General features: G+C 40.5%; 3 protein-coding genes across 6 annotated transcripts in view; 2 read left to right on the top strand and 1 right to left on the bottom strand.

Moving 5' to 3' along the window:
- Nucleotides 1-4,134: 4,134 nt before the first annotated feature.
- Nucleotides 4,135-7,519, top strand: LOC122553431 (protein FAM181A-like). 3 transcript variants are annotated; one of them, XM_043697186.1, is made up of 3 exons: nt 4,135-4,425; nt 5,418-6,366; nt 7,089-7,519. In XM_043697186.1, the coding sequence occupies exon 2, from the start codon at nt 5,507-5,509 to the stop codon at nt 6,308-6,310; it is 804 nt and encodes a 267-aa protein (XP_043553121.1). In that variant the 5' UTR covers nt 4,135-4,425; nt 5,418-5,506; the 3' UTR covers nt 6,311-6,366; nt 7,089-7,519. The 3 variants fall into 3 exon arrangements, with proteins under 3 accessions (XP_043553121.1, XP_043553122.1, XP_043553120.1); XM_043697187.1 differs by lacking the exon at nt 4,135-4,425 and adding an exon at nt 4,442-4,616; XM_043697185.1 differs by lacking the exon at nt 4,135-4,425 and having other exon boundaries at nt 4,625-6,366.
- Nucleotides 7,520-12,346: 4,827 nt separating this feature from the next.
- Nucleotides 12,347-54,333, bottom strand: asb2a.1 (ankyrin repeat and SOCS box containing 2a, tandem duplicate 1). The gene is made up of 10 exons (XM_043697183.1): nt 54,181-54,333; nt 43,665-43,920; nt 42,172-42,261; nt 41,125-41,291; nt 34,050-34,205; nt 33,138-33,383; nt 30,729-30,900; nt 26,380-26,935; nt 20,191-20,344; nt 12,347-14,112 (listed from the first exon to the last, which is right to left on the bottom strand). Exons 2-10 carry the CDS (start codon nt 43,898-43,900, stop codon nt 13,967-13,969), a joined length of 1,923 nt encoding a protein of 640 aa, XP_043553118.1. The 5' UTR covers nt 43,901-43,920; nt 54,181-54,333; the 3' UTR covers nt 12,347-13,966.
- Nucleotides 54,334-66,036: 11,703 nt separating this feature from the next.
- si:ch1073-416d2.4 (coiled-coil domain-containing protein 42 homolog) overlaps nt 66,037-72,089 on the top strand; it is a 49,171-nt gene continuing 43,118 nt past the window's right edge. The window contains exons 1-3 of one of the 2 annotated variants that reach the window (XM_043697178.1): nt 66,037-66,235; nt 66,315-66,492; nt 71,627-71,669. In XM_043697178.1, the coding sequence (XP_043553113.1) occupies nt 66,389-66,492; nt 71,627-71,669 (147 nt within the window). In that variant the 5' untranslated portion in view covers nt 66,037-66,235; nt 66,315-66,388. Of the gene's footprint in view, nt 66,493-71,626; nt 71,670-72,089 lie in introns of both variants that reach the window. The other variant, XM_043697177.1, reaches the window with a different exon arrangement.

Here is a 72,089-nt window from a genome sequence, read left to right as displayed (position 1 = left end):
ACATTTCAATAACATACATATTTGCTGTACACCAATCACACTCATTAAAATCATTTAGGGCTTGTACTATTAATAAATGAACAGCATCAATTTACTATAATTTTAATTGATTTAACTTAAAAGATTGTGGTTTGATGATTAGACCTCCAAACAAATTTAAGGCTGCTAAATATAATGTCGAAAATATGTATTTTGTTCAATCTAGCCCTGGTTGTATATCTGTCAAGGGCTAATCAGTCAAGGTCCATTCAGCTTTGATTGACACAATTTCACAGAGTCCTATGGGACTGTTACTATATAAGGAGTTTAGCCCTAAAATTCCATTCATTCTGAATATTCAGTTAGACTTTTGAAGAGATGCATATTGATGATTCCCAACACCCTGACAGCTAGGCACATATCAGGAATAAAAGTGGTCCACAGCTGGACCCTATCCACATGCTGAGTTGACATGTGGAGTAATTTTTGCCACTGCTGTCTTGACTTGACATATTCACAGCTGTAAATGATTTATCTTCTACATTCTATTCCAACTACTTCAAAGTGCAATTCTTCTGCCAGGGGGTGGGGGGGCTTTTGGGAGTGCCCTATTTTTAATTGTTCTTTTCACTTGTACATTGTTACGGACAAGGAAGAGCAGGCGATGATAAAAGCCTCCAGTCGTCTCTCAGGCTGCCATCAGCCAGCCCAACCTAAGAGTGACCCTGAAGAAAGTGGGATACATTTAGTCAATGTACAGCTGCAAACTGAGCTGCTGAGAATGTCACTTCAGGATTGTTTGTGTGGTCCATTTCCAGTAATATTTCCTGACTCCCCTTACGGTAAAGTGACAGTTTATAAATTGTTTATAATTGCTGACCCCACAAACACAAACAAGAAAATAGGAAATTAACAGCCTGCTGTGTGACCTTTTAATACTTCCAGTACAAGATATCTGCCATCTTTCATATGTGGTACTTAGGTATGCAAAGGCCTGGTAGGAATCAGGGATAGATTAGTCAAAATACGTCAAATATTTAGTCAAATAACTGCTTTTCAAGCATGAATCATGTCATCTGATAAAAATGTTTGTTTCCATTAAAGGACAAGTAAGATAGACATTTTAGTTTGAAAGGCTGATAGCATTATTTATTTGGAAAGACTTGAATTTCTTCACTTCAAAAGTTTAAGATTACATCCATATTTGCTGGTACTTGATATGCAGCAATTCCAACTGAACACTTAATTAGTGGCTTGCCTAAATATAATGACTCATTCATATCCAAGTTGCAGGAAGAACTTTTGGAATTATTGTCACCTCTTCCCAATACTTTCTTCAACCATCCACCAACACAATGATAACAACTTGCATTTATATAGCATCCTTGGCAAGCATCCCAAAGAACTTCATCAGAACATTATCAAACAGAACTTGACACATAAGGATATATTAAGACAAGTGACCAAAAGTTTCCTTGAGCCTGTTCTACCATTCAATCTGATCATAGCTCATCATTAAGCTTAATACCCTAATCTCACACTCCCCCCCCATCCCTTGATCTCTTTAGCCACAAGAGCTATATCCACCTTACTCTCAAAGACACAATATTTTGGCCTTAACTACTTTCTGTGTTAATGAATTCCATAGGCTTACTATTCTCTAGTTGAAGAAATTTCTCCTCATCCCACTTACCCCTTATCCTCCAACAATGACCCCTGGTTCTGGACTCTCCCACCATCCAGGAATATCCTTCCCTCTCATTCTGTTAGAATTTTATAGGTTTCTATGAAATCCACACCCTCCCCCCCCCATTCCTTCAGACTGATTAGATTAGATTACTTACAGTGTAGAAATAGGTCCTTCAGCCCAACAAGTCCACACCGACCCTCCGAAGAGCAACCAACCCAGACTCCTACATTTACCCCTTCATCTAACACTAGAGGCAATTTACCTAACCTGCACATTTTTGGACTGTGGGAGGAAACCGGAACACCCGGAGGAAATCCACGCAGACACGGGGAGAATGTGCAAACTCCACACAGACAGTTGCCTGAGGCGGGAATTGAACCCGGGTCTCTGGCGCTGTGAGGCAGCAGTGCTAACCACTGTGCCACCGTGCCCATCATTCTTCTAAATTCCAGCAAATACAAACCTAACCAACTCAAATTCACCTCATATGTCAGTTCTGCCATCCCAGGAATCAATTTGGTAAACATTTGCTGCACTCCCTCTATAGCAAGAACATCCTTCCTCAGATAAAGAGACCAAAACTGACAATATTTCAGATATGCCCTGTATAATTGCGGAAATTCCTGTATTTGACGCCTCCTGCTATGAAGGCCAACATTCCATTTGCCTTCTTCACTGCCCTGTTGCACCACACACTCACTTTCAAACACTGGGTGCACTAGGACACTTAGATCTAGTTGAATATTTACCTGTCACATATACAGGCAATTTGCAGTTTGCCCAAGGAATTAGATTTTAAGAAACCGTAAAGGAGCAAAAAATGGTAGGGGAGGCAGAAAAGTTTAAAGATATTGCAGAGGTTAGGACATTGACATCTAAAAAGGACAACTGCCAATAGGGGAATGGTTAAAATCAGGAGTGTACAGTATCCAGGATAAGCTATAAAGTGATAAACTGGGTTCTCTGCGTTTGTTCGAACTACTGTGTGCATTCAATTTCATCAACAGTCCATGTGTAAGCAATGAAGCCTTTCCAACATCGGTATTGAAACTAACATATTACTGAGATGGCGAAACAGTCAAATCCAGAAGAAGAATATCTCCTTTTTTCGGGCTAAGAGAAGCTCCAAGATATTGACCCTCAAACGTATTTTCGCTACTGCTTGCCAAGAGCGAAGTTGATGATGATACTTGGCCTACGAAAACGTCGAATCACAGCCTGTGAAACAGCGCAGAGTGTGGCCATCCGGCCCGGTCACCCCGCCAAGAAATCTCCTATTGAGCTAGTCCCGTTACCAACCCCCGCCTATCCTGTTGTTTCCCTCCAGATGCTGATCCAATTCATTCTGAACATTGCGCTGATGGCTGCGTTCATCATCCTCTCGGCTAGTGGGAGGTATATTTTTGACTGTCCCAGATTCACATTGTCGCTGGTACAAGGCATCTGAATGGCACAAGTGTGCAATTCTTAGTGACAGTTTAATCATAAACTATGTTCAGAACAAAAAAAGTCAAATTCAATATCCCTACTTATTGGAAATGCATGCCCAATGCCCTTGGCTGACAGCTACGTGTGTTAAAGCTAATGGACCAAGGTTAGTCTATAGACTGCAGCGCAGACCATACAGAACCTCCAACGGTCTGAGCCCAGGTGAGGGAGGAGCTTGCATGAGGCTCCTGAGACCATCTCCTCCCGGACAGTGAGTGAAATGCTGTCAACAGCCCTCTCGGGAAAGCCACCTTGCTTGAGGGAGAGGTGGGAAGGACATGCTGAGCAAGGTCCAGTTCATCAAGAAAGGAAGCAGAACAATTAGCATTTCACACGCTTTTCAAAAAAAAAACTCCAGCCCTACCTTCCCCACAGAGTTCATCGTTTCCAATGGATTGTCCTTTTTTGACCGTTGCATGCGTTGGCAGGGTGACAGTAGTCGAGTGTGCAAACTTGTGCTATTGTCTCTAGACGGGGCGAAGCCATGGAGACCCACTAATATGACATAGGAAAATGTTTACTGATGGATATTCTATGGGCTTTGTCCAACTCTTTCTCTATCATGACGACTCGATTTAAGTCTCTAACTGTTTGACTACAAATGCAAGAGTGCGATCCAACTCGATTCCATTGTCAGGGCGGTTTGAATGGGTAATTCAGCTTTTGTGTGTCTCGATTGAGGAGGCAAACATAAAGACAAGATTCTTGAGCGCTCAAGCCCCCTATCCATGGATATCTGCACATCTCTTCAGGTTTTTTTTTCTCTCTCCTACTTCTCCTTCTGACATCAGCCCCCCAAAAAGCGTTAACAGAACAGTTAAAAGTAGGCAAGGCAGACTTGCAAAGCCAGCATTGTCTTGCTGCACTGAAGCATGCCCGTTGCAAGTTTCCAGACAGCTTAAGTTTTTTTAAAACCAAGAAACTTTGCCGAGTCTTTGTACATTATCCGCACATCATGTTTCATAGCAAGAGATGGATGGGGGGGGGGGGGGGGGAAGGAGAGGGAGAGATTAGGAAAATTGCATTGATAATTATTGTACTTATTGGCTCGCTTTTGCCTTCTCTCTCGTGTTTCCATAACAACAATTTGTGTTACAAAAGAATGTGGAACAAGCCAGCCCGGGGCCTGATTGGGATGCATTGTGTTCAGAAGGAGCTGCTGATTGGTCTGGAAGGGCCTTAACTACAGGCCGTTGATATTCATTCAGCTTACTCCAGTGAGGAAATAGAACGAAATTTCAAGATTTGTTCTCCGCCGGGTCTCAAAGGTGAGTAAACGAGATTAATTAAACAAGGGGCTGGGAGAATGACCAAGTGAATGTCCAGGTACTGTGCATACAAACCAGGTTGCGCTTTCTGTCCGTGTTGTGGCTAATGGATAAAACTGGGACAGAACGGTTCCAACCAGGAATGTATTTAACAGAGACCTTGAGAAGGATGAACATGTGAAGATTTTGTGGTAAGACCAGGCATCTGTGCGTGGGATAGAGAGGTTATGAGTAACCGGGATGCTGGCGGAAGTGAAACTTGCGTTCTGTCTTGTGTGGTGGCATTTAGTTCCCAACGAAGCTGCTTGCAGCGTCTCTTGAGATGTCTGGGTGTTTGCAATCGTTGTATTGGGATGGTCACCATGCATTGCAATATCACTTTAACAGTAACACGTGTCAGTACATACTGTAGCTGCCGGAATTGACACCACGAATAGACGAACATCTCTGAACACAGGCGCGTGTGGCCCTCAGTAAATAAAGTATTAGTGAAGTGGTAGAGAGGAGTTGACATTGTTTGATGGTGTCTAGCCATCATCTTGACACTGGGTGAAGTATAGAATCCCACCTCCTCCCCAAGTAACAGTGCTGGTTAATATTCCATCAGACAATATAATGTGGAAAGACCACATTTTAAGTAAGGGCAAAAGTTGCATTCCTCCAGATGAAGGGCTTTTGCCCGAAACATCGATTTTCCTGCACCTCGGGTGCTGCCTGACCTGCTGTGCTTTTCCAGCACCACTCTAATCTAGACCCACATTTTAAGTAAGGTCTTTCCGCCAAAGTATAATGAGGGTCCGTTAAGTTATCAGACCCTCTCGGTGCCTCATATGTATGTAAAGGCTGTCCTGTACAAGAAAGAAATGCCTTGGTGCTTGTTTGTTCTTCGTGTGCAAAGAACTGCTTCAGCGGCTGTGTATGCACATAAAGTATATTTTAATGTATATTTTCACAATACAACAAAATAATAACCTGGCTTCTTTTCCTTCCAGTCTTAGGCGAGAGGAAACGGTCTGGGGGGAAGGTTCCAGTGGTGTGAGCCATGGAGATAGTGGCTGGTGTTCTGAAGTGAGGGTTGAGGATGGCATCGGCGGACAGCGAGGTGAAAACGCTGCTGAACTTTGTCAACTTGGCTTCGAGCGACATCAAGGCAGCGCTGGACAAGTCGGCCCCCTGCCGGCGCTCGGTGGACCACAGGAAATACCTGCAGAAGCAGCTCAAGCGCTTCTCGCAGAAATACACGCGGATGCCGCGGTGTCACTCCGGGCGGCTGCTGGACTCCGGGTCGAAGCGAGGGCCGGACGAGCAGAGCCGGCCCTGTGTGCTCCAGCTCCGAGCTTCAGGAGCCGCAGACAGCGGGGAGCCGCCGCTGCCGCTTCCTCTACCGCCGGCCCGGCACGGTCAGGTCCCCATGAGGAAAAGACAGCTGCCCGCCTCCTTCTGGGAAGAGCCGAGGCCCGGGAAAAGCCTGCCGCCTCCCCGGGAGCTGCTGCTGCTGCCGCCGCCCCCTCCTCCGCCGCCGCCCGCAGAGAGAGGCGGGTCGCCCGCTGGCGTTAGCCCCGGGCCGGCGGCCAAGCAGGAACCGCGGTGTGAGCGGGCGGAGCCGCTCAGGCTGCAGCTCGCCTCGCTGGCCCGCACCGTCACCCTGTGCACCTGCTGTCCTCTTCAGTACCACCGCCTGTACCAGAGCCACATGGCACTGCCGCATGCCGCCAGCCCCGACATGGGCATCTGGAGGAAAGCTGCCAACCTGCCGGCCGAGCTCCACGCTTACTCCAAAGACTCCTTGAACGGACAAAGAATTCACAAACCTGTCGTTTTGAAGCCCATCCCCACGAAACCCACTGTCCCTCCTCCCCTGTACAACGTCTATGGCTTTCTTTGATTGTAGCCCAGCACACTTTCGCTGCGGGAGTGGACTTCCCACCTCGCAGGAGGGAGGTATGGAAGGCTGCGGATGCAGGAATGTTTACAATCTCTGACCAAGTCCCTTCCATCACTGAGCGAGCAGTTTTCGGGATTGTGTGTCCGCGTCTTTGCGAGTATTTTCCGTATGTCTGCTTTTGTGTGCCTGTGATATCTCTCTCTATATATATGTGCCTATATATCTGTGTATTTCTTGAATATGTATGTTAGTGCGTATCTGTGTGTCTATGTACTTTGTCAGAAGTAACAGGGCACCGGATTATAGTCCAACAGGGTTATTTGAAATCGCTGCTCTGAAAGCAGTGTCGTGTGACTTCTGACCCTGTCAATCCCAGCCCAATACGGGCACCTCCACATCTATGTACTGTACTTTGTACAATCTGTACATGTTTGCATGCTTATGAGTCTGTGCTATCTGGATGTATGTCTGTCTGTATATCTGTGTATTTTCCGTGTGTATGTCTGCTTGTATGTTAATCGTATGTACTTCGTATGAACCTGTATATACGTATGTTTGCTTTGTGTCTAATTCATACAGTGTGTATGACTGCCTGTATTTATGAGTGGCTACGTCTTTGGGCGTGGATGACAGTGTGTGTACATCTTTCAGCATGTTTATTTGGATACAGAATGTGTGTTTACGCGTGTGTATTGGTGCTAGTTTAGATAGCCATCTTTTGGTCATTCCTGGGCAATTTAAACCACACTGCACTGTTTATTATACACGTTTCCCCCAGTCCCGAACAGGTATTGCTCCATCGTTATCTGGAAAATATTAACCTCTGCGGGGTCATGCGCTTTGCACAAGACTGTCGAACTGAATAAAGGAGCAGTTACAAAGGAAATCCAAAAAAAAATTAAAGACTCCGACACTCACCCACACACAGCTGCTCCGGGAAGAGAGGCACATATGCTGACCACACCTGCATCAGTGTTTCGGGGCTTTTTTTCCCCCCTGGAGCCTAGAGTAAAGCTGAACAGCAGGTGCTGGAAATGCGACAAGATGGGAACGAAATGTGGCTGGATTGTTTCAAGGGACGTCCAACGGCGTGTAAAATCCAGGTTCAAGTGGCTTTACTCGTGTGTTACTCGTCTTGAATGTCGATGCGTGGTTAATGTAATGGACGATATAATTTTATTGAATTAAAAAAAGGGACGTGTCCAATCATTATGAACTCAGTATGTGAAGTACTTTGTGCAAATGTTGCAATCTCCATTTACGAATAACTCCATCCAATAGTGACCGTGTGTCTGTAACGGAAAGGAATCTTTCCTTGAAACAACATCTGCCAGGCGAGAACTTCTTATAGTTTATATTCAGCACTTGTTTTTCCGAACCCTTAAAATTAAAAACAAACTCAAAATACAGTTGATTAACGAATCGTCACTTCTTTCAGAATTTCACAAAAACCATAAAACCCTAAAGATCTGTGAATAATATAGATCAGAAACAAAAATATAATTCCAAAGCGTCAGAGTAAAGAAATCAAATCTAAAATTTCATTACAACTACTATTCTTCTAACAGACACAGTATAATACTGCTGGGGTCCTGTTTAAAAGCACACAGTTCAATGCTGGTGACTGTATAGCTGTTGAAGCTTTGCTGAATCAGACTTGCCTCTCATACAGGGCTTCTGAAAATCCTGAATTTGGCAAGTGCCATTCCGGTCAGTCTGGCGTTTCAGTTGGACACGTAACCCATTCCTCTCCAGCAATATGCAAATCCAACTTAAACAGCCGCTGTGGCAAGGTATACCAACGGGTCTATTTGGAAGCCGCTGTGGTGTTACTATTCCTAACCCCCAACCTTTCGACTTCCTTCTAACTCATCAATATTCTTCTCAAATTCAAAGGGCTATTCCTTTGAAAAACAATGTTTTGAGCAATGCAACCACACGCCTCCCTTTTACTGAAGCAAGTCGAACAGTATTCAAATAAATATACCTGAGCTCACATTTACTTTGTTTCCATATTTGAATATTCTGCGCACACAGCACTGCTACATTTAATGGACACTTTCAAATAGCACTGCCTAGACTTCCAAATGGTTTTAATTCAGACAATAGATTAATATGAGCACAATAAAATTAAATTGTGCAGCAGATTGCAGAATTTCACTTCTGATGTCCAGGCGCCACCTCCAACATTCATTTGATTTGCAGTCGGTTCACTCATAATGCTAGCCCACGCCCCTCTGGTCAGGAAGGTGAGTTTCCACTGAATGGTTCATCACATGTTGCCCAATTTCCTGGTTGCACAGGTTCCTGACCAACAGTGACCAGTGAAAATTTGACTTTCAAACATTCACAAACGGCAAGTGTACAGGACACTCTAATGAAACAGAAGGACTGCACCTTTTCTGAAGCTGAAGTTACAGGCAGGGACAGATCATTGTTCAAGCTCTTCTGTTTTCAGTGTTTGGCAAGGATGTGTCAAGAGTCCAAAGCATGGAACTAAATTTGGACGACTCTACACTAGAGCTGAGGTGTTGATGAGAGGTGACTTTGTTTTGGATGGATGCTGGTGATATTCAGTAAGTGTAGCCAAAGTTAGAGGAGCATTGGAGAGGACTTAAAGAAGGAGATTTTCATCCAGAGGTGGATATCTGGAACTCATTACCTGAAAGGATGGTAGAGCCAGGAACCATCACAATACTTAAAAAGCATTTAGATAATCACTTGAAGTGCTTGAAGGTCAGGTGTTGGAAAATGGGACTATGGTAGATAGGTGCTTGAAGACCAACACAGACAGAGTGGGCTAAAAGGCCTCTTTGCATGCTATAATACTCTATCACAATGATCTAAATGAAATACTGTGATGTGGAGAAGGGAGTATCACAATTAGTTGATTGGACACACAGTCTGTATTTGTAGGCGGAATTGTCTTGCACCTACATTAAGTTTGTAATGAAAACACATTCTTAAAGTAATGGTCTTTAAATTCAGTAAAACACCTTAATGGAGCTATTCTCCATGTGCTTTAAAACTTTGACGTTCTACTCTAATTCATGTCAAAGCTAAGCTATTTATTACCAAACATGTGACAATAGAAATAAACAAAACTTGCATTTAAATAGCACCTTTCACAACCTCTGTATTTTCCAAAGCAATGTAAATTCGATTAAATAAAGAGCTTTGCGTAAGTATTAAACCAGTTAGTTGAACTGAACAAAAGATACATTGAATCACCCATTAATAACTATATCAGCAGGCAGACTGGTACATATTTATCAAGTACAGTAGCTCACTAAAAACATATCAATGGTAACAGGACAAATGGTTTGTGAGTTTTGCAGTAGCAATGAAAAAATCTGTGAAACTGTAGGCAAATTGCATCCTCTGAAAGTGTTACAACACTTTAACCACTTGTATATAAAGTTATGTCAACAGAATTTGATTCCCTGGATCAAAAATTAAATGCACATAGTTTTATTGTGTACGTGTGCAAGTTAAACTTATATAGTTCAATGTAATGGAAGATATCATTTTATGAAATAAAAAAGATATATTTGAATGATATGGTGTAAATGATGACAAAACAGTTTGTTACATAACTTATTTCAGGTTATTGCCTTGACAAGGTTACCAGTAAAAATGACACCTGTAACAGCTTAACACGAAATAGGTTATAACTGATAATTGTACAACCGATTCCTTCCTTTTCCAGGGCATTTCTTGAAATCCTGCACTTTGGAGAATAGGAAAGAAGGGGTTCTCAGACCAATTGAAAGTCTAACACGCTCCTTCCTTTGCTGCAACCATCTTTTATACCAGCCACTAAAATGATTAGTCCTTTGCGATTAGAGGCTTTTATTGGTTCATATCGCATACAATTAGTGGGGAGGGGAATTTGGGGCACACACCCAATGAAAGCAAGCCAACCTAGAACTCTGAGCGAGAGCTTATTTCAGTTTAACTCTACCTAATTGAGACAATAATGCCCGATCTAATATGTTATCTCCCTCTTTAAGTTAGAACAATACAGCAAGTGCTGCACTCTCTAACCCTTCCTGTTGCTCTACCCAGCAGGTTTTACAATGTCATATCTTTTTATATGGTCAGCCATTTACAGCTGTATTTCTGGAAATATCCCAAAATGCATTCAAAACAACCAATGTTTTTATTTTCAATACAAGTCTGAAGGCCCGGTGCAAGTAACCTTGCCCCCTATATGCGGCCAATCATTCGCAAGTGAGATGATCGAGACAGTTAGCCATGAAGGCTTACAGGACAAGTGAGCAAATTTAAACATCACATGACACCAAGTTACAGTCCAACAGGTTTATTTGGAAGCATTAGCTTTCAGAGCACTGCTCCCTCATTAGGGCGTTATGGAGGTATTTTATGTTACTCCACAACCACCTGATGAAGGAGCAGCACTCGGAAAGCTAGTGCTTCCAAATAAACCTGTTGGACTATAACCTGGAGTCGTGTAATTTTTAACTTTGTACACCCCAGTCCAACAATCTCATTTCTTGCCATTTATGCCACTCCATCCAAACACTTTGAGGCCTCATAGGCTCCATTCCAAATTATACTCACAAAGGGGAAAATGTTGTTTGTTATCCCTAAACACTAATTTCTAAATGCAATAGTAGCAATGGCGCCACCCAGCGACTTCACGTTAAAATGCTTTTGTGATTTCAACATTTTACGCAGTGATTAATTTTCAAGGTGAGCAAATTGCAAAAAAAAGTCCAAATGCATATTTTTATTAGAATCACTGTCAGAAAGTTATATTTAAATTAAAGGTACAAAAAGTTAATAGAAACATTCCACTGCATAATACTTCAAAAAAAAACTACAGTTAAGTGATATTCTTGCCGTTCCAGACACTATTTTATCAGTGGATCTCAGGATTGAATACAACTAAAGAAAATTAAGGATGTTGAAATCAGTATGTTGATCCAAACAAGCCAGCATTTGAATAGCTTATCTAGAAATTACAGTGATATGAACGGGACTCTCAGTAATTTTATAAAAACAAAATTCCATTATTTTGCTCCTGTTCTGATCATGATATATATATGATATATAGATATTAATCATCCAGGTTAATGTTTTCAATGAACTTTCATCATTAGCAAAGGAAATTTCAGCATTCACACCATAACCCTACACTCCTTTCTGCTCTTAGTCAACCTGTTCAATTTTGGAAACAGAAAAAATGAATATCGTAAATAAGACTGATCAGGTTCTGTGAGAGGTGTACAGCATTATAATCCTGAATTTGCCCTACATTGTCAATGTCAACGCTAACAGGCTTTGAGTTTACAATGTGATGTAAAGAACTAAATTGTCTGATAAAAGCAATGTAATTGTGAAGCTGGCACTAAAATCCATCAAAACTCAGAACTGCAACCCACCTTATGGAGATAAACATTGGGATGCTTCTTTTCTTGGTTTTGTCCCATCTCTAATGCTACATATGTTGGCAGTTTTTAAGATGTTACTCATATGAGTTTTATTAAAATGTAGAGGTAAAAACAATGACTGCAGATGCTGGAAACCAGATTCTGGATCAGTGGTGCTGGAAGAGCACAGCAATTCAGGCAGCATCCGACGAGCAGCAAAATCGACGTTTCGGGCAAAAGCCCTTCATCAGGGAATGGCTTCCTCTGGTGGGTAGCTCAGGAGAAGAAGTCATACTGTTAAAACTAAAGCCTGGTATCATTTAGGAGTGAAATCCGGAAGTACTTTTTTTTAACATATAAGATATTGTAAATCTTACTAGATCAATTGAAATTTTCAATACTGAGTTCAAAGACTTTTGTTCATGAGTAGTCCATGAGATATGAAGCAAAGTTGACTAAATGTAGTCTAGACATTAAGAATTTGCATGATATTTCAGTGTTTTTTTGACCCTGATCCAAAGTGATGCTGTGTCGAGAGTGTGGTACTGGAAAAGCACAGCAGGTCAGGCAGCGTCCGAGGCCTCATTCCTGATGAAGAGCTTATGCCTGAAACGTCGACACTCCAGCTCCTTGAATGCTGCGTTATCTGCTGTGCTTTTCCAGCACCACACTCTCCACTCTGATCTCAGCATCTGCAGTCCTCACTTTTTCCAAAGTAATGCTGGCATGCAATCACTTTCTGAAATGACTGATGACAACCAGGAGTGAAAATATGGTTGTTTCCCCATTTTTGTAACCCAAGAATGCAGAGCCTTTTTGTAGGATTCTTAGTTGAGATTATTTGAGGGTCAATCTGGCGTTTAAAATGAGAAAGGAATTTGATAGGAGCACATTCAGGGAAATGGCTTCCTCTGGTGGGTAGCTCAGGGGAAGAAGTCATACCGTTAAAACTAAAGCCTGGTATCATTTAGGAGTGAAATCCGGAAGTACTTTTTTTTAACATATATGATATTGTAAATCTTACTGGATCAATTCAAATTTTCAATACTGAGTTCAAAGACTTTTGTTCATGAGTAGTCCATGAGATATGAAGCAAAGTTGAGTAAATTGAGTTGAGGTAAAATAAAATCACCCATTATCTAACTAATTGATGGAATAGGCTAAATGGCCTATTCCAATGCACCAAATGCTGTCTTGGATAAGGTCAGGTAACTCAGTACATACCGTGACATACAATTAGGACTTGCCTGGACTATATGGCTCAATCCTTAACCTTAAGAGTTGAATATTTTTGAAGGTATAGCAACAACTATGGTACTGTCAGTGCAATTGAAAACACAATTTCTCTTCAGCTGCTGTGATGTTCCACGCAACAAGTGGCATTAATCAAGCAACCCAAGATATTTAGTAATATTTTGCTGCTAGCTAACACCTTATAGCTTAGTGTTTACTACATTTAATAAAGCATAAAAATTAAATAAGATGTCAAATTTCTATCAAAAATTCGACTAGAAATGGGTTTGAGCTTATCATGGCTATACTATCTTTACAGAGCAAGGTGCAAACTGAAGCAAGTTTCATTCACAAATTTTGCCTGAGGTGCATAAAAACTGAACAATCAGTGTCTTGGCTACTCCTTTCTGAAATTGGAATTTAAAAAAAGTTAAAATTTAAAACATCTTTATCTTACATGTTGATGTGACAGGTTATGCTTTGGTACATTGTTTACAGTTTTATGTACATGTTAAAATGCCAAATTGTAAGGGATGAAAAGAAAAAAACTATGAGGCTAGAAATCGAAATTGAAAACACAAAACGCCAGAAATACAGAGTAGATCAGGCAGCATGTGAAAGAGGAGAGAGAAGCTGATGTGTCCAGTGGGACTTCTCATTAGGACATGTTAACAGGTTAAATTTCAACTTACCTTTTCTCATTTTGATGTTGACTAATGTGCTGTGCATTTCCGAATTATTTTGTTCAATATACCTAGTTTTGGTTCCTATATTTGGAACTAATAAAATCCAAAATCCCTGACTTATTTTTCAACCTTTCAGTCCTTATCCATTTAGGTTTAGGCCATTTGAAATCTGTCCATAACTAATTTGTGCATCTGTTAACTCCATGCTTGCAATCCCACAAAACGTTACTTCTTTCGGTATACAATAAATCATTTACAGTTGCAACTTTTGGACTGACCTCCTTTTCTGCATGCAAATGCTTTTCTTGTAGTTTCTGAGTGGTTTCTGTCAAATGTTAAATTTACATCAAATCATTTGTGTCATTGTACTCCAAGTATCTTTTCAGCCTGCCAGGTAGAGGCAACATTTCAATAAATTTTAATCTCTGAAGTCCCAAAAGCTTTCGAACTTTAATTCTGCAAAGATGGACAAGAGGTCTTGGAGGTTCTATATAAAGATTGGAAGGAAATATGATAAGCAATGGACAGAAGAAACAATTACTTTTGTTAAAAAAAATTATGATCAATAGCTGTTTATGTCAATTCTCAAATTTTAAGCAGAGGTTAAAATCAATCGGCTAACACGTATAATAAAATGATAGAAAAAAACATTAAGCCAACACAATGTTTGTGTACCTAAATTTTATGCCTTCATTTGGCATGGAAAGGCAGGCCTTGGAAAATTATCACTTTGAATAAAGTAGTTACAAATAGCATTTCATACTTAAAATCCCCACTGAATGTAGCCATTTACAGATATCTAAAAACACGTAAATTAACATATTGGAAGTCACATAGGTGTGGGGCAACAGTCATTCTGCAGAACAATTGACATTTTATCAATGGGTAGCTTAATTTACTAGTTAGTTTAAACGTGCTGATAAATGCAACCAATTCAATTTTTCACTATCACTAGGTCTACTAAGAGATTGTTACTCTTGCTTTTTGTTCTCACTTAAGCTTTTCTGCGATTGGAAGATTATATTCTAATTATCTTATTGACTTGCTTTATGTACAAGTCACCTCTCAATTCCAGCTATGGTTTTTTCCATCAGGATTTATCTGGTATTTATGAAATGCATGGTTGAATGAATAATGAGGCAATAGTTAGTAGTTTTAGTTAGTGCAGGATCTCACTTTCACAACAGGTTGTTAGGTACTGAATTGAAATCATCTGTTTTACTAGCTGTGTTCTTTTAAAGTGTGTTAGCTCACCAATATTTAAGTGATGACTTGGTAATCCACGTTATGGGGAAATAAATGAACATTAAAATAACAACTGAATTTTATAATAAAAAACAACTTTGTCCCTGTCCCATTTAAATTTTGGATCATCACCCCTTAAAAAATATTCAACCCACAGCCCCACCATCCATGCAAATTAACAACCCTACTTCCAATCTCACTTCCTCTCCAAAGTCTGTGAGTGTTATCACTTTCCAGTCTGAGAACTGCATGATTGAATTCCTCCAAAAAGAGTATTTTCCCTGACAAAGTACCAAAATGTCTTCGATCAAAGTCACTTTTAATGTGGCTGTGATCAAGATAGTCTATCCCCGTGTCCTCTTTAACTTATCGACAGCCTTTGACATAGTTATTCATATAAACTTTCTCCTCCAATGTCTCTCCACTGTCACCTAGCTGGTTCGAACTATTCTCATTTTGTTCCACTCATATTTGTCAAATGGATTTTCTTTCCATTCCTGAAGTGCAACCTCTGGAATCCTCTGATTTTTTTGTCTTCACAAATTCATGGGATGTGGGCATCGCTGGCTGGGCCATCATTTTATTGTCCATCCCTTGTTGCCCTCTAAGAAAGTGGTGGTGATCTACTTTCTTGAAGTGCTACAATCTTTGTTCTGCAGATAGGTCCATGAAACCGTTAGCAAGGGAATTCTAAGATTTTGACACTGAATGAATAGCGATATATTTCCAAGTCAGGATGGTGAGTGGCTTGGAGGGGAACTTACAGGTGGTGGTGTTACTATGTATTGACTGCCCTTGTCCTTCTCAATGGTCATTGTCACGGCTTTGGATGGTGCTGTCATCTTTGTTGAATTTCTGCAGTGCATCTGTAGTGTTATGGACTGGGCCCAACCCCTCAAAACATTTCTAAGCTGATAGCTCAGACCTTAACTTTGCTATTTGTTTCAGGTAAGTGTACAGTGGATATTCCCAGAATGAATTAGCTGGTCCAACTGCCAAGTTTTAAACAAACAGAATTAATCTACAAAATTACAGAATAAAACACAATGAACCAAAAATAGAATAGCCGAATAACCTATCCTATCCAAACTCGACAGACTATCCTGGCTTAATGATACTGTTCCAAAAGACTTGTAAAAATCCCAATAAACAGACCCTTTAGCACAAAGAGTCAAAATGGCACAAAAAGCTTACAGGTTACAAAGTCAGAAGGGCAGAAGGAGGGAGACAGCTTCCAGTTTCAATTGTGATCCTGACTCAACTAACCCCTGTTCGCCGAGCTGGAAGTTTTTGTTGCAAACGTTTCGTCCCCTGGCTAGGCGACATCATCAGTGCTTGGGAGCCTCCTGCGAAGCGCTTCTTTGATGTTTCCTCTGGTGTTTATAGTGGTCTGTCCCTGCCGCTTCCGGTTGTCAGTTTCAGCTGTCCGCTGTAGTGGTTGGTATATTGGGTCCAGGTCGATGTGTTTGTTGATGGAGTTTGTGGATGAATGCCATGCCTCTAGGAATTCCCTGGCTGTTGTCTGTCTGGCTTGCCCTATGATAGTAGTGTTGTCCCAGTCGAATTCATGTTGCTTGTTGTCTGCGTGTGTGGCTACTAAGGATAGCTGGTCGTGTCATTTCAAAGCTAGTTGATGTTCATGTATGCGGATTGTTAGCTGTCTTCCTGTTTGTCCTATATAGTGTTTAGTGTAGTCCTTGCATGGTATTTTGTACACTACATTCGTCTTGCTCATGTTGGGTATCGGGTCCTTCGTTCTGGTGAGTTGTTGTCTGAGCGTGTATATTGGAGGATTCGGTGAGGGCAACACCATTGAATATCAAGGGATGATGGTTAGATTATCTCTTATTGGAGGTGTTTATTGCCTGGCATTTGTGTGGTGCAAATGTTACTTGCCAATTTTCAGCCAAAGCTATTATAAAACAGAAAGTGTTAGAAAAGCCAGAAAGTCTAAAAATTGATAGGTCTCCTGGCCCCAATGGGCTATATCCTAGAGTTCTGAGGGAGGTGGCTAAAGAAATAGTGGAGGCATTGGGTGTAATCTTTCAAAAATCACTGGAGTCAGGGGATATCCCAGATGATTGGAAAATTGCTGTTGTAACCCCCTTTTTCAAGAAAGGATCAAGACAAAAGAAAATTACAGGCCGATTAGCCTAACCTCGGTTGGAGGTAAAATTCTAGTATCCATCGTTAAGGATGAGATTTCTAAATTCTTGGAAATGCAGGGTCAGATTAGAACAAGTCAGCATGGATTTAGTAAGGGGAGGTCGTGCCTGACAAACATGTTAGAATTCTTTGAAGAGGTAACAAGTAGGTTAGACCAGGGAAATCAAGTGAATGTTATCTACCTAGGCTTCCAAAAGGCTTTTGTTTTGGTGCTTCACGGGAGGCTGCTGAGTAAGGTGAGGGCCCATGGTGTTTGAGGAGAGCTACTGGCATGGATTGAGGATTGGTTGACAGACAGCAGAGAGTTGGGATAAAAGGTTCTTTTTCAGAATGGCAACTAGTAACAAGTGGTGTCCCGCAGGGTTCAGTGTTGGGGCTGCCGCTGTTCACTTTATATATTAATGATTTGGATGAAGGGACTGGGGGCATTCTGGTGAAGTTCACAGATGATATGAGTTAGGCAGAGAGGCAGGTAATTCTGATGAGGTGCGGAGGCTGCAGAAAGATTTAGATAGTTTAGGAGAGTGGCCCAAGAAATGGCTGATGAATTTCAATATGAATAAATGTGAGGTCTTGCATTTCAGAAAAAGAATACATGGATGGACTATTTTTTAAATGATGAAAAAATTCATAAAGCCAAAGTACAAAGGGATCTGGGAATGCTCGTCCAGGATTCTCTAAAGGTTGACTTGCAGGTTGAGTCCGTGGTTAAGAAAACAAATGTAATGTTGTCATTTAACTCAAGAGGGTTGGAATGTAAAAGCAGTGATGTGCTTCTGAGACTTTATAAAGCTCTGGTTAGGCCCCATTTGGAATACTGTGTTCTGTTTTGGGCCCCACACCTCAGGAAGGACATACTGTCATTGGAGGGTGTCCAGCTGAGATTCATACGGATGATCCCTGGAATGGTAGGCCTTAACATACAATGAATGGCTGAGGATCCTGGGATTTTATTTATTAGAATTTAGAAGGTTGAGGGGAGATCTAATAGAAACTTACAAGATAATGCATGGCTTAGAAAGGGTGGAAGCTAGGAATTTGTTTCTGTCAGGCGGGGATATTAGGACCCATGGGCACAGCCTTAGACTTAGAGGGGGTCAATTTAAAACCGAAGTGAGGAGACATTTCTTCAGCCAGAGAGTGGTGGGCCTGTAGAATTCATTGCCACGGAGTGCAGTGGAGGCCTGGACATTAAATGTCTTCAAGGCAGAGATTGATAAATTCTTAATCTCACAAGGAAATAAGGGATACAGGGAGAATGCAGGTAAGAGGCATTGAAATGCCCAACATCCATGATTAAATGGTGGAGTGGACTCGATGGGCCGACTGGCCTTACTTTCACTCCTATGTCTTATGGTCTTATGTTGTCCAGTTCTTGTTGCATTTGGATATGAACTGCTTCAGTATCTGAGGAGTTGCAATTGGTGGCTGAACATTACGTGGTAATTGGCAAACATCCCCACTTCTGACATTATGATGTAAAGAAGATTGTTAATGAAGTAGCTGAGGATGTTTGGGCCTAGGACACTACCCTGAGAAACTCCTGCGGACATGTCCTGGAGCTGAGATGACTGACCTCCAACAACCACAATCATCTTCCAATGTGACAGATATGACACCAATCAGTGGAAAGTTTTATTACTGAATCCCATTCTTTAAAAATTTATTCATTTGTGGGATGTGGGCATCGCTGGCTGGCCAGCATTTATTGCCCATCCATGGTTATCCTTGAGAAGGTGGTGGTGAGCTGCCTTCTTGAACCGCTGCAGTCCACCTGCTGTGGGTTGACCCACAATGCCATTAGGGAGGGAATTCCAGGATTTTGACCCAGCGACAGTGCAGAAATGGTGATGTATTTCCAAGTCCGGATGGTCAGTGGCTTGCAGGGGAACTTGAAGATGGTGGTGTTCCCCTATATCTGCTGCCCTTGTCCTTCTGGATAGACGCAGTCATGGGTTTGGAATGTGCAGTCTGAGGAACTTCGGTGAATCTCTGCAGTGCATCTTATAGAGAGTATATACTGCTGCTATTGAGTATCTATGGTGGAAGGAGTGGATGTCTGTGGATGTAGTGCCAATTCAGTAGGCTGCTTTGTCCTGGATAGTGTCAAGCTTCTTGAATGTTAGTGGTGCTGCATTCATCCAGAACGTGGGGACTATTCCATTATACTCCTGACATGTGCCTTGTAGATATTCGACAGGCTTTGAGGAGTCTGGAGGTGAATTACTCACCACAGTATTCCTAGCCTCTGACCTAACCACTGTGTTTATATGATGAGTCCAGTTGAGTTTCTGATCAATGATAACCCCAGGATGTTGACAGTGGGGGAATTCAGTGATGGTAATACCATTAAATGCCAAGGGTAGTAGTTAGATTGTCTCCTATTAGGGATGATCATAGCCTGACATTTGCGTGGTGCAAATATTACTTGGCACCTGTCAGCCCAGGCCTAGATATTGTCCAGATCTTGTTGCATTTTGATATGTTCTGTTTCAGTATCTGAGGAGTCACAAATGGTACTGAACATTGTGCAATCATTGGCGAATATCCCCACCTCTGACCTTATAATGGAGGGAAGGTCATTGATGAGGCAGCTGAAGATGGTTGGGTTGACAACAGTTTTGATGGGGCTCCTTAACACCACTGTCTGTCAACATGGTTTCGATGTCAAAAGTTGTCTCTCTTCTGTCACCTCTGGAATTAAGCTCTTTTGTCTATGTTTGATGGCTGTAATGAGGTCAGGAAGTGATTTCTCCTTGACCACCACCCTCCCCAGCACCACCTTCTATTTTCACCAATACACTGTCCATTGCACTTTGCAGAATTAATTGACAGTGGGCAGGAATGTAGTTTGTGATGTTGTCTACCTATTGAAACAGATAATATCTTTGGCTAATTTATTACTTTGTTTTTCAATCCCTTCAACTGGAAAAGGATTTCTGCCAATTGGGAGTCAACTACAAGGTCAACAGTGGGCAAGGTTTATTCTATTGTGGGTGGCCATCACTTACATATTCACTAAAATATTTGATTACTTACTCAAAACAAATAAATAAATACAATTATAACACAATTTTACATAGTTTCCACTGAAAGCTATAAGAGTATAACTAAACAATTCCGAGAGGTTTTGACATTATTTGTGTGAACTTGCCTGATTTTGTCTTGATAGTCGCCCATTCATCATAACTGTCAAGATGTTCCTTCAGTTTACTGCAGAGATTCACATTTCCAACATAGTCAAGTAAGACATCAATGATTGGTCCAGCCCATCTGTAGATTCCAGGTGTAGATACCATTTCACAAAACTGGAGAATTGGACCATTAGAGAAATTAAGTAATCAGTATTGTTCCTGTGCAATTATACAGTAATAATTAGTCCAAGATATGTTAATATTCCATCATATTGCTTAATTTTGTGACGTGTTTTTAATCAACCTGTTCAGGGATGTAATGATACATCACTAGAACAGGTGGGATTTGAACCTGGGTCTTCTGGCTCAGAGGCAGGGACACTACCATTTCACCACAAAAGCCCTGTGTTTACTTGTGTGAAAAATAATTTCCAATCAACCTGCTTGGAGAGGTTATGACACACCACTGGAGTAAATTGGACTTCAACCTAGGGACATGACCACTTCATCAGAAGAGCCCCATGTTTAATGTTGTGATGCTACTTCCCCTACTAAGTCAAACCTGGGTTACCTAATTATTGCATGTGCCAATTTTGAATCTGTCCATTCTAATATGGATTTGGACAATTTTCTTTCTACATGGATTAAATGTTTGTGCTTACTGTATGCACAAATCAAATGAATTAGTTCCTGCAAAATTCAAAGTCATCGCCTGATGAGCTGTGTGGCCTTATTTTCTCATGTGACAGAAGAAAAACTTGTATTTGAAGATGGACCTCTCAGTGTTTTGCAGCCAATTGAATACTTATTGTTGAGTCGTCACTGTTGCATTGTGGGGAATGCAGCAGGGAATCATGCACGTGGCAAACTCTCACAAGTTGCAATATGATAGCAACTAGGTAATCTGTTTTTATGATGGTGTTTGGGGGTGGGTGGGGAGTTGAATATTGGCCAGGAAACCAGATAACTCTCCTGCTCCATCTGCAAAATACTGCTGTAGGATTCCTGAATCCATCAAAACCGACTGATGGGGCACCAGTATAACATCACATTTAAAAAGAAGGCACTCCCTACAATGCAGAACACCTAAAATTATGCACTGGAATTTTAGTTTTTTCATTTGTGCTCAAGTGGATTTCAAGCCTAAAATCAATGGGTGCAGGACCAAAAGTGTTACCCATTGAATGACTACTGAAGCATTTACTCATTCTACTATCTTATCAAGGCCCAGGTCATTATCCAATACTTTGTGAGGTCTTGTACATGCCTATATAACATTCTTACTTGGTCAGCTATCACTATCCAATATCGAGTGTGGACCCATACTATTATCAATTCTCCATGCAGTTTTATAATGACTATTCAATATTCCTTGAAACTATGGGTAAAATCTTCAAAATAGAGTTGCAGAAACAATACCACAATGGAGCAAAAATAGAAAAACTCAGCAGGTCTGAAGAATGGACACTGGACCTGAAACATTAACTCTGCTTTCTCTCCACAGACGCTACCAGACCTGCTGTGTTTCGACAGCAATTTTTGTTTTTGCTTCTAACTTGCAGCATCTGCAGTTCTTTGCATTTTTTTGTTTAATACCAGAACGGATATAAGGTTCCCCTAGTGTTTTGCAGCTATTTTTAAATAAAAGTGTCCTACTTGAAAATTTATCACCTGAATAGAGGCAAGCTGAACACCCAAATATTGGCACCAAGAGCTTCTAGAAGGCAGGAACTGCCTCCCTGGCCTTAGCCGCCTGACCTTCCCAGTCACAAGGTGAATTTTTCTCTGGCCCTGTGGCAAACCAGACAGCTGTGTACTGATGTACACCAGGCTGATTGCTGAAATAAGCTTTGAAAAATCATATTCCTGACCACCCTAAATGCTCCTAAATGAAGTTAATGGGTTGTTGTTTGGCAGTGAGTGAGTTCCCTGTCCTGCCCACTTCCCAGATAGCACTTTAAAAATGTGAAACTGTCTTTGAAACATGATCCTGAGATGACCTCCAAAACAATGAATTTCAAATGAGGTCCACACCTAACAACACTTTAACAAATCACGTAACTATCCAATATTTTGTGAGATTGTACTTCAGTATTCTAGACTTTGTTGTTCAATTCTAAGGTTAAATTTACTGTGAGGACCAATGTTACTGTCCAATAACCTTTGAGGCCTATTGGAAATATCCAATATTTCCTGAAACAGCAAATGCTTGAATGACTATGCAGATGCTTGAATCCAAAGTAGACAGGCAGGAGGCTGGAAGAACACAGCAAGCTAGACAGCATCAGGAGGTGCAGAAGTTGATGTTTCAGATGTAACCCTTCTTCACGACCCTTCAATAGTTCATGAGACCATATACATTTGTCAGATGTTCTGAAGTCTCTTATATCATGGTTCAATATCCTGTCACAAAATTTGTTACGGTCCAATATTCTGTCGTGCTATACATTACTAATCTGACAAGTTCAGAGTTCTGTAAGATCTTATAGTTATTTGGAACCCTTTAATCAACATATAATTCTAGACAAAATGGCACCTTTCTACAAAACATTATCAATTTACCAACAAAATTTACTGTTGGAAGGATATGTTTCACTGGTCACTACAGCGTGCATCTTACCAATCAAGCTCACATTCTGATAGTTTCCATGGAAATTCCATTTACCATGTCAAAAACATTAAGAAAGAATATTATCTCAACAGTATTGAAGGAATGATATAATTCCATCAGAACAGAGCATGGTTTGGAAGGAAACTTTCAGATGTTGATGTTCCAATCCATCTCTTGCCCTTGTCCTTCTAGGTGGTAGAGGTTCTGGGTTTGGAAGGTGCTTCCCAAAGGGCCTTGGTGAGTTGTTGCAATGTACTATCCTGTAGTACACACTGCTGTCCCATTGGTAGAGGAAGTGAATGTTGAAGGTGGTGGATGTGATCCCAATCAAGCAAGAAGCTTTGTCTCAGAGGATTTTAAGTTTCTTGACTGTTGATGAAGTATTATACAACCAAACAAATGAAGAGTATTCCACTTCAATTTTGTCTTATACATGCTGGACTTTGGGGAGTGTCTAGAAGTGAGTTTCTGGCCAGAATTCCTACCTCTCACATGCATTTCAAGCAATGTTTGTATGGCTGGTCCAGTTCATTTTTTGTTCCATAGTAACCCAGGAAGTTTGATTGGGGAAGGATGAGGATGGGGCGTGGTGAGTCTTAATTATGGCAATGTCATTGAGTGTCAAGGAGTGGAAGTTAGCTTCTCTCTTGTTGGAGATGATTCATGCTGGCATTTTCATGGTGTGAATGTTACCTGCCACTTATCAATCAGGTGGTACATATTGCTTGTTACCCGGCAATTTGTTAATTATGTTGAAAACTCTGTAAGCATCCCCGGTCATTATGTTAGGAAGGGTAGAAGGAGATAGTGGTGGGAGCCAAGGTAATTCAAGAAACTATTGAGGATGGGTGGGTCTTTGGTAATGGATCAAGGTATTCATGCAGCAATGACTTGGGGTTGAGTATAGTACAGAATATACAAACAGAACCAGCGTGACATCGCAATGCTTAATAAGTAGGTTTGGACACTAGGAACAAAGGAAGATTATAAAAATGATCAATTTACATTTTCTTACATTGCAGAAACTCAACAAAGTGCACCAAACAAGCTAAAAAAAGGAAAAGTGAAGAAGGCACAGAAAAAGAGAAAGATTTTATGGAGGTTTTGGCAAAGAGGGAAGAAAATGAAAAAGTGGAAGGAATCTACGCTGGGAATTTTCCACATCAGATGCAGAGTGGCTGAATGAATGGTCGCAGCAATACCGCAAAGGAAGGGAAATGTGAGTAGGTCAGTGTTAGAAGAACAAAGGGTGTAGAGAGTTGTGAACAACTGAGTGAATCATATCAGGAAACGCTAAACAGTAATCTGAAAGTAAGAATTGAGAGTTTTGAAGTCAGGTTTAGAATGCACAAGTGCTTGTTGCTTTGAAGCAGCAAAGAGAATGAAAGGCTCGAGGTTTATAGTTTAGGGGTGCATGTATTGCTATTTTAAAATGTTTTCAATCACTGTATTTGTATAGTTCACAGAATGATGGCCCTAGATTTTTCCTGTAGGAACAACCAATCACTTATTGTGTTTAAAATGATATTCTGCAGTTACAGACATAGATCCAACAGAGGGAGCTGAGATCTATGGTCACTTAATTGGTAATCTTTTGGCTGGAAACTAGATGAACAGATCTAGCAGTGGCTGCTCAGCAAAGAAACTGTGCTCAAGATTTATTTGGAGTCCCACTTCGAAAATAACTTCTTTTTTTGGTAGACAACTTATCATTTTATCTATGAGGTTTCAGAGGAGGAAGTAATAATTTAAGAATTGACTGCATATCACTCAGCCAATATTCAAGTTTCTGTTGATTTAATTCCAACATGTTTTCTTTTTCTGATGAGCACTTAACTTTAATTGATGTTTGTGAATGTGTGTGGACATTGCTTGTTCCTAAGGCATAAACATAACTATGTTCATTTGAAATCTGGCTGGTTGTGAAAGTAGATGGATCACTCAGATGCCTGCAACGTCAACAGTTCAAATCCAAAGTGTTGCACTGATCAAAAAGATATTATATGGGCGGTATTAGTTTAAAATTCAATACTCTGCTTAGATATTTTAACTTGTCAGAACACTTGGTTTATTCTATATACTTTCTCAAGGTATAGTGTTAAGGTCTCCCTGGTGACAGTCTTCAAATAGCCCTGATACACAGTTCTCAAGTATATACAGAGCTCAGGATTGGTTCAGACTGTACATGATTCACTGTCTTATTTTAAGTTTTGCAAACTGGTTATTCAGACTATAAGATGTCCCAGTAAAAGTGTAAAAAGCAAGATTTTATCTAAAAAATTCAGTCAATTGGATATCAGATCATAAAAACAAAGCAAATCTAAGCTTTGAGTTAAAGAATTCAGTCTAATGTTTCCAAAATTAACAGTCTGGGAATTCTCTCTGCTTAGTCTGTAATCTTAAAGGATGTCAAAAGACAAACATATGGAATTAAGAATAGTGCATAACTGGAAATATGAGAATATGCTGCACATCATCAATGAAGAGAGAACAGAGTTAACATTTCAGGTTGATGACCTTTCAACTGAACACTGACAAAAGTTTATCAAATGAAAAGTTAGCTCTATTTCTGTCTGTGCAGCTGCTTTCAGGTCTGCTGAGTATTCCAAAGATTTTCTGTTTTTGTTACCAGCTATTTAGATGTAAAATCTACATATGATAGTTTTATTTCTTTCTGGGAGTTATAGGTGCTATAAATTTTCAGACAGGGAGAATATAGACAAGGCAGAAAGCCCACTTCTAAAAAAGGGAAGGTGGAATTTGGTTCAAAATCTGGGTCTTCTCCCACCTTTCCATTCCAGAAAGTTGTGCTCAAATTCCAGGTGTAGATGGATGAATCAAAAATATTTTCATATAGCTCCTGTACATCATTTCTAGAGGAGTTCCCAACCCACCTTGGAATTCTACCAACTTCACGCTGTTAGCTGAGAGCTGCCATTAGTTCCACTGAGGGCTTTAACAAGATTACGGGTCTGACCAGGTCATAGGCAATTTAACCTTGGTCAAAGTTACAAATCACACAACACCAGGTTATAGTCCAATAGGTTGAATTGGAAGCATGAGCTTTCGGAGTGCCACTCACCTGACGAAGGAGAGGCGCTCCAAAAACTAGTGCTTCCGATTAAACCTGTTGGACTATAACCTGGTGTTGTGTGATTTGTAACTTTGTATACCCCAGTCCAACACCGACATCTCCAAATCATGACTACTATTGAAACCTTGGTCAAGGACTGATCACCTTCAAAAGGAAAAATTCCATGAAGAACATTTTAAAACTACCTCACGTCCTTCTCTTTTGACCTTCCTATGTCACCATTTTCCCCATGGGAATAATGTTGCAACATTCCAGTTTCACATCCGCTATTGATGTAAATACTTCAGAAGCAACCCTCTAATAGCATTTCATGCAGATTGGCAATAAATGGTTTTTCTCAAACTACTAATTATTGCTCGTCATTCCATGCTACAGGATAACATTCATATGTGCATTTGCCTTGAAGACTCGCTAATTACATTGTAAATATAATACTTGCCTGAAAAGTTAGATGATAACCCATCATAATTTAAATGATAATGGAAAGTTATTTTCAGAGCTTACTTGTACAGGTCTGGGCATTTTACGTTCCATTTGTATATCATCTCTTCTCTGCTCTTGCTCTGGATGTTGATGACTTCCATACACACATTTAAAACATGACTCTCCATCACCACCAAAATCCATAATTAACTTCAACAAACTGAGGTACTTCATAGCAAACATGATTGTTGCTGGGAAGGAAGTCGGATGAGATTGAATATAAGCATTGATGTTGGCTCCATATTTTATGAGCAGCTTTATGTTTTTGATGGAGCCATGTCGGATAGAGATTAGAAGGGGGTTTATCAGATCGACATTAGGATTTGCTCCAGCCTTGAGCAACATTTCTGTGGTTTCTACATTATTATTGTAAACAGCAAAGTATAAAACTGAAGTACGTTTATCTTCAAACAGCCGGGATCTTTCTGGTGACAAGAGAGCATTGATAGGGTAGCCAGCTTCAATCAGTTCTTCAACAATATCATTTCGATTGTGTTGAGCAGCAAGATGAAGGGGACTAATTCCACTGCGCCTCACCCGGACTTTGCTGGTAACAGGAATCAACATCTGAACTATCCTGAACAAAAACAAACCGCATTTGCATTACAGTTCAGCATCAACAATAGTCTGCAATGGACAAATCAGTTACTTTGAAAAGAATTAGTTACAATAGGCATGAGTGTCGATACATAACTTGGGGTGATGAATTTGCCTTTGCACTCACAGGTTTAGGAGCATCAATCACTCTGAGAAGTGATGTAAACATTACTGTTGTGCAGGTTGACTCATACTGTATGAAAGCTGCTCACTCAATAGAGAAAAGCGAGTTTGTTAAACATGAATTGGATTTTGTGTACTTTGCTCTATAGTGAATTGAACAAACATCCGCTATTATCACACTTATGATCAGACCTTTCATAAATTAGAGTTGATCTTTCTCCACGCCTTCTCTGTCGCTGTGACACTATATTTTGCATTCTGTTCTGTTACTCTGAAGTACTTTTGTAAGATCTGATTGGTCTGGTTAGCACTCAAAACAAGACTTTTCACTGTATCTCAGTATATGTAACAATAACAAATCAAATCAATGAAACGAATCATTAAGCTGTTTTATTTTACAGTAAATTAGTATAAAGTATAAGTTATGGTAAGAATCAGAATTTCATGAGCACAATATATTTTTATGTAAAACAAAATAAAGTCACATACTATGATTCCCTGCATCAGTAGATTATTTTACTTGCCCGAAATAAGATGGCTCCCAGTGATTCAGCTTCATCTTTCTGAACTGGCCTAAAGCTCTCATTTTATTGTCTAGTGGACCTCACAGACGTCTGATTTCAGAAGACACCTGTCAGTGCTCATCATTCTCTTTACATCTCTCTTGAACAGACAAATATGGATCAAAGGACTTTAGAATATAATAGTTTTGAAGTGCTCTTCCATTGCTTGGACAAACTAGATTTTTGTTTGTTATTTAGACTACAGGAAAAAAATGACATTTATTTTGCATATTATTTATTCTTCTTAAAAATATCTCTACATTAGAAAACAATCTTATTTGCAAATCGCCATGAAGTTCTGTAGCTGTATAGTTTTAATTTATATTTCATCATCTTTCATGGATTTGTCTTGGTCTAATTAAATTCTAATGTTTTGAGCCGAAACAACTAAAATTAGCCTCAATTTTGCTGTCAGAAAGGAATGGCCAAGCAAAGTTCATGATACTCGTTGGAACTTAGAAGAATGAGAGGCGACTTTATTGAAATGTACAAGAATCGTAGGGGGCTTGACAGGGAAGTTGTCGCCCTTGCAGAAGGGTCTGGGACCGGAGGGCATAATCTCAGTATAAGGGAGCACATATTTAAGATGCAGATAAAGAAGAATTTCTTCTCTTAGAGAACTGTGAATCTGTGGAATTCTTCATCCCAGAGCATTGTTAAGGTTGGGTCATTAAGTATACTCAAGGCTGAGTTTGGCAGATTTTTAAAGAGTAAGGGAATCAAGAGTTATTGAAAAAGGCAGGAAGATGGAGTTGAGGACATCAAATCAGCCATGATCTCATTGAAGAGCAAAGCAGACTCAATGGGCTGAATGGCCTACCTCTCCTCTGACATCTTATGATCTGGAGTTAAATTCCGTGTGGGTTCTGCTGCATTTTTCTTCTTATCAGGTTCTTGACCGCCAATTGTCTGATTGACAGGCTGGAGATCTACTCAGAATCACACAATTGTTACAGTGCAGAAGGAGGCCATTCGACCCACTGTGACTGCATCAACCCTTCAAACAAGCATCATCACCTAGTGTCAATCCCCTACTTTTCCCCCATACCTTTTCACACTATCTCTATCCAAAGCATCATCCAATGGCCTCTTGAATGCTGAGTAACAAAGCCTGCAAATGTACGGTTGCAGCTGAAGAAATCATGTGGGTGTAATGAAATTCCATCTAATTGTAGTCATTGGCGCTCTGATTGAAGAGAGTTTGGGGAAACAGGATATATAATGTGGTGGGGAAGATCTGATTATGTTCAGACTAGTCCCATAGTAATCAAGATGGTCAGAATGGTGGTTAAGGGAACCAAAACTGCCCATGAATGGACAAAACAGATAGAACTTGAGGGTGAGTTTACTGTGTATCACATTGGGCCTAAGGAAAATACTTATGTTTCTCTTAGCCCACAAACAGTGCTGTAAAGATGCTTAGCTCATGGGTTCCACTGTCCTTCTCTCACCTCCTTTCAGCTGCCCTGTTTCTCATTGCCTGGGAGGCTCGGCCACCATTTGTAAAAAAAATGGATTGGCTTGAAATGATGGCAACAGCCTTACTATAATATTGAAATGATCAAGGTACTTCTTGCAAGCTAATTAGCTGCCTTCTCCTTGTTTCTCCTCTGTTAATATGGTTGGATTTGACATGTGTTTAATTCCTGTTCCAGAACCTCTGAGCTTTAATTTCTGATTAATGGACAGCCCACCATTTTTTCAGCAATGGAACTCTTCTTATGAGACCAGGACCAAAAGTCTTGTGAATGTGCAGCAAGCTTATCAGCATTTATTTCCAAAATCCAGCATTTTCCATTATTTTTCTTTTTAAATTTTCTTCAATAAATCTAATAAATCAATTAAGGAAGATGGTTTCTGAGGCTCATGCTCTATTCTTAGAACAAACATAGTGACAGGAAGTGGGGAAAGGTGAATCGACATAAATTGTACCAGATGTTTGCAGACTGAAAAAAACATGTCGCTGTTATGTACAAATTGTTATATTTATATCATTACATATATTGGCCTAGAAGTTGAATAATCAATCCCTTCAAAATTTCATTGAAATTATACATAAGTAATATATACAATTTAAGGGCCAAACCATTGACTGGAAGATAGGTTTCTCTGCTCACATGTCTCTCAAAGATCTGATAATGATGCAATTTGTTTATTTGAGGTGTGCTTCTTGTTAAGTTGAAAAGGCTGCATTGGACAGATTTTATTCGTCGGCACAAATTCAAACATATTATTTTATTTAATTAGAAAGCATGGAGAAACAGTACTTTCATTGCCAGTGATTCTAAGCAATTGGAGTAGGGGTAGCACTTCCTTATGATTTCTTTTAGTCTATGGCTTGAGATCAATGCCTCCAATATAAATACCAGGCTCTACAAGCCATGAAATCCAGTAACTTACTTCCTAATTCCTTTTCATTCATTCTCATTTCTAGCTTGGCTTGTTATAGTTAGAGAAAGAAATTAGGTGAAGACTAACACCAGGAAGGTTTCATGGTAGCATACAAGCTATCTGTAATTAATATATTTAAAGAGCAGCCAATAGATATAATGTACACAGCAGCATGTATAAGTGTTTAATGCTGGTTATCACCTAGCAGTCTTTAGGAAATGATAATGCGTTATTAAGAGTGGTCATCATTTGAATCAGTAAATCTGTACTCCACTGCAGATTATTCTGGAAAATTAACTGTCATACACATTTCTAACCCTGATTTATGAATCCTATTATCAATGTATAAATTTTTTATGGAAGTTTAGCTGGAAGCATTAAGTAGTCATAATGATGTAATATAGTACTTTGCAGAGTTCTATAAATGCCTCTCTTTTACAAATCAGTAATGGGCAAATGCTGCATTTTGATGTACTTAAGTGGATGACTCAAATTTTTAGTTACCATCAGTGAATATATTCAGACATCTGCACAGTCTCCAAATCAGATCCACATTAAGGAACTCAATAAGGGAGCTCTCAGCTGTGATTTTCTTTGAATAACAAGGTTGAAAATAAAGCTCAGAGGACTGAACCCTAACCATTGAAATTTGCACAATATTTTAAACTCCGTGTTGTTTTGTGCCTTACAACTTACGCCATATTGCCCCTTGCAGCAGCAATGTGAAGGGGCAGCCAACCATCCTTACTTCCTTTGTTTGCATCAGCATTTTGTGAAAGAAGAAAGGCCACAATTTCTTCATGCTCATTCTTGCTGGCTTCATACAATGCCGAGGCATTATCACTGGCTTGTGTATTGATATTTGCACCTAAGGATTGTAATGGACAGCAAACTGTAATATACAGCTATTATCAGAAAGATAAGAGCAATTTTACTCAACTGGTAGAATATTTTGTCAAATAGTTAGCTAATCTCATATGCACTTGAAAAACATAAATGCTTAAAATGTTTAATTTAGTTTACAATTTTTATTTTGTTCTTCTGAAGTTCAGGACAATATTAAGCAAAGGCCTTTTCAAAATACTCACTTTCTAGAACTATAAACACTCACTCCTTTCAGAGTGGTTACTTCTTTAACAAGGTGATTCTGAGTTATAAGTAATAAATTAAAATTAAATTGCTGAAGTCTTTGGGACCATAATGCTGCTGTGAGGTTATATAATGTATATCATGGCATCGCAGGCCTACTCCACCTTGTACACCAAAATTAAATGCACAAGTGACTGTGGCATAAATTTATTTGCATGCCAACGTGACAATAAAATTAGCACATTGCATCTGCACGGAAAACAATTCCATGAAAGTCAGTGTATTAAAAGAAAGGAAGCAACCGTTGATGGCTGTTTGCATAATTTGGAGCAGCACAAGCAGGGTGTGAAAATCCATAGTCAGTCGTCTCAAAGATTCACTCCAAAGCTGGGACATAAAAAGGCAGAGATCATTTCCTTTAAACATCACTGACATTGCTGGCAAATAATTCCAATGAATCACAGGAGGGAGGCAAATTTCAGGTGCAGCCTTCAAAAGGGTTCAACCATGAGCAAGTGACCACATTGATGTTTTCAACTGGAGGAACGGGTTCCAAAGATGTAAGAAGAAGAACATAAAATGTCATGAGTCTGACCCTCAAACACTCAGACAGGGGGCAGCACAGGCGAGACATAGTGCTGGATACCCACTAGAGGAAACCTTAGGGGATTGCAATGTTAGGTGAGGAGATCTTACAGGGAAAAGGTCAATGACCAAGCTGTTATAAAACCTGTGTTAAACACATATATGCAGCCAGTCTGCATAGAGGCTCTCAGCTAGCTTTTTAAAACCATTTCTGCCGATGTTCTTCAGCAGCTGACTGAAGAGGACCAACTTTACATTTTGCTTTTCAGTAGTCTGGCTGCATAGTTTTGCAATACTTTTAATTTGATTTTGTGCAGAGCTAGGACTGCCCTCAACACGGAGGACAACAGCACAACAGCCAAGCTAGAATTTCACTGTTTCACCCATTCAAGTCCTCAGTGAGGAAACCAACAGGAAAAGAGACTGGGCGTAATCTAACCAGTCTAGGCAAGGTGGTTTTGATGATGCAGTCAGAAAATGGTGACACGGTTGAAGAGTGTCTGCCTGCAGATTATCTTGCTGGTTGTGGAGTGGAAGCAGTAAGGTCAAGCCAATTTGATTATATAACAGGACAAGTGGATATGTCAGTGTCTTATATACTTTTGTGGTAGTCCCTCAGAACAAGGATGATGTGTGCTCTTAGCAAGAACACGTGTTGTCTCATAAGATAAGTAGGCTGTTGACCTTACAGTTCTGGAGAAACTAGCTTCTCTTACAGCCTATCACAAGCAGATCAGAAGGAATTACAGATTGTTAACTAAGCTTTTTGGCCACATTATGACACACCTTCCAAGGCCGTCAAGTCCTGAGGTGGGACTTGAACCCAGAACATCTGGTCCAAAGAATGTAGACAAGACCTCTTATATGGGTAGGGTTTTTGAACAGCTCTTCCTGGCAGACAATTGGGCTTTCATCCTGTAGGAGAAAGTGAGGTCTGCAGATGCTGGAGATCAGAGCTGGAAATGTGTTGCTGGAAAAGCGCAGCAGGTCAGGCAGCATCCAGGGAACAGGAGAATCGACGTTTCGGGCATAAGCCCTTCTTCAGGATTCCTGAAGAAGGGCTTATGCCCGAAACATCGATTCTCCTGTTCCCTGGATGCTGCCTGACCTGCTGCGCTTTTCCAGCAACACATTTCCAGCTTTCATCCTGTACCAAAGGCTGGCAGATGACTGGAATCTGCTTCCAATTCCCTGTCAGGCAATGTATTCCAGATCATAACAAATCATTTCATAAGGACATTCTCATCATGCATTTGGTTCTTTTGCAAATGATCTTAAATCCATGCCCAATTGGTAACCAACACTTTATGCCACTGAAAAATGATTCTCCTAATATACTTTGTCAAAAACCCTCATAATTCACTACCTTTCACACAACAATTTAATGGGCAACTTCTTAGTAACTTCCCATCAACACACAATCCTACTTACCATGCTTTGTGAGAAAACGCAAAGATTCCAGTTGTCCACTTTGTGCTGCAACAAATAATGGAGTGATTCCATAAATATTTGTTGCTTCAATCTTGGCACCAGCCATGAGCAGAGCTTCGATGATGTCTAGATCATTTCGTATAGCAGCCTCATGAAGAGCAGCCCACCCACGGTTGCAGCGGTGATTCACATCAGCATTATATTGTATCAGAAGTTTAACGGCTTCCACATTTTTATGTTCACAGGCTGTTAACAGAAATAACTTGAAATTTAAAGCAAATGTTTATGATGTTAGGATTATTTTATTTAGTGCTTCAGAATCAGATTCTATGGTTGTGTAACAATTCTGCTAATCTGCTCCAGTTGTACATGTTGTATAATTATACACTGCAAGATGAATTTAGGATAGGAAACTGTCAGAAGAGAATACATTCTTTTGTTACACATATATTTCCAGAACAATATATATAACTATTAAGCTTTTACCAACCTAACAGATGTGATTTTTAAAAAAAAAATCATTGGCTGGAACAGCATTTTTTGATCCTCTCTAATTGCCCTTGATCTAACTAAGTAATTTGTTATTTGAGAGGGAAGTTAAGAGTCAATCATATTCCTGTGGATCTGGAGTCACATGTAGGCCAAACAGGTAAGAATGCGAGATTTTGTTCCCTAAAATGACATTAATTAATCAATGGCTATTCATGACAATCAACAACAGTTATACCACCATCATGAAACTAGATGTTCATTCCAGATTTTTATTGATTTCAAAGTTCACTATCTGCTGCAGTGGGACTAAACAAGGACTTCATCTGTGACTCTGGGCTATTAGTCCAATGACATTACATTACAACACCACCTTCCCAAATTCATATGCAGAAATGTACTCAATTTTATGTTTTATGTTACCTTTGTAGAGCGCAGTTTCTTTTGCCTTACTAGAGATGTCGCATTCTGCTCCTGCTTCTAGTAAACATTTCATGCATTCCAAGTTCCCCCTGCATGTTGCTAAGAATAAAGGAGTTTCTTCTGCCAGTGTGCGACAGTCTACAGTTCCAGGATAAGCTATTAGAAAATAAAGAAACATGTCAACTCAAATCTCATAAACAGCTATATAATTTTCTTTTTGGTTCCCTGTGTGGTTGAATGTTGACTCCAATCATTTCAGATGTTACTTCTATTCCATATTTTCATGCTTATTTCTTTCAGTGTTATGCCATTTAATTTGTTATTCCCTTCTATTTTTACAATCATGCCTGACTCATTTCTCTGCCTTTACAATTACTTGTTCAGACCAATTGATCATTGATTGACATGACAATTTTTATCAAGTATAACTCTTTGTAGCTTCATTGTATGTTGCAAACTCTGTTTTGGTTGTCAACTTCATTCACTGCTAGCTTTCAATTTGTTACTACCTAGTGACAATTGGTGAGGTAGCTCCCCTTGATTTCACTCCCTTAGTTTTTTTAAACCAAAGGTTTGAATTCATTTTAGCATGAGGCTTTACCTCCAACCAACTAAAATATAGTTAATGTTGTCAATCAGAAGTCACTAGGTTGTCTTGGATCAAAGAAATAAAATATTTATTACCTGCTAAGGGTATACACTATAAAGGAAAATAATAGAATATAGAGTTAGAGTCCTTTTGTTGTCTGTGAGACATTAAGTTTAAACCTGAAGTTGAGGTTGGTTAGCTTATTTCTTGGCTGCAATTAGCAGTAACAAATGTCACAGTTGTTGTAAAGTTCTGATGCTTCTCCTCTGTCATCAATTTCATGAGAACCAGGCAGTTTCTTTTTGAGAGAACGAAAAGTTGAAACAACAACTTCCCTATCAGTAATCTCTGAAAGGTTCTGAGAATCTTCCTTGAAATATTGGTTCTAGTGTTTACATTCAAGAGGCTATTTTTGATGGGTCTGTGAGTGATATGGGGTCAATGTCCAGTGTAGTCGGTTCTGCTGTAACGTGTGTTTCCTCAATGTGAATTGGCTTTAATGCCATTAAAGGATTTAGACTGTTATTTGTAGAAGGCAAACTTTCCTTACCTGTATTGGCTATAACGCGATTTCTGCCCCATTAGTTTAAATGGTGTGGCTATTATATAATTTTCTTATAACGCAGGATCACATGAGAATGGAAGTATTGCATTATATCCGACCGGTTGTACTTTGGATTTGTTGATGTTTTCCTGAGACTGTGGTAGGTTTGAATGGTTGGCTGGATTGGACAAGACCTCTATTTTCACTCATTCCCCCAACAAGAACAATTTTGGCAATTCTGTATTTTTAAGCGTTGTCTCAGTCAAATTTGCAGTTCAAACGTTGACACTCTTAAAAATCCTACCTACAAAAATAAAGGGTATAACCTCATGACAATTTGTATATATTGTCTTACCCTATCCTTATCCTGAATTTTTGTTTTGTAACAAAGGGTTTCCCCATCCTGATAACTTCTAATGGGTGAAACATTAACCTTTTGAAACAAGAACTGCCCTTTCAGCCTGTCCTATCACTCAATTAAACTACAACTGCTCTATTTTACCTTCACAAAATACATTCTACCAAATAAATACCCATGCATTCCAACATTCATTATTATTATATGTTTTAAAGTTTTGATGGTGTGAAACAGCTACCTGGACTGGAAGGTTTGAGTTATATAGCGAAGCTGGATAGGCTGGGATTTTTTCCCTGCAGTGTAAGAGATGGGTGACCTTATAGAAGTGTATTAAATCATGAGAGGCATAGATAAGGTAGATGAGAACAACTTTTTCCCATAGTAGGGGTGTCTCAAACTAGAGGGCATAGGTTTACAATGAGAGGGGAAAGATACAAAAGGATCCAGAAGGGCCCTTTATTCACACACAAGTGGTGAGTGTCGGGAACGTGCTGCCAGAGGAACTGGTGTATGTAGGTACAGTTACAATGTTTAAAAGATATTTTGATAAATCTGTATAAGAAATGTTTAGAGGGATATGGGCCAAACGCAGGCAAGTAGGACTAGCTTAATTTTGGATTATAGTGAGCATGAACTGGTTGGACTGAATGGTGTGTTTCTACTGCTACTCTATGACTCTATTCCAGATTTCCAGAATGTGGGTCTTTTCATTTTCCATTTATAATGTTATTCCTTTATGTTTCCATGGTTTGTTTACATAAAAGAGGACAACTATTTTGCTCTTTTATAGTTCAGATAGTTTTTGAAGTTAGAGTCAACATCTGCTCACATTTTTTTGTTTGATAACAACATCTTGATGGGAATAGTTTCTGACATTCCTAGGGGACTTTGCAGGAGGGAGGTTATGCAGCATATTTTCCCTGCCAATATTGAGGCTCTGACAAACCCATCAGTTACAGATATTATTTATTTGTAGCCTTATTTAAATGCATTTTACAGCCTGCTTAGAAAGCTAGGAATAATTATTAGTAACATCCTAGGAAGCATAATGTTAAATGTAAATGTATCATTCTATTGAAATAGCCCAGCTTACTTAGCAAACCAAACTTCACAATGTTTGTATCTATTTTTCCAGTATTCCATCATCTAATTTCTTTCTTACTCCAACAGACCTCATCTCATCTTCAACGTTGTCAAAGGTCCACCGAAAATACTTTATCATTATTACTTTAAAAACAAAATCATGTATACTATATAAAATATGCAAATAGTTACAACCAAAAACAGATCATTCCACAACACAATAGTATCAGTCCGCCGCTCTTACATGAACCACTAAAATACCTCTTAGCTGCAACAAATTAGAGGACACTAAGTGTTTACATTTGACATTGATACTGAATATCTATAATCTATGTCTCTTTCATTTTCTTTTAACTCCTGTCTACACTAAATGTGATGACACCATTTTGTATTCAGGCCAGTGAGTTATTTTCTACTTTCAGCAATCACTAACATTCTGCAGAAATATTTTTCCAAATGCACGGCAAGGAAACATTCTGTTCAAATACATTTGAGTGTTATAAACTAAATGTAAGTATTTTTGAACAGAGTCCAAATCCAAATGATTAGTGACTGCTATAATTCAGTTAACAACAATCCATAAAAACCAAAGCCCACTGATTGGGACACATTATATTTACACTCATTAACTTTTAATTAATATATCCACCATCTGTTCCCTTGTTCCTTTAGATCTTAGCCATCCTTTTAGATTATATTACATGATAAGATTCCCTTTTCATTCTTTTAAGTCAATTTATATACATATATTATATCAAATGGAAGAAAATATACTAAATGACAACATATGTTCCATTTTTACACATTAAGACTCTCAAGTGGCTTTTTTTTCAGTATGTCTAACAGTTTCTTAGAGCTTTCTCCTTTATTTGTAAAGCAATCAGATAGTTGACTGTTGCTATCCACCTATTTCAATTTGGAAATGTCTCACTTTCCCAGCTTCTGTTTTAGGATTGTAATATTAATCCATGGTCTTTTTTCTATTTACACATATTGTGAGTGCATGCTATCCAGTACAGACTCCGTCTTGATATATAGTATTCATGGGTATTGCTGCTGAATGCCTTCTAAGTAGTTTTTTCAATATTTTTGCTATGAAAACTACCTTACCTACCACCTCACTAAGAGTAAGAGTTTCTGCCACTAAGGTACTTTATATTAGTCTTTTGATCATTGGGCAACATTTACGACTCTATCCCACAAGTTATAAACTCTCCGACACTTGAAAACCCATCATGGAGATTTATATAAGAAGCACCATTAAAACTACATGTTCCAGACATCTCCCAATGATGGAAATTTCAAACCAAATGTTCCATTTTTAAATTTTTTTATTTGCCCAAATAACATCTTCCACTTTGTGCGTTTACATAGTTATACTGAAGTCTCATATTTTTCTAAGATAGCATCTGACTTTTTTGTTTGGGTGCTGAGACAATTCAGCTGTCCAATTAGACTTTGCAATGCCTTCATTTCAGTTTTGGAAACTGCACCACCTTTCTATGAGGCTCTACTTTGACTAATAACAATGGGGCTAAAATTTTCCAAGTAAGATTGCTGATGCAAAATGATGCTTCATCCATTCTGCCCGGTTTCAAATCCAATATACTTAAAAGCCCCAAAGTCTGACTTCTAATTTTAAGCAAACTATGATAAGATCTTCAAAGTTCCAAGAATCTATGTGCATCAAAAAGATGTCTGAAAGATGCTCTTCAAGGTGCCAATAAAACATTGCATGGTGTGCTTTTAACTGAAACTGACATAATTTTAATAAGACAGACCTTACTGAGAACTATCAAGCTTTACTGGCATAATTCAAGCAACATTTAGTTATCTTCCAAAATGACCCCACTGCATTTGGTGCTTCATGTGAAGGATGAAGGAGAATTTCCCTGTTGAGGTGCTCTCCTTGTAGAAATGTAGCTTTAATATCAATTGATCCACACCCACAAACATTTCTTGCTGATAAAGCTAAGAAAGATTTTTAAATTGCTTTATCTTCTGTCAGTGAATCTACTTTTCTATCTTTGTCTCCCAGCTTTAGACTGATAAATCCCATCAGGAAAACATTTTCTGTGCATATCCACCAATGTGATAGAGCTGGTTGTCCCCTTTCTCGTACCTCTGTGTATACACCTCAAATTCTGTCTAGCTTTAAAATTCTCTTTGTTTGACATTTTTACTAAATTGTCTTCTAGTTTGGCTGTGGCCACTAGGATTACCAATTACATGAATTTCTGCTCAGAGGTGAAGAAGTGTGGTTGTGCCTTATTGATCTCTACTATGAGATTATCACACTCGCCACCTCTTATCCCTGCATCCTTCACTGAAGTGTTTGAGAACGGATAGGCAAATTGCTTACCAATTTTAACATGAATCACATTTTGCCTTCTAAGTTTCTGTTCCTGACGTCAATAATAAGACCATAAGAGACAGGAACAGGAGTAGACCATTTGGGCCCTTAAGCCTGCTCCACCATTCATTTGGATTGTAGCTTCTCTGACATTTCTCATGTCAGTCTTCCTGAGTTTTCCCCTACTGATCAAAAATCTATCTATCTCAGCCTTAAATATACAAAAGGACATGGCTTCCACAGTTCAAGGAGTTCCAAACACTCAACTCTCTGATAGAAGAAATTCCACCTCATCTCAGTCTTACATTTGCACCCCTTTATTCTAACACTATACCTTCTGGTGCTGGACTCTTCCATCAGGGGAAACATCCTCTCAGTATTTATACTGTCAAGCTTATATGTTTCAATGAGATCACTCATGCTTCTAAACTCCAGTGAGTTGAATCCCAACCTGTTTACCCTTTGCTCACAGGAAAATCTCTCTATACCAATCCTAATGAATCTTCTTTGAATTGCTATCAATAAAATGATGTCTTTCTTTAAATAACAGGAACAAAATTGCTCACAGTAGTCCAGATGTGGTCTCACCAGAATTTTTTACAGCTTTGGTAAGAATTCTCTTCTCTTATAGCCCAACCCCCTTGAAATAAGCGCCAACATTCCATTAGCCTGCCTGATCACCTTTGTCTCTTTATGTTGTAGCTTTTTGTAGATTTCCTCTATTTAAATAATATTTTCTTCTTTTGTGCTCCCTTCCAAAATGAAGAACTTCACCTTTCCCAAATTACACTACATTTGCCAACTTTTTGCCCACTTTCTTAACCTGTCAATATCTCATTGTAAACTGTTTGTTGCCTTCTCATATCTGTTTTTGTGTTGACTGCAAGTTTAACTACAATACATTTACTGCATTCCTTGGAGTCATTAATATATACTGTAAACAGTTGCAGTCCCAGAACAGAACCTCACTGGTCACATGTCACCAACATGAGAAAGAATCCCTGTTCCCCATTCACTGTTTCCAGCCCACCAGTTAATTATCTATGCCAATATACTATATCCAACACCATGGACTCCTATCTTACTACTTAGTCTTTTATGAGGAACCTTGTTGAACACCTTATGGAAGTCCAATTACAACACATTACTGGTTCCCTCCACCCACTCTGGTTGAGATGTCCTCAAAAAAACTCGAAGAAATTAATCAGACACAATATTCCTTTCATGAAGCTATCATGTCTCTGCTTGATTAGATTAGAATTTTCCAAACATTCTGCTATTGCCAATAATTGATTCAAATATTTTTACAATAATAAATGTTATGCTAATAAGCCTATGTTAGCTACTGTTGATAGGTCTGACTCACGAAAAGGTTTGATCAACTATTAATTTAATTCAACTAATATGTCTACCGCAAAGAAAAGGGCCCTTCGGCCTATCAAGTCTGTGCCAATCAAAAACCATCTAACTGCTCTAATCCTATTTTCCAGTACTTGGCACTTTGTATGCCTTGGTGTTGCAGCTTGAAATACTTTGTAATTATTACAAGGGTTTCCACCTCTCCCACTATTACAGGCAGTGAGTTCCAGATTCCCACCACCCTTTGGGTGAAAAATATTTTCCTCAGATCCCCTCCAAAACTTCTGTGCCCTACCTTAAATCTATGCCCCAAACATTGATCCATCCACAAGGTGGGAGGGGGGGGGGGGGGGGGCGGAATGTTCCTTCCTGTCTAGCTTATCTCCTCCTCTTATACTTATCAATCATGTCACTGTTTGGTCTCCTCTAAGGAAAACAACCCCAGCCTAATCATCTCTCCTCACAACTAAAACTCTCCTACCCAGATAAATCTTTTCTGCAGCCTCTCCAGTGCAATCACGTTCTTCCCAAAATGTGGATATATGTACAATACCAGTCTATATATTTTCCAAATCTTGAGAAAACGAAGTATCCTGGAAAGTGCACCAATACGTCAGTGCTGTTCGCCAGTTCCTTTACAGTCTGTGTCATTTTCCCCAAACTGGATAAGAAGTCCCGCCTGTCCTTCAGTTCACCATAGAACCTTACAGACAGGGTCCCACAACATGCAGTTTAATCTCTTGTCATGTACAGTGTGTAGGTTCCCGCGGCTCTCCCTCCCTCACTGACCTTGAAGCAACAATTTCGCACAGCCGGGTTTGTTATAGTAAATTGTTTCGTGCAGAGGGAGCCAGCCCTCCGAGTTTGGCACAGAAAGCACTTTCCCAGCTCGGATCATATTTGACAAGGTTTCTTCATCACCATTTTTTATCGCAACAACGGCAGGATCCACCTCCCTAGATGAAAAGCAGAAAGGATGTAATGTCGCTGCAACAGTGCAGCCTTTAAAATTGTACGTCCACAGTTAAAACAAAAAAAATACATGTCAGTTTGGAGAGATCTAATCAACCTTGAAATGTCGACCCCTGGAAAACGCTTCCACGTTGAGATAAATAACGCGCGACCTTGTAATATTTCGTTGGAACACCCCGATGTAGTCCCTCAATGCAACAGCAGGCACGTCTAAAGATCCTTGCCGAATGGTCCAGCCCAGCTCTCCCCCACCCCCCGCCCCCCCCAGCCTCCCGCTTGAATATCATTCAGGGTCAGGTCATCGCTGGGTGTCACAGCAAGTGCAGTGAGAGCGGAGGCACTGCCCAACAAACAAATAGGCAAATGCAAAACATTGACTGAGGAAAACAGGCATCCACACTCCCACCCCGGGGGGCACAAGTTTTAACCCCAAGAGTTAGTTTAACCGCCAGTTATCTCTCTCTTTCTATTTACATTTGATTCGTGGCCTGAGGCTGTAGGGTCCTTCACTTTAACATGATCCTGCACAATCCTTCTCTGTTCTTTATTGTATGGATGGGAACGTTTGGATAAAGATTATTTTTGAAGGCTGGGCTGCAACCAAATGTCCAAATCTCGTTGCAAGTAAACTGTCATATTACAAAAAAAACTGTTAAATAATACGTTGTCATCAAGCGGAATAAATTACGATAAATTATCCTCTCATCGCTGTATCTCAATCGCTGAAATTCTCAAAGCTATTTTTACCTGGGGAATTTTCAGTACATTTAGGATGAACCTATCTACCCCACCCCCGCCCTCCCCGCCCGGTCCCACCGACCGATCCCTTCAATAATCCGGGTCTGGATCTGAAGATATACTTACACCACCGGCTTGGAGGGTCGAATCAGTCTCCCATCGAATCTCCTTGATCTCGGAGGGTTGGCGGTCGGAGCAGAAGTAGTCACTGGCGACCTAAGAGAACGGCGAGGATGAAATAGTGAAAAATATTCCGCGTAAGAGAAGCCCCTCATTTTTCTCCCCTGCAGCTCTTCCAACTCAAAATGTGAGGCGCTGGCACCGATCGGCTCCCGCACGTGTTTATTTTTGGCTTCGGAGACGTCGAGGGACTATTTGACCATATAAGACAATAGAGAGCAACAGGCTCTGAGAAGGGATTGTGGAGGGGACTGCTCAGAGACACACAACCTTTGCTCAGAGACACACAACTCGGAAAACGTTAACTTCAATCTTACGGTACCAGTTGTATAGTTATTGTCATCCAGGATGACCTACTGTTTAAATAAAACAACGGCGAGACCAGACAAAACAAATCCTGGCAACTGTTGGAAACGAATCGATCACAAAGGCTGATAGGACAGGGGGTAAGACTGAGGACAACACTGACAGACCGCAGGAAATGGATGGGAGGACAACACATCTTGCATTCCCAGAGGAGGAGTTAACAGGTTGAATGACCTCTCCGTAAAGGAATCAGGAGGTTGGTAGATGGCGCATAGGATTAGTTCGGATGAAGCAGGAGATTAGGATAACCTGAAACACCCTGGAGCGGGCCCTTCGGCCCCTTGAGCCTGTTCTGCCAATGAAAGAAACAAGGGCTGATGTGGTTGTTGTTGTCTCAACTCCACCCTTCGTGTGTGCCTCTCTCCTCCCCCACCTCCATATAACTCTTGATTCCATTGTCTATCAAAGGTTTAACACCGCCTTGATTAAATGTATGTCCTAGCCTCGAATAGCCAGAGGACATCTCCTGCACACGCAAACACACTGAACTGGATTTAATCGCTGGTCTGAAATGTCGTCAGGCGAAGAAACTGCCCATGGGGATATCCTGCTCAATGCTCTCAATATCCTCTCCCCGACTGGCCATAGCTATGTTTTGTGAATTGTCAGCCCACCCTCACCCTTAACCAGTTTCCCGTCAATAACATACTCCAATGTCTTCCAATGGTGTTAAATGGTAATCTATTTCGTCTGGAAATCTTGCCTGGTTTTCACATCAATCGCAATGAGTAGATGAACGATGCGTTAGATCCGACCAGCAGCAAGGCGGTGAGATTGACCAGCAGATAATAGAGTTAACAGGTTCGGCCAAGGTTTTACTGCACACACACACACGTTCAAATACAAGAGACCATTGCCTGCCAGCTTGGAGCAATCGTGCCTGCTTCAACATTGCCCCAGGGATAGCCAGGCATGTTCCTGCAAACAGGGCCCTTGGGACTTAAGGCTGAGCCAGGCGAGTGTTGGATAAACTGGTCTCTTGAGCCTTTCAGTCGGAGAGCTGTGTCTGCTTGTGTTAGTGTGTGGATGTTGCTGTCAGACCGAATCACAGCGCTCTGTACCTGGACACCCACCTGGTCTTGGCACAAGCTTGAGGGGCCGCGGTCTGAACCACACGCCCAGTCACCTGGGCCTGAACTCGATTCCTGGGGTGTGCCTGGCCCCTCGGACCTGGAGGCTGCACCGAGCCGGATTGCGCCTCAAGGCTTTGCTCGACCGCCATCTGGATGAGTTCCTCTTCACTCAGGCTGCTGTACAGACTGTACTCCTCTTGGCCAAATGTGCGGCTGGAAGTGACTCCCGTCGCCATCCTCCCGCCGCGTCTGAGGGCTGTGCAAGGAGACATACACAACAAACTTTTCAAAAGCTCGCCAAGTTTTCTTGTCGCATTCCTTGCCATTTATGTGCAGTTCTGCGCAAAAAAATCTGGGAGGTCCCAGAGAAATCAACGTGATGTAGTGTGCATGGTGGGTGCATGTGAATATTATTGTTTGCTGAAAACGGCGTGTTATTTGACTTTCTGAGCTTTCTTACATCTGTTTGGTGTCCAGTTAGAGATTGCTATTGTTATGTTAGACTCCTATTGCACCGGAGCTGCAGTATAGTGGCTGCTTCACATCGGTTATATGTTTACTATATGGGACTCCAAAAGCCACTGATTGGTGCTGCTTTAAAGAACGCACACACGCACAGACACACACCCTCTCCCCCTCCTCTCTAACTATATTTGCTCAGTTTAAACAACTGTAACAAATTCATTGTAGCCAGTTTTTGTTTAAAATTTGGATCATGGGATGTGAACATTGCTGGCAAGAACAACACGTTGCCCCCCCCCCCCCCCCTGCCACCGGAGAAGGTGTTGGTGTGCCCTCTGCATGAACTACTGCAGTCCATATAGGGCAGTTACATCCACAGTGTGGTGAGGGTGGGAGTTGCAGGAATTTGATCCCAAAGGAACAGATCCCAAAGAAATTTAGGGGGTTGGCTTAACTTAGTTTGCAAGATAGCTCGTCTCTGATGCAGTGGGATACTAACAGTATGGGTTAAGATTAGATTAGATTACTTACAGTGTGGAAACAGGCCCTTCGGCCCAACAAGTCCACACCGACCCACCGATGCGCAACCCACCCAGACCCATTCCCCTACATTTACCCCTGCACCTAACACTACGGGCAATTTAGCATGGCCAATTCACCTGACCTGCACATTTTTGGACTGTGGGAGGAAACCGGAGCACCCGGAGGAAACCCATGCAGACACGGGGAGAATGTGCAAACTCCACACAGTCAGTCGCCTGAGGCGGGAATTGAACCCGGGTCTCTGGCGCTGTGAGGCAGCAGTGCTAACCACTGTGCCACCGTGCCGCCCACAACAGTCCACAACAGTCACGATTACTGTGAAGGACTCACATTCTCAACCTCTCTCCTTGCCAGAGGCTTGGTAGTCCTGAAGTTAAACCACCACCAATTATCTCTCTCTGCTCCATGATCTGGTAAGACTATGGTGATGTTATATTTGCAAGTCAGGACAATATGTGGCTTAGAGTTGATGCTGCTCCTATGCATCTGCTGTCTTTATTTTAGTTGTAGCATTGCAGGTATAGCATGTGCTTTTGAAGGAGTCTTGGCCAGTTCATCCTCTCCATTGCCAGATTCTTCACCCAGTCATTGAGAAAGCCCAGCATCAGACCCTGAGCCCACTGCACCACAACTTAACATATGTATTAGGTATCTAACCACAGTTGTCACCATTTTATCCATCATCCACCTTGTGTAACTGAATGGTAAGGAAGTTAATTTGCACAATAGAGACAGTTGTGTTTTCTGTATATTCAGTGCCAATCTAAAAGAGACAAGCAAATCCCAAATTAATTGGATGGTACAAGATATGGATCTTCATACATAAACTTGACACAACCAATTTACTTTGAAATTGGATTAATTTCAAATTCTCTCTATGCCATATTCATGAAAATATATCACTTGGAGTGTAGAGGCAGCTTTATTGAAAAAAACACTGAATATGACTTACATTCTTGCTCTCCAGAATTCTGAGAGCACATGTTTGCTTTTTATTAGTCTCTGGTATACAGCTATAATAGCATATATTGGGTATCAAGGCCAATTCTGTAGGCTTTGCTTTGCCTTCTCATTCTTAGTTATTCAGTCACAATTGAAGAATCTCCTGCGATATTATGTATCTTCATCCCTTGCATTGTTACCTCTGGCATCCACCAAGGATCAGTCATTGGCATCTTTCTATTTCTTATCTGAATATTGCCCCTTAGCAACATCATTTGAAGCAAAAAAAAAGATTACACATGTATTAAGATGATACCAAGTCTATCTCAGTGCCATCTCTCAGGATGCTTTATTGTGCCAATGTTATTAGACTGCTTGTCCATCTTCTAGTTCTGTATAAGCTACAGTTTCTGCCAATTGCAGAAGCAATTATGTTCATCCCCTGTAACAAACTCCATTTACTCCCTGCAGATTCTATCTTCTGCCTTGCTCCCTGTCTCCACCAGAATCAGCAAAATTCATTACGTACAGCCTAACCGATGCTAAGATCCGCTTACTCATCACCCCTGTGCTTACTCTAAATTGACTCTTGGTCTTCCAAGAATTTAATTTAAAAATACTGATTTCAATGTTCACCAATGTTAATGCTCACAATCCCTTCTATCTTTATACCCTCCTCCATGCAAATCTCAGACACACTCCATTTCTCCAGCTCAAGCCTTCTGTGGATCATCCATTGCCTTTTAGTTATCATTGACAGTTCTGATTTCAAACTCTAGCTTTAAACACTAGCTAGTTTAAGTCTAGCTTTCAACTGTAAACCTCCTTGTCTCTAAACCTTTAAGATCCTCCTTAAAATCATTCCACTCATACAAGTTTTAAAGCACCCATCCTAATATCTCCTTTTTTGATTTTATTTATTTGATTACAATTATGTAATCAATTCATAATCACAATCATAATCAATCATGATCACAATTAAATGCACAATTTAAATGTGAATTGTTATTGTCAGCCATAACGTCTCTTATTTTATCAGAATCCAGAAGCACAAGAGCACAGCGGGTATTGGAAACTACTTCACATCATTTTCCTGTAAGGAGATTGTCTATGTGAATCTGCCTATTACACCATTCATTTGGAAAGTAGACAGAATGCAGACAATTTAAGTTTAGCTACAATTATTTTAGTGTACACTGAAAGAGATTTGTATTCTCCTGCTCCTCGGATGCTGCCTGACCGGCTGTGTTTTTCCAGCACCACAGCCTCGACCCAGAATGCAGACAATGTTTTATAAGAAAAAGTTTTCGATACACCCGGAAATTGGGAAATTGAATAAAATAAAATAAGGAACTTGATCATAATGTTAAAAGCAGTTTATATATTTAATTGTTTAATAATGAGTGCTTAAGGGCTAATTTATCACTGCACCAATTTCCAAAGATACAAGCTAATAATGCAAAACATGTTGTTACTAGGAGACATGGGCAATGAGAGGATATTTAATATGGCCTTTGGTTAAGAAATCATTTTTTTGCAGTGACATAGTTAATCACATGCTTAGGAGGAAATGAGGTCAATATACTAAGGCATGTTTATCACTTTGTAACAGTACATAATTCATGCATGCCACAGTCCTCTGGCAAAACTTGCTTTGTTTATCTGTTCAAAGTTAACCTCAGCAACAATGTGACTTGCTATTATTAGCAACAGTTCCAAAAGGACATTGATCCCTGTCATTTTCTCTGAAACTCCATTTAGAGTGGGAAGTGTGTGATACCGCTGTTACTTAGGTCTTTGATACTGTACATCCTTCATCATTTAAACAGCTAACTGCAAATTTTGCTGGCCATGACATGCTTCTGACATTAATGTTGACAAATAGCAAAAATCAAAGGAATACTCTGAACTGTTGAGGAATGAAAGTTGATCTAACTGAAACATTTAAGATTCTGAGAAAGTTTGACTAAATATATTGAGGGTTTGTTAGGAAAACAAAAGAAAACATATGTCAGGAATAGACAGGACAGATCAAGTGAATCCTTAGAAGCGTATAAAGGCAGTAGGAGTGTACTTTAGAGAAATCAGGAGGGCAAAAAGGGGACATGAGATAGCTTTGGCAAATAGGGTTAAGGAGAATCCAAAGAGATTTTGTAAATATATTAAGGGCAAAAGAGTAACTAGGGAGAGAATATGGAACCTCAAAGATCAACAAGATGCCCTTTGTGTCGAGCTGCAGGAGATGTGGGAGATACTAAATGAGTATTTTGCGTTAGTATTTACTGTTGAAAAGGACATGGAAGATATAGACTGTAGGGAACTAGATGGTGACATCTTGAAAAAATGTCTGCATTACAGAGGAGGAAGTGCTGAATGTCTTGAAACATATAAAAGTGGATAGATCCCCAGGACCTGATCAGGTGTACCCTAGGGAAGTGATTGCTAGGCCTCTCACTGAGATATTTGTATCATTGATAGTCACAGGTGAGGTACCGGAAGACTGGAGGTTGGCTAACGTGGTGCCACTGTTTAAGAAAGGTGGTAAGGACAAGCCAGGGAACTATAGACCAGTAAGCCTGATGTTGGTGGTGGGCAAGGTGTTAGAGGGAATCCTGAGGAACAGATTGTTCATGTATTTGGAAAGGCAAGGACTGATTAGGGATAGTCAACATGGCTTTGTGCGTGTGAAATCATATCTCACAAACTTGACTGAGTTTTTTGAAGAAGTAACAAAAAGGATTGACGAGGGCAGAGTGGTAGACCTGATCGATATGGACTTCAGTAAGGTGTTCAACAAAGTTCCCTATGGGAGACTGGTTAGCAAGGTTAGGACTCATGGAATACAGTGAGAACTAGCAATTTGGATACAGAACTAGCTTAAAGGTGGGAGACAGAGGGTGGTGGTGGAGGGTTGTTTTTCAGATTGGAGGCCTGTGACCAGTGGAGTGCCACAAGGATCAGTGCTGGGCCCACTACTTTCATCATTTATATAAATGATTTGATGTGAGCATGAGAGGTATAGTTAGTACGTTTGCAGATGACACCAAAATTGGAGGTGTAGTGGACAGCAAAAAAGGTTATCTCAGATTACAACAGGGTCTTGAACAGATAGGCCAATGGACTTAGAAGTGCCAGATGGAGTTAAATTTAGATAAATGCGAGGTGCTGCATTTTGGGAAAACAAATCTTAGCAGGACTTATACACTTAATGGTAAGATCCTAGGGGGTTTTGCTGAACAAAGAGACCTTGGAGTGCAGGTTCATAGTTCCTTGAAAGTGGAGTCACATGTAGATAGGATAGTGAAGAAGGCATTTGTATGCTTTCCTTTATTGGTCAGAGCATTGAGTACTGGAGTTGGGAAGTCATGTTGCAGCTGTACAGGTCATTGGTTAGGCTACTGTTGGAATATTGCGTACAATTCTGGTCTCCTTCTTCCTTTTGGAAAGATATTGTGAAACTTGAAAGGGTTCAGAAAAGATTTACAAGGATGTTGCCAGGGTTGGAAAATTTGAGCTATAAGGAGAGGTTGAACAGGCTGGGGCTGTTTTCCCTGGAGCGTCAGAGGCTGAGCGGTAACCTCATAGAGGTTTACAAAATTATGAGGGGCATGGATAGGGTAAATAGGCAAATTCTTTTCCCTGGGGTGGGGAGTCCAGAACTAGAGAGCATAGGTTTAGGGTGAGAAGGGAAAGATATAAAAGAGACCTCAGGGGCACTTTTATCACGCAGAGGGTGTTATGTGTCTGGAATGAGCTGCCAGAGGAAGTGGTACAGGCTAGTACAATTGCAACATTTAAATGGCATCTGGATGGATATATGAATAGGAAGAGTTTGGAGGGATATGGGCTGGGTGCTGGCTGGTGGGACTACATCAGGTTGGCTTATCTGGTTGGCATGAACGGGTTGGACCAAAGGGTCTGTTTCCATGCTGTACATCTCTATGGCTCTATGAATATGATAGGGTAGATGCAAAGACTAGGGGACATTGTTTTAGAATATCAGATTGGCCATATAGAACTGATCATACATTCAGACCTGAGATGAGGAGCAACCTCGACACATGGATGCTTGTGAATGCTTAGGACTCACTATCCCAGAATGTTGTGGATGCTCAGTTCAGATGAAGTTGGTAAGATTCCTTGGACTCTACATGAATCAAAAGATATGGAGATGGGAGAGATAGAGAAATTGACGTAGATAATAAACCAAGATCTTACCTAATGATACAGTAGGTCATGGTAGGCCCAGAGCAGGGCCTCCTGGTTGTGGTCCTAGAGTAACCCACCCAGACCCTATATTTATCCCTAACACTTTGGGCAATTTAGCATGGCCAATTCATCTAACCTGCACATCTTTAGATTGTGGAAGGAAACCGGAGCACCAGGAGGAAACCCACAGAGACACAGGGAGAATGTGTAAACTCCACACAGTCAAGTCAGCTGAGGCTGGAATTGAACCCAGGTCCCTGGTGCTGTGAGGCAGCTGTGCTAACCACTGAGTCACTGTGCCGCACCTGTGTGTAGACCTTTTATTTAATTTCTCAAGCTGTTACATTCAGAAAGCTTATCAAATAGAAAAAATAAGAAAATTTTAGAAGAGTTCAAGGAACTCAAAATTTATAAAGAAAGAACTTTATTCACAGTGTCTTCATATCCTCATCATAAAGTATTTCATAGCCAAATGTTATTCAAGTGTATCCACTGTTGTTATGTAGACAAAAGAATACTGCCAATTTGTACACAAAATCCCATCAGTGATGTAATTAATCATTTAGTACCTTTCTGGATGATGGTCAACTTCCCATTTTTTAACTGGTATTATTTAAACTACTAAATATGTCCAAACGAATTAAGCCTGTTTTCATTTAACATCTTATCTAAAAGTCATCACCTTCATTAATACAATATTCTGATACTACACTTAAGTCATTTTCTCTGATCTTGGAATGAGACTAGAACTCAAGATCCTCTGATTTAATGTTAAACAGATTGCAGCTGAGCCAAGCTGACACAAGTTCGTACCAATATTTGGGATTGACACATCTTAACTTCTTTTTGAAAGAAAGAGATGCACAACTTAATGCATATATGCAGGAGTCAGATTTTCTGGTCATCATGAATTTTGTGATGAGTATAATTATACGTTTAAAAATACTGAATTAATGACTGAATGTAATATCCTATTTTTCTCAATGAATTAATATGCATCTTTGACAGTGTCTTGTCTCTTACTAGACAGTGAATCTAATGTGAACAATAATACCCATCATGTTATCATTATGTGTACCTTCTCTAAATTAACAAGGAAAACCCAATGTGCTTTTGCCCAAATATCCTGTAAGTTTACCTAGATCCTAATATGTTTATTTTAGTGTACATTGAAAGAGATTTGTATAACTTTAGGGAACATGGTGTTCACTATTTACTTCACTTTCAAATGCTTTTCTGTGTCAAAATTTATTGGAAGGCAATGATGAGATTATAGACCACGAAGCCATAAGACATAGAAGCAGAAGTAGGTATTTGGACCCATCCCATCTATTCCATAATTTAGTAAGAGTATGGTTGATCTGGTCATCTTCGTCTCCACTTTCATGTCTTTTCCTCATAAGCTTTGTTTGCCTTACTGAGTAAAAATCTGGATATCTCAGTTTTGAATATTCTTAATGATCCACCCTCAACACCTCTCTGTGGTAAATAGTTCTGGAAGGTCACTACCTTCTGATAGAAGATATTCCATGGGTGGCACTGTGACTCAATGTTCAGCACTGCTGTCTCACAGTGCCAGGGACCCATGGTTCGATTCCAGCCTTGGATGACTATCTGTGTGGAGTTTGCACATTCTCCCCATGTCTGTGTGTGTGCTCCTGGTGCTCCAGTTTCCTTCCACAGTCCAAAGATGTGCAGGTTAGGTGGATTGGTTATCCTAAATTGGCCTGTAGTGTCCAGGGATGTACAGGCTAGGTGGGTTACACCATAGGAAATGCAGGGTTACAGAGATAGGGAGTGGGAGTGAGTGGGATGCTTTTCAGAAGGTCTGTGTGGACCTGTGGGGCTGAATGGCCTGCTTCCACACTATGGGGTTCTATGATTCCCTATCTCTATCTTAAATGGGTGACTCTGAGATTATGTCCTCTGGTCCTTATCTCTTGCACAAGGAGAAACATCTTCTCCACATCTACTGTGTCAAGTCCCTAAGAATCTTATATGTTTCAACAAAGTTGCCTCTTATTCTTCTAAACTCGGATGTGTAAGGCCCAGTCTACTCAATGTCTCCTCATAGTAACATTTCTCCACACTTGGAATCAACCTGGTGAACCTTCTTCTGAATTGCCTCCAATTGTAGTCTGAGATAAGGGGACCAAAACTGTTCACATTATTCTAGTACACGACTGAGAATAGGCCTTTTACAAGGCTCATTCATATAGTTTTTATAAAAAGCTGTACTGTAGGGTATTAATAGCTCCCTCACAGATGTGACCTTGCAAGCACAGGGAGTGAGGAAGGATCTAATTCTGAGATTCAAGGTTCAGGCTGTGGAAAAAAGTCCGTCTTGAATCTGTACATGCTTGAGTAAATCTGCACGGATATGTTCACAGATAATATTTACTTTAGCTTTAGCCTGTTTTGAAATGTAGCACATGCAGTTGCAGCTTTTAATTCTCTGAATAGATGGACTCTTTGGATCTTGTACGATGAAAGAGAGGAACTTTTGTTCCCAATTCATCAGAATTATGCAGAGATGGATAAACTTTAATTTCGCACAACAAATGTGATCCATAAACTACATGGAACAGAAGCATTATGTTGTCTTCAAGCTAGGCTAGATGTTCAACTCTAAATGCCTCAATCCTGCAGAGTCATCGACTCAATATCCCTACCAACTGAACAGCTGTGCTCCTGGGAGGAATTCCTAAATTGTCAGAAGCTGGTTGGTTCAAAGTTAGCACGTGGGTTACCAGATTTAGAGTGGAAGGAAGAATTGAGGGGTTGCGCGAGAGAGACCAAGCCCTTTCACCAATCACAGAACAGAGGCTGCATGTTCTCAGATTCTTATAGGAAGGTATTCTTGCAATGAATGGAACAGGAATTTTGTCTTTCAGGCTAAACTCTTCTAAAACGTTGAAAGTAGTGATGGATCCATTGTTGTTAAGTTGGTAGAACACCAGGGGTCTTTGTGAATTTAATTAAAAAGAAAATATTTGATGTACAGTATAATGGAGTGCAAGGGGAACGTTGGGTTCAATTTGGGATTAAAAATGAAATACTCTTGTGATTTTTCCCCCCAGGGCATTTCCGAGCTACAAAATAAATAAATCAAAGAATTGCGAACGATGGAGATTGAAATAAAATCGGAATTTGGAGGAGTCAGGTCACTAAACTCAAAATGTTGACTTTGTCTCCTCACGGATGCTGCCAGACCTGCCGAGTTTCTCCAGCAATTTCTGTTTTTGTTTGTACGAAATAAATACTTTGTGTACGTCTGAATAAAAAAAAAGATGGTCCCAATGTTGCGGTAAAGAGGGAGATTTTGAGAAAATGGACAGGATCGAAATAAAGCGGGAATTGAAACGTTGCCGGTGACAGAAAAGTCAGCGGTTCGGATGTATTTGAGATTGCTGGGGAAGTGAAGGGAAAACTCGAAGGCTTTGGTCACAGTCTTCTGATCCTTTTTAGTTGCAATAGTGCCAGAGGAGGGAAGGATTGCAAACATTACACCCAGTCTAAAACGCGGGAGAAGGATAAAGCCAGTGGCTGGCGGCCAATCAGAATAACAAAACACACACACATCTCAAAACAGAAGCCTTGACTGGCAGCTAGCTATTTCTGAACTCGTTTCTCGGGTTTGTACAGTTCATCTTGCTTCAGGTTTCAAACTGCTGACGATGTTTGTGTTACACAACAGGAACGCAGGGGGTAAACAAGTTTGATGAACTCCCAGAAAGCTATTATTGTATATACATGGTCAATACTGACTGACCGTTCCGATACTGACAATAATGTAAGTCAGAGGTCACAGGACACCAGGTTATAGTCCAACAAGTTTATAGTCCAACAAGCTGCTCCGAAAGCTTGTGATTTCAAATAAACTTGTTGGACTATAACTTGGTGTCCTCTGACTTTGTCCACCCAGTCCAATACCTGCAGCTCCACGTCATGGCAATAATATTAGAGCAGAATGCACATACACACACACAGCAAACTGCCTAGAATTTAACTGGAATATCTCGAGTCCCCTGGAGTTCCAGATCGAGCCTGGCTCTGACCCCTGGGTGTCTGTCCATGTAGACACTGGAGTTATGCCTGCAAGAGACCTAACAAATCTGGGACCTTTATCATGTATTTGTGGATGCTATCTGCACTGCCACGCTGGTTGGCTGAAACGATTATTTTCACTGATGGAATTGGTGTCGGCCTTCTCGAAGGAATTAAGGTTTTAGTGAGCAATGCGTAAACCGAAATTTTAAGCAGCCTTGTTATTTTTCTTTGGCGTTTGCATTTTTCTGAAACTCTTATTTCGCCGTTTCGAATTGCAAAGACAGCGCACACGGTTGCAACGATAAATTACCGTTTATCCTGTCGCGGGACTTCTTTGCAATCCGCAGTTCAGTGTCCCTGTTTGATCTTTTAGATTAAAGCCTATCCGGAGACGCTCCTTGAGCTTTTTTAGTAGTCCCGATTTCCTCCCGTCTAGTCTGCCTTCCACTCTGCTTGCCCTTTATGCAAGAATAGAGGGCATTGAAGCAGCTCTATTTTTGTATCAGTGCATGACCAATCATGACAGATGAACTATGGTCGTGTGACTGGAAAGTATATTTAACTGTGCTGAACTATCCTCATCGTTCTCGACTTGTCTATAGCTCTTGGTATGCTTCAAAACACTGTTGGGCTCCAGTGCTGCTTCTTTGTTGCTCATAGTGCACAGAGAATCTCCCAAACTATTTCTGTTCCTGTGGTCAAACTCAGACCCTCCCAAATATCAATGTTTGGTCTCCTCCTATTGTTCATCAACGTGATTCCAAGAGGCAACATCAGCTAAATATGTCCTATCCCTGCTTTCTGCCTTTCCTAAATATTAGGAAATTTTAGATTACTTTTTTTAGATTACTTACAGTGTGGAAACAGGCCCTTCGGCCCAACAAGTCCACATCGACCCGCCGAAGCGCAACCCACCCAGACCCATTCCCCTACATTTACCCCTTCACCTAACACTACGGGCAATTTAGCATGGCCAATTCACCTAACCTGCACATCTTTGGACTGTGGGAGGAAACCGGAGCACCCGGAGGAAACCCATGCAGACACGGGGAGAATGTGCAAACTCCACACAGAGAGTCGCCTGAGGCCCATTATTTTCAGTCCCCACTATGCAGTCTGTTCCCAAGCTACCAACTCTATCTCTCCACTTGGTAATAGTCTGAGACTAAGCTGGTCAGTTTAAACTTGCTTGACCCCCCACATTAGCTTCTGAGTACACATTTTCACCATCACAACACCAATTTTTTCCACTTCTATAAAATTGACAACTTTGCCTTTGTTTAAACTCAGCTGCTGTTCAAACCTTTATTCACACCTTAGCTACCTCCAGACTTGACAACTAAATTGTCCTCTTGGTTAGTCTCACACTTCTACCTTCCAGAAAATTGGGGTGAGTCAAAATTTACTGCCTATGGCTTAACTCACACCAGGTCCCATTCACCGCATCACTTATGCACTCAATGGCCCTCATTGACTCAGGGATGGGATAAATAGATAAAGTCTCTTCCCTGGGATGGAGAATCCAGAACTAGAGGGCATAGGTTTAGGGTGAGAGGGGAAAGATATAAAAGAGACCTAAGGGGCAACCTTTTCACGCAGAGGGTGGTACATGTATGGAATGAGCTGCCAGAGGAAGTGGTGGAGGCTGGTACAATTGCAACATTTAAAAGGCATCTGTATGGGTATATGAATAGGAAGGCTTGGGATAGACATGGGCCAGGTGCTGGCAGGTGGGAATGGATTGGGTTGGGATATTCGGTCGTCATGGACACGTTAGACCGAAAGGTCTGTTTCCATGCTGTACATCTCTCTGACTCCATGATTTCTGCACAAGCCATGTCTTGATTTTAAAATCATTACCCAAATCATTCCATTCATGACCTTGTCAGGACCCAGCCACACAGCATTCCAAGATATCAAATTCTAGCCTTTTGAACATACACAATCTTAATTCCTCTATCACTGGTGACTATGTCCTTATTTGCCAAGGCATTAAGTTCTGGAAGTTCCTCCCTGGCACCTCTCCATGTGATCTCTCTTTTCTCCATTAAGATAGTCATAGAGTCATACAATACGGAGACAGACCCTTCGGTTCAACCAATCCATGACAAACATAATCCCAAACTAAACTAGACCCACCTGTCTGCTGCTGACCCATATCCCTCCAAACCTTTCCTATTCATTTATTTACAACTAAACATTGTAACTGTGCCCACATCTACCACTTCCTCAGGAAGTTCATTCCAAACGTGAACCACCCTGTATGTAAAAAAATTACCCCTTATGTCTTTTTTGAATCCCTCTCCTCTCACCTTAAAAATGTGCTCCCCTAGTTTTGAAATCTCCCCGCCTAAGGAAAAGACAGCTACCATTAACCCTGTCTATACCATTCATGATTTTATAAGCTTTTATAAGGTTACCTCTCAATCTCCTACGCTCCAGTGAATAAAGTCCCAATCTATCCAGCCTTTCTTTATAACTCAAACCTTCGATATCTGACAACGTCCTAGTAAATCCCTTCTGAACCCTCTCCAGTTTAATAATATCCTTTCTATAACTGGGCAACTATAACAGGACACAGTACTCCAGAAGAGGCCTCACCGATATCCTGTACAGCTGTAACATGACTTACCAACTCATATACCCAAAGGACTGAGCAATGAAGACAAGCATGCTACACACCTTTTTAATGACCCTGTCTATATGTGATGCAAACTTCAAAGAATTATGTACCTGCATCTCTAGGCCCCTCTTCTACAACACCACCATTCATTCCTGCTGAAGGGCTTTTGCCCGAAACATTAATTTTCCAGCTCCTCGGATGCTGCCTGACCAGCTGTGGTTTTCCAGCACTACTCTAATCTAGACTCTGATCTCCAGCACCTGCAGTCCTCACTTTTGCCTAACACCACCCAAGGCCCTACCATTAATTGTATAAGTCCTACCTCTGTTTCTTATACCAAAATACAATACCACGCATATATCCAGATTGAACACCATGTGCCATTTTTCAACCCATTGACCTATTTGATATGATCCCTTTGTAATGTTAGAAAACCTTCTTCACTGATACCAATTTTGGTGTCATTCGCAAACTTACTAACCATGCCTTGTAATATCCTCATCCAAATCATTTGTATAGATGACAAACAAAAGTCTTTAAAAACTCTTTGACCAAACAGTTAGTCATGTGACCTAATTTCTCTTCATGACTCCATGTCATGTTTCAATTTATAATGCTCTTATGAAGCTCCTTAGGACATTTAATTACATTTAAAGGTATCATATATTGTTGTTATTGCATCAACTATTCAATGGTTGAAATACTCAGTCATGCCTTAGTTACCTCTAGACTTGACTATTAAGTGTTTTCTTGAGCAGCTCTCACCGTTTGCTCTCCATCAAAACTTTGCTGCACATATTTTAACTCATATCATGTCTTATTTACCAACTCTACTCAGCTAAATTAGCACCCAGTCTGTCAACATGTTAATTTTAAAGATCACCTGCTTGTTTTCAAATCTGTCCATGGACCCATCCCATCTGTAACCTCCTCCAGCTTTACATCCTCTGAAATCTGAGCCATCTTGAAAATATGACCTTTTATGTATCTTTGATCTTCAATATTTCTCAGGAGACCATGCCTTCTGCTTCATTGGCTTTAAGCTTTAGAATTCCTTCTCTGGTAAATGTTTCAGACATGCATAAATTGGTAGTTTTCTCATGCTCTGAGTTAGAAGGTTATGGGCTTAAGTCTACTCCAGAAAATTGAATACAAACATGGAGGTTTGCTTCTCCTGTACAGTACTGAGGGAATATTGCTTTGTCAGAGGTGCCATATTTCTGATGTTGTCTGCCACATCAGGTGGACATAAAGCATTTCATGATATTGTTCCAGTAAATTTATCCAGAGTATCTGGTCAATATTTAGCATGAAATTAACATCAGAAAAACAGTTTAATTGGTCATTATTACATAGCTATTTATAGGAGCCTGCTGTGCAATTTAGCTGCTGAATTTCCTACCTTACAACACTGTCTAGACTTCAAAAGTGCTTCATTGATTGGAACGTGCTTTGGGACATCATAAGGTTGTGTGAATGCTATATAAATACAAGTCTTTATTTTCTTCATTCTGCTTCCCTAGTTTTCTCCCCTCCTTTAATATCCTCATTAAAATTCTTTGTCCAAGGTTTTAATCACTTGCCCTAATATCGTCTTGCTTAGTTCTTGTGTCAAACTCTGTCTGATTACCCTCCAGTAATGAGACCCCTAAGACAATTTACTACACTAAATTGTTATTGTTCTTGCATATTTACAATAAGAATTACAATTCTGACAGTTTACTGTATAAAAGAAATTATCTTTCTATAGGATAAAATTTTCATTTGATGAGACTTCCATCATTTCACTTACATCATACTCCACTTTGAGTTTCAATTGATGGTCATGATTATGTTAATTACTTTAATTTAAGAGCAAAGATTAATTGAGAAAGTCTCTATTACATTCCTTGATAAGATGTGTGGTACTCAGCAAGATGTTAAATGCAACGTACAGGAGTTTAGGAAGCCTGCATAAATTTATATCAATTTTATGTTAAAGGTTTTTGGCCACAGGCTTTATCTGATGCAATATATTTATCTGTTAAGTGCCTGGTTGCTTCTAGGCTGAGCAATGGGATTCTAAATTTAGAGCACAGACTACACTACATGCTTCATGGCTTCGGTATTTTGCGAATTATTGATTGCTTTCCAAGAGGAGACATGAATTCAAAAAACACCTCTGAATATTACCAGGGGAAACATTGGCTAAGAACTGTGTACAAAACACTAGATTCAGAAGATGAAGGGTGCCATCTTTGCATTCATGCCAAGGTTTCCTTCTGGCAGGGATGCAAAATTGAGGGAATGTCAACATTGTCAGTTTCTGATCTGACTCCAGAGAGAAGACATGTGAGATTCTCTGTAGGAGGCTCTGGTAAAGCATATGGGACAAAATTAGCTGACCTAAATACAAATTCAATCTTTAAACCAAGTTTAAAATGTAAGCAAACTTGCTACTCCGGTGAGATCAAATGTTACTATCCACTGTCTCAGAAATGTGCAGACCTATCTGGGTGGTGTAAAGTGGGTACTGCAAGGTTGGGATTCATCACTACAGCAACTAGTCTCAGATTGGTAGTTACACTCTAAACAAAGACTTTAATCTATCATGGGAAGTAATACCAATATTCAGTTACGGCTTGTCATTATCAGGTTCCAGAATAGTGACACTCTCATAACTGGTTGTGATTTGACATTACAATTACTTGGAGCTTTGACTTCTGTTTATGTTTCGTTATGGTCATCCTCAACAAAATGGAATTTCCTGAGAATGGAGTTGTTAATGGTTGTGATTTATTTATTTTTTTCTCTAGAAACATTTTACAATGGTAGGTGATTTTGAATTATAAATACCACAAATTAATAGCTTGGCCATCTATTAAACTCCTTCTAATTTTCATTTCTATCAAGGACAATTGTTTAATTGATGTCCAAACCATTAAAATATCATTTTTACACTGCCATTTAAAATCATGATAAACGTGGTTATCATTCAATGTTTATCATTTCTACTGAGAGAACGAGGATTTGCAATGTTCTCAATTTCCCACTACTCTTTATCGTTTATCTTTTAGAAGAACCTCTATCAAGAAAAAACTGAAATGTCAAGCTCTGAACAGTTAACAACTGATAGTAGCAGTTTCACATCTTTTATGATTGGAAAACTAACAAACTATAAGCAGTTGAAGATCCCTTTAAATAATGTTTAAAATACTAAGTATCTACACTAATCCCACTTTCCAAAACTTCGCTCATAAACTTGAATGTTATGACATTTCAAGTGCTCTTTCTTGCACCTTGAAATGTTGCGAGGTTTTCCGCCTCTATTACCTTCCCAGGTAGTGCATTCCACAGTCCCATCACCCTCTGGGTGAAAATGTTTTCCTCAAATTCCATCTAAACCTCCTGCCCTTCACCTTAAAATTGTGCTCCTTCGTTATTGACCCTTCAACTAAACAGAACAGCTCTTCCTCTCCAAGTTATCAATCCCAATCATAAGCGTCATGATTTGGAAGTGCTGGTGTTGGACTGGGGTGTACAAAGTTAAAAATCACACAACACCAGGTTATAGTCCAACAAGTTTATTTGGAAGCACTAGCTTTTGGAAGTTTACAGTGTGATGTAACTGAAATTATATGTTAAAAAAGATCTGGATTGTTTGTTAAGTCTCTCATCTTTTAGAATAACCGTGCTGGTTTCAGTTCTTTCATATGCAAATCTCAGTACCTTTTTTTGAAGTTACATTCTCAAGTGAACTTTACCAACAGGTGCCATGTCAGCTCAGATAATACATTCAAGGTGTGAGGTGCCCTGTGTGAGGCTGTCTGCACTCCAATGTTCAGACTGATTCTATTTCTAAAAAAGGGGATTTACATAATCTTACATCGATGGTTTCAGTTCTTTCATATGCAAATCTCAGTACCTTTTTTTGAAGTTACATTCTCAAGTGAACTTTAACAACAGGTGCCATGTCAGCTCAGATAATGCATTCAAGGTGTGAGGTGCCCTGTGTGAGGCTGTCTGCGCTCCAATGTTCAGACTGATTCTATTTCTAAAAAAGGGGATTTACATAATCTTACATCGATTCATGCAGCTTTTGAGCAAAATAAGATGTAATTCTGCGAGTACAAATTCACCCCACACTTATATGTATGTGTGTGCATGTGTATGTGTGTGTCGGGGAGGGGGGGGGCTATGAGTGTCTGTGAGAGAGTGCGTGTATGTGTATGAGTGTGAGTGTAAAGGGGAAAAGTTTTTGAGAGGGTGCATGTGTGGTGTGAGTGTGGGAGTGTATGTATGAGTGTATGAGAGAGAGCTTGTGTATGAGAGAGGGTCTGCATGAGTGTATGGGTCAGTAGGAGAGAGTGTGTGTGTGCGTGTGTGTGTGTAACTTGGCTATCAGCCTCTGCTCGGCCGCTCTGTGTTGTTGCCTACCCCTAAGATCGCCTTGGAGGATGGTCACCCAAAGGTCCGAGTTTGTGTTCTCCAACTGGAAGGGAACACTTCTGCCTGTTGATTGTTGTGCGGTGAACATTCATCTTTGCTAAGGCCTCTGTTCCATTTTGCCAATGTACCGTGCCTCAGGGCATCCTTGCCTGCAACATTTTAGATAGACAACATTGGCTAAGTCACATGAGTACCTGCCATGTACATGTTGGGTGGTGTACATGTTGGGTGGTGTCCTCACGTGCAATGGTTGTATCAGTGTCGACACTCTGACACATCTTGCAGCATCTGCTGTGACAGGTTGTGTGGTCTTGTCCTGAAGGCTGGGCAGTTTGCAGCGAACAATGATCTGTTTGAGGTTTGGTGCTTGTTTAAACGCGAGAAATGGAGGTGTGGGGAAGGTCTTGGCGAGATGCTCATCCTCATTGATAATGCGTTGTGGGCTTCAAAGAACATGGTATAGTTTTTCAGCTCCTGGAACGTACTGGACAATGAAGGGTACCCTGTTGATTGCAGCTTGTGTCTATCTCCTGAGGAGGTCATTACAGTTTCTCGCTGTGACACAATGGAACTGGCAGTCGATATGTTGAGCCATTGTACCCCTTTCTTATGAGGGCATCTTTGTGTACTTCCAAGTGTCCACCACATTCCTACTCATCTGAACAGATCCTATGTATGTGTAGGGCTTGTCCGTCGTGGGTGGCTGTTTTAATATATTTCGGGTGAAAGCTGGAGAAGTGTAACATTGTGAAATTATTCATGGGTTTGTGGTAGAGCGAGATGCTGAGGTGTTCACCTTTGATGGAGATGCATGTGTCCTAGAATGAGACAGATACTAGAGAGTAGTTTGTGGTGAGTTAGATAGTGGGATGAAACTCGTTGATATCACTGTGTAGTTGTTTCAGTAATGCCTGATGGAGCCATTCTTGGACACTTGCATCTCCCTAAAGGATGGGCACCTCAGCACATCACTTTACCGCAAACCCATGGATAACGTCACGATGCTACACTTAACCGGGACCTTGGGTTCATGTCACACTACAGGTGACCCCATTGCAGAACACACACACCGACACACACACACACCCCTACAGACCCATACGCGCACACAGACCCTCTCTCATACACAAGCTCTCTCTAATACGTTCACACATATATAGTTACACTCACACCCACACACATACCCTCTCACAGATCTATACCCCTTTACACTCAGACACATACACATACACACATTCTCTCACAGACAGTCATCACTCCCCCTGCCCCCCCAACCACACACACGCATACATGTAAGTTTGTGGGGTGAATTTGTACTTGCAGAATTGCATCTTATTTTGCTCAAAAACTGCATGAATCCATGTAAGATTATGTAAATCCTTTTTTTAGAAATAGAATCAGTCTGAACATTGGAGCACAGACAGCCTCACACAGGGCACCTCACACCTCAAATGCATTATCTGAGCTGACATGGCCCTATTGTTAAAGTTCACTTGAGAATGTAACTTTAAAAAAGGTTCTGGGATATACATATGAAAGAACTGAAATTAACATGGTCATTCTAAAAGATGACAGACTTAACAAACAATCCAGATCTTTTTCAATATATAATTTTATTGCATCACACTGTAAACTTTTGCTATAAGTTCTGTGTCTTAACGGTTTTATGCTGATGAAGGAGCAGCACTCCAAAAGCTAGTGCTTCCAAATAAACCTGCTGGACTATAACCTGACGTTGTGTAATTTTTAACTAAAATCATAAACATATACATCTCGATCAGGTCTCTCTTCCCAGCCTTCTTTGCTATAAAGAATGTAACTGGGTATTTCCAGCCTCTCTTCACAGGTAAACTGCTCCATCCCAGGGAACATCCTGGTGAATCTCCACTGTATCCCCTCCAGTGCAATTACATCTTTTCTATAGTGTGGCTTCCCAGAACTGTACACAATACTCCCATTGTGCTCTGAACAATATTTTGTGCAGCTCCAATATAATCTCACTGCTCTTAGAATCTGTGCCACAATTGATAACGGCAAGTATCTCATATGCCTCCTTCACCACCTGTTAATCTGCCCTGCTACCTTCAGGGATCTGTGGATAAATAGACAAGATTCCTCTTCCTCTGAGCTTACTAGTGTCCTGCCATTCATTGAATACTTGTTAATTCTTCCAGATTTCAGGGCTAAATTCTAAATGCCACTGATTTGTTGATTTGACCATCCTGTCTATATCTTCCTGTTACCTAAGACCTTCCTCCTCACTATCTGGCCAATCTTTGTGTTATCCGCAAACTTACTTATCATCCCCCTATACATTCTCATCTATATCATTTATATAAATATTATGTGTGTACGTATGGGACCCAGAACTGACCTCTGTGGTATGCCATTAATCACTTGCCTCCAATCACCCTTCCACCACTAAGGAATTTTGGATCGATCTTGCCAACTTATCCTGGATCCCACGTGCTTTTACACTCTTACCATAAATGCTGACCTCTAATTTTCAGTCCCTTTCTTTGCATGATTTAGTTTTTCATCTCTTCTTCATTTCTTTCTTCCTCACATTCCCTTTGACCCTCAAAGGTTAACTACTCTGTTTTTCAATTGCTCCAATCTTCTACCCTATCATTGATCATCCTTTCTTCCTCTTTCACCTCTCACTTGCTCAAAATATTTTTCATAGAGTTCATAGAATCCCTACAGCGTGGAAACAGGCTCTTTGGCCCTCCAAGTCCACATCAACCCTCCGAAGAGTATCCCACCCAAACCCATTTCCCATTACTCTACATTTACCTGTAACCTACACATCCCTGAACACTATGGGCAATTTAGCATGGCCAATTCACCACTTTTAACTTCTCCCAATTCTGCTGAAAGATCATAGATCTAAAACATTAAATGTTTCTCTCTTCACAGATGCTGCCATAACTTGCTGAGTGTTTCTAGCATTTCTGTGTTTTTTTAAAAATTTCAAACTATTTTAGATTTTATCCTATATGGAGTTCATCAGTAATTTATTAATAAAGTATAATTTAGGAGACAATAATATGATGAATTTCACATTGAGTTCAAGTGTGATGTGATGTGAAACTAGAGGATACCTTTGCCAGTGACAGAGATATGACAGGGTTCACACAGTGGTTAGCACTGCAGCCTCACAGCGTCAGGGACCCAGGTTCAATTCTAGCCTTGGGTGACTACCTGTGTGGAGTTTGCATGTTTTCCCCATGTCTGCATAGGTTTCTTCTTGGTGCTGCAGTTTCATCCCACAGTCCAAATATTAGATTATATTAGATTAGATTACATTACAGTGTGGAAACAGGCCCTTCGGCCCAACAAGTCCGACCCGCCGAAGCGAAACCCACCCATACATTACCCCTTACCTAACACTACGGGCAATTTAGCATGGCCAATTCACCTGACCTGCACATCTTTGGACTGTCGGGGGAAACCGGAGCACCCGGAGGAAACCCACACAGACACGGGGAGAACGTGCAAACTCCACACAGTTAGTCGCCTGAGGCGGGAATTGAACCCGGGTCTCCGGCGCTGTGAAGCAGCAGTGCTAACCACTGTGCCACCGTGCCGCCCACGGTTGGCCGTGCTAAATTGCCTTGTAGTGTCCAAGGATATGCAGGCTAGGTGGATTAGCCGAGGTAAACATAGGAATAGGATGGGTGTAGGTAGGATGCTCTTCAGAAGAGTATAGGCTGAAAAGCCTCTGTCTGCACTGTAGGGATTGTATATGAGAGTTAGCAAGCTAACTAAGATAGTTAATGGTAAGTTAATGGTAAATATTTTTAAAAGTAATCATAGATGTCAACGAATATATGCTACTGTCTGTTCATAAATAAAAACTTCATGTGAAATGTGCTCCATCTGTGGCCAATTAAATAGGTCAAGGATTGTGCTATGAAGCAGCTTATAGTATTTCCAAGAATTCGGAGTGTTTTAATACCCGCATGTAATGTTTTACCAAAATATTGGTTAAATTGGAGAGCATTGAAGATGAAAGTAAACTATAACATTTAAAAAGACTGACTGTAAAGATTTCTTTAATATGTAAAAGGGAAGATTAGTAATTTGGTAGAACTTGAATATTGCTGAAAACGGACATATTATGTTGAAGCATTACATCTTTCACTCATCAGGAGAATTCATCAGAAATATCAAAGTAAGTGTAGATAAACACTTTATATTTTGTGAGAAGAAAATGTGGATTCATTAATAAATGCTTATGTCTGGTGTGTTAGGGTGAGTGGCAAGGGTGGGTGGCAAGCAGAATCAGCCCAGTGTGAGATCAGGGGTGATGTAGGGTCAGTGGTGTCAGGGTTTGGGGAGGTTCACTTGGGTGTGGTCAGCGGTGAGTCAGGAGCTCACTTTAAGAGTTACTCAGGAGGCTTTTAATCATCTAACCTTTCCTGCATAACTATTAAGCTTAAGTGAGTTGGAAGCCACCAAATCCTTCAAATTTAAGGAGCTTTTTTGTACAGTTGCAGATATGTGGGAATTGCCTTTGAGAATTTCCAATTGCCTGGTCAGTTCCCATGGAGGCAGTTGTGTCAGGAATTCCAGAAAGTCTCAACAGACAACTCCAATCTGCCCTACTCCAAGACAACTTGGCCATTGGAATATCTGTGCCTGTTGATGTTCAGAGGGATTTCCAGCAATGAGTTCAGGAAGTTAACATACAGTAAAGCATGCAATTGAGGTAAAGTTGACAACTTTGGGTTGTATATAAAGGTTCTCCCCTGAAGGTTCCCCTCTGTTTCCAGTCACCTAGTTTGGCTAACTGTCCGTGTAACAACATTTTCATCCCCTTGCCTGATAGTTTGACAACCAGTCAAAGACTATGAACAACATACATTTCGTTCCTAACCTCTGTGGTCTCCTGACCTGGCTCTTTGGGGTGCAAGCCTGGAAGTTTTGGAGACACCAGAATCCAGGGCAGTCTTGGGGTGTTCTCTACCCTTACTGGGGTGAGCTGTGGCAATTAGAATCGATTGGGAAGGGAACACCAATGGAATTCTACTCCAGCGGCGGTGAGGTGGGGAGAAGGGGCTGGTTTGAAAATCCACAGAATAGAGAAGCTCCGAAATGGAAATATTGCAATGCATTTGTGTTTATGTTGGATCGAAGTCAAGGATGATTTTGTTTGGCTTCTTCCCAGTCTCCGGGTGGTTCCCATAGAGACGGTGTAATGTTTTTGCTTCTCCCTGTCATATGATCCCGGAGCTGCTTCAGGAAGCGGCCAGCGATCGAACTTGCAACTTGTAAAGAGATAGTTTCACAGGCAACCGGTCATTCCCAGGTGATTGGTTTTTTTGGCCAGGATTTTATGTGCACTAACCACAACAACCGTGGCCACTTATTTTTTTTTCTCGCTTCAGGCATTTTCCTAAAACTCTGCTGCGTTTCAGCAGGGGGTTTTCTTTTTTGATCTTTGGAAAATAACCTTGGAATTATGGACGACGGCAAACTGCCCAGCCTGACAGACTATCGGCGATATTCACTTCACTTAAAAAATCCCAAAAGGAACGTCTTCGTCACGCAGCTTGGGGACCAAAGGTAAACTTTTCCTTCTCCCGTACCTTGTGGTGGGTAAGGCCTTTACGCCGTTTGAATTGACTTTTTTAGTCAATTGTTGACCCTCACAGTATTTTTTGGATGGTTAATTGTATGTCCATGACTGCTCATAATATCTTTGCATAATTTCTCTTCTTGTGTAGTTGGTAATTTTGTACCTCTGAACCCAGGTTCCCCATTTTCAGTAGCGGTGCCCTAGCTAGGAGATACCTTAATCAAGGTGGTCATGGCATACATTTAGATATTTAACCAACTTGTTCAGACCTATTTTGACATACTTCTGGAGCAAGTAGATCTTGAATCTGGGTCTTCTGGCTTAGAAGTAGGGACACTACCGTTGCACTGCAGAGGCCCTTAGATAGTACTGCACCCAGGCGATAGAGTGGCATTGCACTCCAGACTCTTTGATGCTGACAAAGGGAAGCTAGAACAGAGGGAGGACATGGCTTACCTGTTAATTGTTGAATAGATCAATTCAAAACTATGTTGTGTTGGTCTTTCTTTCTGCGTTGTGCAGTACCTTCAACTGCTTCAAACTATCGACTTTCTGTAAAAAGATAATCTCGCTTTCAACTGTTCCCTGTGGAACGGGGAACATATTCCGTGCTCTGTTGGAGGAAATTTCTCCTGACTAAAATTGATGACATTCTTCACCGACTCCCCAGTCAGACAGAATACTGCCCCTGTCCGTGCTACTAAACCCCTCTTGATCTTGAAGAGTCTTTTGTTGAAGCTATTCCCCCTCACCCCACTGGAGATTTCTTAATTCTTTTATGGGATGTGAGCGTCACTGGCACAACTGCAGTCTGCTGCTTGTCCTGAACCGACCGTGAGAAAGTGATGGCGAGCCCTGTTTTTCAGCTACTACAGTTATGTAATGCACACACAGTGCTGTTTGGGAAGGAAGTTCTAGGACCTTGATGCAACAGTGATAGTGTAAGAATGATGAAGTATTCCCAGTCAGGATATTATATGGCATGGGAGGGGAGTTTGTAAGTAATGTTGTACCAATTTGGGGAATCCAAAACTAAAGGGCATGTGTTTAAGGTGAGAAGAGAAACATTTAAAAGGAACCTGAGAGGCAACGTTTTCACGCATAGGGTGGTGCATGTATGGAACATGCTGCCAGAGAAAGTGGTGAAGGCTGGTTCAATTACAGCATTTAAAAGGCATCTGGATGGGTACATGAATAGGAAAGGTTAGAGGGATATGGGCCAAATGCTGGTAAATGGAACCAGATTAATTTAGGATATCTGGTCAGCATGGACGAGTTGGACCGAAGGGTCTGTTTCCGTCCTATATAACTCCATGACTGTTATGTGTCTGCTGCTCTTGGATGTGGTGGCCGAAGGGCTGAATGTTTATGGAGGTGAATTGGAATCCAATCGCATGGCTGTCTTGTCTTGGATGATGTTGAGCTTCTTTAGTGTTTTTGGAGCCATGCTTATTCAGGAGAGTGAAGAATCTTGCAACACACTCTTAACCTGTGGTAATGGACTGACTTTGAGCAGAAGGAAATGAGTTTCTCGCCAAAGAAATCCCAACTTTTCCTTGTAGCCTCAGGTTTTAATGCGTGGTCTGGTTCAGTTTCTGATCAGTGGTAATCTCCAACATGTGGATAGTAGGGGAATTCAGCAGCAGTAATTGTCAAGGGAAAATGTGGATGCTGTCTTGATGTGGATGTTTATTGTCAAGGATTTTAAAAAATTCGTTTATGGAATGTAGAAATTATGGGCTGGGCCAGCATTTCTCACTCATCTCTAGTTGGTATGAGAAGGTGGTGAACTACTTTCTTGAACTGCTGTAGTCGATTAGAACATAAAAAGTAGGAGTAGAGGAGATGATTTGGCTAATTGAATCTCCTCTACGATTTGTTGAGATCATGGCTGATCTCATCATCCCGAACTCTATTTTTCTTGTCTTATCCACATAAGAAGGTATGACAATGCCTCTTCTTCCTCAGGCTGCTTAGGAAATTTGCCATGTCCATGAGGACCCTCACCAACTAAAACAGATGTACCACAGAAAGCATTGTACCTAGATGCATAATGGCCTGGTCCGGCAACTGCTCTGCTCAGAACTATAAGAAACTACAGAAGGTTGTGTGCACAGCCCATGCCATCACAGAAGCCAACCTCCCATCCATGGACTCCATTTACACTTCTCATTGCTGCTGAAAGGCTAACAACATCAGCAAAGACCCCTTCCACCCAGTAACCTCTTCCATCAGGCAGAAAATACAGAAGCTTAAACACCATGCACCAACAGCTTCAAGAAGAGGTTCTTCCCTGCTGAATGGAGCTCTCTAATTTCAAATAATATTTGTCTTGCTAATGTTGATCTTGCTTTGTGCACCTCCTCTGCAGGTGTCACCTTGCATGCCTTGCTTCCTCTAAGCACCCTATGACCTGTCTGTCCTTGTTTGCTATGATCTGCTGGCACTGCTCGCAAAACAAAACTTTTCACTGTACCTAGGTACATATGACTACAATAAATCAAATCAAGAGAGAAGAAGATACCCTTGAATTCCATTCTGATTATCTATCTATCTATCTAAGCCTTGACTATACTTAATGAACCAACTTCAACAGCTCTCTGGTAAACAATTCTCCTGAGTCACTACTTTCTGAGAGAAGAAATTCCTCCTCATTTCTGTCTTCGATGGGCACCCGCTAACTCTGAGATTAAGCCTTTTAGTCCTCAAGTCATGTGTGCTAGGAACCAACTCCTCCACATCTATCCTTTCAAGCCCCCTAAGAATCTTATGTTTCAATAAAATTTCCTCTCATTTCCCCGAAACTCCAATGAGTACAAACACAATTTCCTCAATTTATCCTCATAAGAAAATCCCTCCATACCCAGATCGACCTAGGGAACCAAAGGAAAATCAGGGCTGGACTTATATATTTAATGGTAAGTTCCTGGGGAGTGATGCAGAACAAAGAGACCTTGGAGTGCAGGTTTGTAGTTCCTTGAAAGTGGTGATGCAGGTAGACAGGATAGTGAAGAAGGCGTTTCGTATGCATGCCTTTATTGGTCAGTGTATTGAGTTTAGAGGTTGGGATGTCATGTTGCAGCCTTACAGGACATTGATAGGCCACTTTTGGAATATTGCATTCAGTTCTGGTTGCCTTGTGATAGGAAAGATGTTGTTAAATTTGAAAGGGTGCAGAAAATATTTAGAAGGCTGTTGCCAGGGGTGGAGGGTTTGAACTGTAGAGACAGGATGACAGACCTTATAAAGTTTATAAAATCATGAGGGGAATGGATAGGGTGAATAGTCTAGGTTTTTCCCCCAGGGAAGGGGAGTCCAAAACTAGAGGGTAAAGGTTTAAGTGAGAGGAGTAAGATTTAAAAGAGACTTAAGGGGCAACTTTTCATGCAGAGGGTAGTGCATGTATGAATGAACTGTAAGAGGAAGCGGAGGTGGATGGGTATGTGAATAAGAAGGGATTAGAGGAATATGGGCTAATTGCTGGCAAATGGGACTAGATTAATTTCGGACATTTGGTTGGCATAGATGAGTTGGACCGAAGGGTCTGTTTCCATGCATTATGTCTTTATGACTCTATAACCTTCCCAGAACTGCCTCCAATAACAGTATGTGTTTCCTTAGATAAAGGGACCAAAACTGTTCAAAGTATTCTAGCTGTGGTCTGACCAGTGTCTTGTATAGTTTTAGCAAGTCTTCTCTATTTTGATATTCCTTTTCCTTTGAAAAATGTTCCACTATGAAAAATATAGCACAGGAACAGGCCCTTCTGCCCACCAAGCCTGTCCCAATTCCTAAGCCTTATTTAGACCCGCTACTTATTGCTTATATATGGTTTCTAACCCTCTGTTCACCTCCCGTTCATGTGTCTATTTACCATCTGTGCTATCTGCTGAACTTCAATGCTGGCTTTTTTGTGATTCAAGCATGAGTTCCCTCTGTGTTGCGGCTTTCTGCAGTCTTGCCCCTTTTAAATAATATTCATCTCTTCTATTCTTCCTGCCAAAGTGTATCACCTCACGTTTTTCCATCTGCCACATTTTTGCCCAATCACTTTACCTTTCTATGTCTCTCTTTGTGTCATCCTCACCACTTGCCTTCCCATCTATTTTTGTCATCCACAAACTTGGTGATAGTACATTTAGTTATATCATTCAAGTAATGAATATACATCGTAAATAATTATGGAACCAGCACTGATCTGTATGACCCTCCACTAGTTATGGATTTCCATCCTGTAAATGCTCCCTTTATGGCTCTGTTTTCTATTAGTTAGTTAATCCATGCTAATAGACTACCCCAATACTATGGGTTAATCTTGGTATTTAACATGTTAGTTTCCTTGATACTTTTTCTTTCAATGATTTTTATGTTTGTTCCCTCTCCCCTCCCGCAATCCCCCTTAGCCCCTTGATTATTTAGTATTTTGTAATGCTATTTGTGTCCACGTTATTACCCCAGCCTCATTCTGTAAGAGGCCTAGGTTCACTATGATCTTTCTCTTCCTTTTTATACATTTGGAGAAGCCCTTACTGTCTGCTTTTATGTTACTTGCTAGTTTGCCTTCATTTTGTTTTTCCTTTTTTTTTGTTCAACTTTTGTTGGCTTTTAAAACTTTCCCAATCCTCTGATTTACCGCTAATCTTTGCAACATTTTTTTTTCAATTTGATATAGTCCTTAGCATCCCTGGTTTTCTGGGAGAAAGTGAACACCGCAGATGCTGGAGATCAGAGTTGAAGGGTGTGGTGCTGGAAAAGCAGTATCCGAGGAGTAGGGAGAATCAATGTTTCCTGCATAAGCTCTTCATCAGGAATGATGGGGGTGGCCCAAGGGGGCTGAGAGATAAATGGGAGGAGAATGGGGCTGAGGGAAAGGTAGCTGAGAATGCGATAAGTAGATGAAGTTGGGGGTAAAGGTGATAGGTCAGGAGGAGGGCGGAGTGGATAGCTGGGAAAGAAGATGGACAGGTACAAGTGGGTGGTGCCAAGTTGGAAGGTTGGATCTCAGATAAGGTGGGGGGTGGGGAAATGAGGAAACTGGTTTTCTGTCCAGTGTTGAAAGTTAAAATCAACAGCTGTAGTTGTTATCTGTTTTTAATGGCAATGTTTAAATCCTTTCCCCAGGTATGAAAATGAAGATGTTAATTACATTCCAATAATCAGACAGGCAAGTTCTTTCTTTCCACATTATTCTGTGGTTTTGTAAATTGCTCAGCATTTACCCATATGTCACATTGAAAAGATCAATAACGAGTTAGTAAATTACATTAGTCTAACGTTGTTTTCTGCTAATGTAGTGACTTCAAAAAATCTGTAATGATCATGGATATAATTTCCAGTATTTTGCTTTGATTTATGCAGAACAGTTCCCGAACTCAAATTTAAAAAATGTCAACCATCAGGAATGTAGATTAAGGCATCATAGCATTCAAAGGCTCCATTTTCAATTGATTTTCAATTTCTAGATGGAGTCTTAAATAAATAGCTGCAACTCTTGGTGTTGGTTGTTGAAGTTTTATTGTGACCATTTGTATCTTGTCATACATTGATTAACTTTGTTATGAAACTGTAGAGATTAACATGGCGG

Source organism: Chiloscyllium plagiosum, chromosome 10, assembly GCF_004010195.1.
Source record: "Chiloscyllium plagiosum isolate BGI_BamShark_2017 chromosome 10, ASM401019v2, whole genome shotgun sequence".
Classification (NCBI taxonomy): Eukaryota; Metazoa; Chordata; class Chondrichthyes; order Orectolobiformes; family Hemiscylliidae; genus Chiloscyllium; species Chiloscyllium plagiosum.
This window is presented reverse-complemented; position numbering and strand designations above follow the sequence as displayed.

Excerpts from the sequence above, each read along its gene's own strand:
- asb2a.1 (XM_043697183.1), bottom strand. The coding sequence starts at position 43,900 with ATGGCGACGGGAGTCACTTCCAGCCGCACATTTGGCCAAGAGGAGTAC. Across the intron at positions 33,384-34,049 it reads AGAAACTGCGCTCTACAAAG|CCTGTGAACATAAAAATGTG; the intron begins GTAACATAAAAC and ends TTCTGTTAACAG. Across the intron at positions 20,345-26,379 it reads AAATGCCCAGACCTGTACAA|TTTTGTGAAATGGTATCTAC; the intron begins GTAAGCTCTGAA and ends CCAATTCTCCAG.
- LOC122553431 (XM_043697186.1), top strand. The coding sequence starts at position 5,507 with ATGGCATCGGCGGACAGCGAGGTGAAAACGCTGCTGAACTTTGTCAAC.